The sequence below is a fragment of the Nylanderia fulva genome, unplaced genomic scaffold (assembly GCF_048542155.1).
Source record: "Nylanderia fulva isolate GAGA-0341 unplaced genomic scaffold, ASM4854215v1 Scaffold67, whole genome shotgun sequence".
Classification (NCBI taxonomy): Eukaryota; Metazoa; Arthropoda; class Insecta; order Hymenoptera; family Formicidae; genus Nylanderia; species Nylanderia fulva.
In genome coordinates this window covers 331,198-403,286 of record NW_028190775.1, presented here as the reverse complement: position 1 = coordinate 403,286, position 72,089 = coordinate 331,198, and the positions used below count along the sequence as shown (strand labels likewise).

The following is a 72,089-nucleotide window of genomic DNA, read 5'->3' as shown; positions in this document are numbered from 1 at the left end:
CGAGAAAGTTGTGAACAACATTTTTAAACGATGCCCATGCTGCTGCTTCATCAGGCGTTAAACATTTTGTAAACTTTGCATCAGCCATTACTTTTCGAATATCAGGTCCGACAAATATTCCTTCTTTGATTTTTGCGTATGACAGTTTTGGAAACAATTTGATTAAGTACTTTCATTGCTCGCCAGTGATGAAAACGAAGTTCTTAGGAAATTTTTTTCGCTTATACCTGGACAAATTGGCAATGGATCACTGTCCGTACGTGGAACTGGCTTCGACACTGATGATACGTTCGGATATTTATACCGTGCTAGTTTCTTTGCATTTATACCGACGACATTCATTGAGCAAAAGTAGCAATCATCTACATGATTTTTCTGTTCTCTCCATAACGTTGGCACAGAAAATGAAAAGTACATATTTTCACCAAGTGACCACTTGTACAGCTTTGTTCTGCACGCGTTACAAAACAATTTCGGTACCCATGGCTTGTCAGTGTTTACTACAGCAAAACCAAAGTACTGCAAATACGCATCTTTGAGCGCATTTGTTATGATTTTTCCACGTTTTCCGAGCATATAACATTCACAAACGTAACAAAAACACTTTGAATCGACTGTGCAACGTTTTCTCTGCATTTTCACACGTTCCGAAGCACAATCACAGTACAAAAACAAGTTCCGAAAGATGTTCGATGCAACGTGGTCAGCTGATAGCTGTTATAAGAGCGCAGTACCGCTACCATCCGCGAACTCGAAAACTAGAACCAATCTTGACAAACGGATTGAAGATCTAAGTTCAGGGCACCAAATAACGTTAAGAATCATTCTCATCTGCTCGGGTCCAAAAGTTGACCCGAATTTGTAAACTTGTGTAATTATAACTTTATAATTTAAGAATATAAAACAATTAAAAAACCAATAAGAACAATGCGTAGAGGTCGTACACGCAAAATAAAATTAAAGAGGTTACTAAATTAAAGTAACGAATGAATCATAAAGTTGAATATAAATTTAATTACCTGACGTTTCGGTCCCACTTTGGGCCATCCTCAGAGATTAAAATCATACAAATTTGAAGATATAACAGATGCAATAATGTCAAACAAATTATAGAATTATAAAAACTATTTAAAATACATACTTCCAATATAATAAGTAAAATAAAATGAAATCTCGTGTGTTTAAAGACTGCACGCTGCGGATCGATCTCTTGTCAAGAGAGCCTCCCATCGGTACCAAACGATAGAAAAATGCATCTCCATACACTCCACTAAACTAACAGATTGCAAAATATCTAAGTAACCATGTTATCTTCGTTTATTCGATCAAATTAAAAGGTGGCACCCACCGAAAGAACGAATACTCCGAGAGCTGTCGATGTACACTCTTCAAATGACACATTACGAATACGTTAAAAGTCGAATTCGAAAGTCAACACTTAGTCAAACACAAACAAGGTCTAATAAACATCAACCACCGGTGTCTACCACTACATTCTTGTGTCAAATATGCTTTCTAGTATCGGCAAATAGGCTTGATTTAATCGTTTCGTGTCACTCCGCAAATTTAGACTGTTTTTTTGCTTTTTAATATAAATCATTTCCGACATCAATCTCATGCTTAAATAAGGTTCCTCATCCAAGATCTCAATATTAGTCCAATCAAACTCATGATTAGACAATCTACGATGTTCACTTATGCGAGTTTTTAAAAGTCTGCTAGTCTGACCAACATAAGTTGCATCACAATCTTTGCAACAAATTTTATATACCACGTTGTTGTATAAATCATTAGGTAACGAGTCCTTGTGTGTTTTAATTAAGTTACTCGACTTATTAACTCCCGTGTACAATATTTTTGTATCTAGATCTCGTATCGCTTGTTTAAACTGGTCTGAAATCAGTGAGATGTACGGTATGTTAAAATATTTTGTTTTTTCTGTGTTATTTGAATCTGTGTTAACGGCGATCTTATCAGAATTAGTATTCAATGGTTTCGAGATCAATACATGTAATCTATCTTTCAACACACGGAAAATAAAATCCAATAGGTAACCATTTTCAAGTAGAATCGTGATCACTAATTCTAGATTCTTTTGATGAAACCTTGGATGAGAAAGTCTAAACGCTTTATCTATCAATCCGATGACAGCGCCCTTCTTCTGACAAAGAGGATGCTGCGACTCAAAATTGAGATACTTCCCCGAGAAAGTGGGCTTGTGAAACCAATCGAATTCTACTCTGTTATTATTAACGATAATAGTGACGTCTAAAAAGTTTAATCTATTGTTGGTCCCCTTCTCCATTGTAAATTGTAATCTCGGATGTATGGAATTAAAATTTCTTAAAACAATATTGAACAAGGAGGAAGGGACCGCCAATGCAATGTCGTCAACGTAGCGAACATAAAAAGGCGGAATAATTGGAATAGAACTCAATGCTTTAGTTTCCAAGTCTTGAAGGGTGATATCCGCAATGATTGGTGATAAAGACAAACCCATAGATGTATCATAGGTTTGCCGATAATAGGTATTATTGAACAAAAAATATGTAGAGTTAAGAATAAATCTAACAGCACATAAAAACTTATCTCGAGAAATGTCACAATTCTTCTCAATATAGTTCCATCTATTCGCGATGCTGTTTATCGCGGAATCTAGTGGAATATTAGTAAACAGCGATATTACATCTAAGGAAATTAACCTGTGACTATCCTCAATTTGAATGTCCAACTTATCCATCAATTCATAACTATTCGCCATGTTGCTATCAATTTGCGGAAGTGACTTATGAATAATGTCGTGTAAAAACCGCGCAAAATCATACAACGGAGTATTCCGTGACGATACAATGATACGGAGTGGGTAATCAGGCTTGTGTATTTTGGGAAGCCCATAAGCCCTTTGGTAATACCCCGCCTGTACAATTTAACGATTTGTATCTGTTGTCCGATTCTAACGATTCTTTTTCCATCCAGAGAGTAAATTATGTATATCGCTAATCATTTTTTTAATCGGGACTTTTTCTTTTTTAACTATTATATACGTATTTGTGTCATTTAACAGCTCTTCCATTTTAGAAATATAAACGTTTTTGTCCATCGCCACTGTTGCGTTACCCTTGTCTGCTCTCATAAAAATAATGTTAGGATTGTTACGTGTGAAATTTTTTGTTAATGTTGTCAAATGAATTAAGGATTTATCTGTTTGTGATGCAATCTGTTAGTTTAGTGGAGTGTATGGAGATGCATTTTTCTATCGTCTGGTACGATGGGAGGCTCCCTTGACGAGAGATCGATCCGCAGTATGCAGTCTTTAAACACACGAGATTTCATTTTATTTTACTTATTATATTGGAAGTATGTATTTTAAATAGTTTTTATAATTCTATAATTTGTTTGACATTATTGCATCTAATATATCTTCAAATTTGTATGATTTTAGTCTCTGAGGAGGGACCAAAACGTCAAATAATTAAATTTATATTCAACTTTATATTAACTACTTCATTCGTTACTTTAATTTAGAAACCTCTTTAATTTTATTTTGCGTGCACGACCTCTACGCATGGTTCTTATTGGCCTTTTAATTGTTTTATATTCTTAATACGTAGAACCTGTATATATTTATTTATAATTTAATTTTTATTATCTAATTACATCAGACTAATTGTAAGTATTTTTGCCATGTACATATATATATATAAGATATATATATATATATATATATATATATATATAAGATATATATATATATATATATATATATATAAATGTAGCAGCATTTGTCATATATGTTATCTAGATACATTTAATAAGAAATATTAGTTTATAATATGTATAAGACTGTCAGAATAAAGATTACATTATTATCTCAATAAACATATATATATATATATATATGGTATATGTGTGTGTTTATTGAGATAATTATGTAATCTTTGTTCTGACAGTCATAGGCATATATATAAATAAAAATTACATAATTATCTCAATAAATACAGATATATACATGTATATATATATATATATATATATATATATATATATATATAAACCAAATATAATATTAATTAAACTCGTGAAATATCAAATACACCGTTATAAATATAACTCCTGATAAACGTACAATGATTAACATCTATAAAGAATAATATGAATGTGCAATAAATAATTCAGAGTAGAATTTTTGCTATAAAAACGCAATATCTGTAATGTGCAATAATAAAGTGTAGCAACATTTGTCATGTTATCTAGGTATATTTAATAAGAAATATTAGCTTATAATATGTATAAGACTGTCAGAATAAAAATTACATAATTATCTCAATAAACACAGATATATATGTATATATATACATATATGTCTGTGTTTATTGAGTATATATATACATATATATCTGTGTTTATTGAGTAATATATATATATATATATTTATATATATATATATATATATATTACTCAATAAACACAGATATATATGTATATATATACTCAATAAACACAGATATATATGTATATATATACTCAATAAACACAGACATATATGTATATATATACATATATATCTGTGTTTATTGAGATAATTATGTAATTTTTATTCTGACAGTCTTATACATATTATAAGCTAATATTTCTTATTAAATATACCTAGATAACATGACAAATGTTGCTACACTTTATTATTGCACATTACAGATATTGCGTTTTTATAGCAAAAATTCTACTCTGAATTATTTATTGCACATTCATATTGTTCTTTATAGATGTTAATCATTGTACGTTTATCAGGAGTTATATTTATAACGGTGTATTTGATATTTCACGAGTTTAATTAATTCTAAATAACAACGATAAATTTTATACGATAAATTATCACAATCAATATAAAGCATATAAAACGTATTAAATCCCTTAATTTTGCGAAAACTACACATTATCGAAAAAAATGTTTTGGACAAAAAATGTAGAGTTTAAAAGCTTTATTTACTGAGGTTATTAGTTTTGCTTTTGGTGATAGCTAATTAGTCGTCAAGATCAGGAGAAGGGTAATCTTGAATTTTTTAAATAAAACCTACCATCTAATTTTTTACATTTTATAAAATAAGAAAGTTATAAAGTTATAAAAAGTTATAAAAAATGGATTATAAAAGAGTAAATAATTTACAAGATATTTTATATTTTAAAGTGACATAATTTTATATAAGCTGTAAAGATTACATAAATACCTCGTAAGCATAAAAATATTGAGGTAAAATACTTGAAAAATTAATATTTTACGAGATATTTTAGAGTTTATGTAAGATTATGTCAAATTAAAGTATAAAATATCTCATCAACTGTTTATTTGTTATAAATAATAGCCATTCTATCTTTATAATTTTTTATGCCAAATACAAGGAATTAATTTATATAAAAAAATAAGATAATTCTATTTAAAAATATTCAACATTACTTTGTTCTAATCTTGGCAATAATCAAACTAATAAGAAACCTAGTAAATAGAATTTTTAAATCTTATAACTTGTATCTAAAATATATTTTTTTATAATGTGTAATTTTCGTAAAATTAAGGTGTTTCAACACTTTTTGTAGACCCTTTATACATATGTATATCATTGTTATAATTAATACAATTTTTATAATAATAAGAAAATATGAACAAATTTAACAATAATAATAATAATTGAACATTTGTAAATAAATGATATAAAACTATAAAGTCACCAGATGATAATTAAAAAATGGTAATAATTCAATCGACCAACTCTGGCAAATATTATTTGCTAGAGTTGGTCGATTGAATTATTACCATTTAATTTTTATGTTAATATTTAATAAAGTGAAAAGATAAAAATTCTATCTTTAAAACTAGGGTCAAATGAATATAATCTTTAATCAATTCATCATTACAAATTTTCATGCTTATACTTTGAATTGAAATATAAATCGTTGATACTAAAACAATTTACGATGTACTATAATAAAAATCTCTTAAATAAAAAACCGTAGAAAGTAGATCGTGCATTTTTTTATATTTTCAATATATATGATATATTTCAAAATTGTCAGACGTAGTTATCTTGACAAAATAAAATTGGATTCAACAATTGAGCAATCGATATTACCACCATGATTTTTGCATAACTAGTGAATCTGAAATATCTTCGAAACGATATTTTTTGGGACATTTAACGTTTTCTTAAGTGATTTCCAAATAGACGATAAGCTAAATAAATAATGAGTAAATTTGAATTTAGAGAACCGAGCTGTAATCTGAATGATGAATAAGAAATTAGGTCAAGAATTTAAAGTGTCGAAACAGCAAATCTGAAAGTACAATTATTAGATATTCAAGAGTTTTACATATATATAACAATTTAGAAAGTTGGCTCGTATTATACAATATATATATATATATATATATATATATATAATTAATGAAAAATTTAATTAATGTTGTAATACATACACACATACACCCATATATATGTATATATATATATATATATATATATATATATATTGTTTTATTCGAGCCAACTTTCTAAATTGTTTTATATATATATATATATATATATGGCATTCCATACCAAATCAACGACTTTTTTCCCCCCGATTTTGATTTGCTTCATTTCTTTTTATTTTTTTGTATTTATTGAATGTAACTTTGATGAATTTTTTTAGATTTTTATCTTTATTAATTACCGAGTTATATATTTTTAAAAACATTAATTTTTTTGAATTAAAAAAATTTTAAATATTTATAACTTGAAAAAAAATAGGTAAATATATTGTCATTAATAAGGTGGTTATTTTTTGTCTTTGAATGTATTTTTCAAATAAAATATTGAAATAATTAAAAAAAGAAAATTTATTGGCGTTTTAATCAATTTTAACCGAAATTATTTTGTTTTTCTCAATGAAACTCTTTCAATTTTTTTTTATAAAAGTGTATGACATTTTAGACTTTAAAAAAAATTTTTTGAGCTATTAGCGAAAAGGGGATTCAAATATTTTTGATTTTTTAAGACCATTTTTCAAATATTTTTTCAAAAAATCGCATTTTTGGTTGTTTACACACTATTTCGATTTAAAAAATTAATATTTACAAAATTAATTAGCACTTATTTCGAAAAGTGAGGAAAAATTCCAATATTTAGAAATAAAGCGTTTCCGGACCCATGTTTATATAACATTTTTTCATCCTCTACATGCGAAAAATATTTAATATATGATACATACATATATACATATATATACAATATATATATATATATTTTGTGATATATACATATATATATGCTGTGTGTATATATATATATATATATATATATGTGTATATATATATATATATATATATATATATATATATATACACATATATATACACAAGGTGTTCCAAAAGTTCCGGGCCACCTGAATATTTCGAAAACTAAGCATAGTAGAAAGAAATGTTTCTAATGAAACTTGTAAGGGATTACAATGAGGCACTTATTGGTGACCTCAACTTTGACCTTGGGGTGATCATTTTAGAGGTCATTTTAAGGTGAACTTAATTTTTGTAAATGGAACTCTCTATTTTTTGTTCCATATTTTAATAGCTTATCTCGAGAGCTTTCCAAAACACTATAATAAAATTATTTTTCATAGAGTACTCTTTGAGTTATAAGGTTAAAAGTTAACAATTTTTTAATATAAAATGTAAAATATCTTTGTAAAATATTCCATTTTCGGTAATCAAACCTTAATGCTTTTTTACACGGAATAATAAGACCAATGAATTGGTGTAAAAAAACACATAGTTGCTTATAAAAAATAGTATGCAGCTGCATGTTGAATATTACATATTTTTTAAAATAATTATCTGTTTTCTGTAATACTAATTGATTGATTTTATTATACTGTACAAAAAAGTATTAAGATATGATTACCGAAAATGGAATATTTTACAAGGATAGAGAATGTATCGGTGTAAAGAGCCAAATATAATACTTAGCAATTCGCTAAGACGAAGAACAATCTCTAAATCTCAATTTAGTTGAGATTATAAATCTCTAAATTTAGTTGAGATTATAAATCTCTAAATTGAGATTTAGAGATTGTTCTTCGTCTTAGCGAATTGCTAACAATAAGTATTATATTTGGCTCTTTACAGCGATACATTCTCTATCCTTGTTATTTACGATAAGAGCGTTCTAGCCATATTCAAGATATTTTACAATATATGTGAAAAAATTGTTAGCTTCTAACCTTTATGACTCAAAGAATACTCTATGAAAAATAATGTTATTATAGTGTTTTAGAAAGCTCTCGAGATAACCTATAAGAATATGGAATAAAAATAGAAGGTTCCATTTAAAAGAATTAAATTGAAATACTTTGAAATGACCTCTAAATTTGAACTCAAGGTCAAAATCGAGGTCACCAATAAATGTCTTATTTTGAGCCCTACAAGTTTCATTAGAAACATTTCTTTCTACTATGCTTAGTTTTCGAAATATTCAGGTGGCCCGGAACTTTTGGAACACCCTTATATATATGTAGGTGTGTGGGTGTGTGTGTGTGTGTGTGTGTGTATTACAACATTAATTAATTTTTTCATTAATTACGTTAATGTTATCTTTGTTCAACATTTTTAAGAGATTAATTTTTATAGAAACGATATATCTTCTGAAAATATATATTGTATTTGTTGTGTTTTTCAAAATATAAAATATTTTATAAACCTCTTAAATTATTTTATACATAAGAATTCTTTGATTAATTTTTAATTGGCATTTTTATTTAGCAAAAAAATCATTATTTGTCGTATGTTTTTTAATATTAAATATATTTGTAGTTAATCGTACACAAGAAAATAATTTATTAAGATTAAGTTTATTCGAAAATAAGTAAATAATAAAGCTTTATTATTTGCTTTGCAATTATTTTTGAAAGTAGAATGCTCTCAAGAAAAGTTTATTTTTATTGTGCTATTATATCATAATATGTAATTATAAAATTAAGTTGTTTACCAATGAAAGCACTACAACATAACACAAGTCGACTATATTCTTTTTTGCAACATTAGTAACATCCCGACGAGCATTATAACGTTAATTGAAGTTTAGTTGAAAAAGAAAAACACTTCCATAAAGAGGAATCGAGAGTACGTGGCACGATCGAGCAGTTAGTCGTGGCAGAGAAAGCGAAAGACTGAAACTTCAAACATTACGTTGAACGTATTACGCGATCTTACCGCGCAACCTTTCTCTTGTTCTTGATTGATGAAATGTATGAGTAACACTAAGCTTGGGCAATAACATTAAAAGTAGTATAAATCTAATAATAAAATCTAATAATAAAATCTAATAATAAAATTAAAATCTAATATTAAAATTAAATATAATATTTTTGATTCATGTTTGAGTATATCTGGATAAAAAATAATGTTTACGTAATGTTCTGCAATCTTATTTTGATTTTATTACAAACAAGATAATATTTTAATATTAACACATATATATTGTTTTATACATATGTACACACACACATATACACACACCACCTATCATATATTTTAAAATACTTTACTTTTTATACTAACAATAAGATTAAGTGAAAGTATACATACGTATATATAAACATATAAACACACATGCGCGCGCGCGCGCGTACACACATCACGTATATGCGCGCATGCAGGCACGCATGCAGGCACACATGTACGCACGCACGCACAGGATGTTCCATAGTCGACAGTTGCATAATGCTAGATTATTGTGATCATTTGGAGACGATTTTTCCTCAACAAAAATGATTAAATTAATGAAAATTATTTGTTTATTGTTTTTTTAATCTAAAATAGAATCTAATTTCCAAAATATAAATACAACTTTTAAATTTGAGTTAATTAAATGTATACATTATTTTATTATTTAGTTAATCAAACCAAGTATTTGTGTCATATATACACATAAAATTAAAAGAATAAATAATTTTAAAACGACCAATACTGGCAAATATATTTAAAAATCGCCGCAACGTTTCGACCATGGGTTTTGGTCCTTATCAAGTGTACTACAAAGAATAATTACATTAAATTCATAGTAATGCGTAAAAATATATGAACAAAACGTGTTAAACTTTACCTTAAAATTAAAACCGTGAACATGTTATGCGAACAAAACTTCTTGTCATAATGTGAAAATATAAGAGCCAAGGACTACACAACCTTTAGTATATTGTTATAAATATTGTTCAAATTATCTGTCTTTTTGTAGGTTGATAGTTTTGTTAGTTTTTTTAATAAAAAACATTTCAGCTATTTTTCTCTTTTTTGTGTGTTTTTCGTTATGTAATATCGTCGGTGTTGCCCAGTTAAAATCATGATTAAACTCTAATTTATGTTTAAGGAGCGTTGGCCGAACTCCGACGGGTTAGCGCCGTCATTTGAGTGGAACTAAAATTGTCGATAATTGTCAACAATTTTAATTCCGCTATTATCGGCAGTAATCCATATATGTCAAAAAACCATTTTATAGTGTTCAACATATTAGAATCAGACAACATAATATATTTTTACTGTCGAATCATCTCTCACACGCATCTAACAATAAGCGTCCCTTATAGAAATATATCACTAGTAACGCCAATTTATCTCTTATTTCGAGTACTTAATCACTTATTTCGATCTGTATATCAGTATTTTAAGTACTCGAAATAAGTGATTAATTGGCGTTACTAGTGACAAATTTCTACAAGGGGTGTCAATGACAGTAAAACATACATACATATATAAATGTGTCTCTTTATGACATAGTTGAACACAATTTCAACATTGCGCTTATATATTTTGATGATATGTGCATATTTTCATGTATTTTTCAAAGGAAATATACAATCTACCATATATATATATACACAAGGTGGTTCAAAAGTCCGGCAACGGCCAATTATGTCCAAAAAATAGTGGTCTTATAAACAAAATATAAAAGTTGCAGGGTTCAACCTGGGAAAAAATTTTTTATATATAATTATATCCAAATAATTATATAATTATACATAATTATATGTGAAATATATTTATTTTATATATAATTAAATTTATTTATATATAAATTATAAGGTTCATGTATAATCTCATGTCAAGTTATATATGAAACATTATATATATTTATATATGTGAATACTTATTTATTATATATACATATATACATATACATATATATATATATATATATATATATAAATTTATATAATTATATGTATATATATATATATATATATATATATATATATAAATTTATATAATTATATGTATATCAAAAGCTCTTTTATCTAATTATATATGGACATATTTCATATATAATTTTGCGATTATATGTATAATTTTATATATTTCTATATAATTTTATATTATTATATATAAAAAATTTTTTCTAGGGAAAATAAGACATTTCATGGTGACCTCGAGTTTGACGTAGGGGTCAAATTTAGAGGTCATTTCAAGATCAACTTTTGTTAAACAAAACCCCCTATTTTTTATTAGATATTCTTGTAGCTTATCTTCAGAATTTTCCAAAACACTAATAAAATATTTTTTGATGTACTTATTGAGTTATAAAGGTTTGAAGTGAACAATTTTTTATAAAATTGACAATATCTTGTAAAATATTCAATTTTCATATATTATACATATATTTATATTTCAATATGTTATACATTTATACTTTTATGGTATGCACGGAATAATGAGACCAATCAATAGGTGTAAAGAAAACAGTTGCAAAAGACGTATGTAATTTTCAATAAGGAACTGCCCAGCAAACAACATTATAACTGCTATATAACACGTAATTAACGTGCATGTAACATGTAACATACACGTTAGTTATAATTTTCCATTCACGGATGTAACATTTGTAATACATGTATTTAGTTTTTTTAGTGTGTTAGTTTGAGTTTGTGTGTTGTCCACACAATGGGACGGAAATATGACGCCAAACATTTGCCTCTTTCAAAACGTAGAGTTTTCTTCAAGAAAGGCTGGATGTACAGATTAGTTTATTTATAAACATTTTCTATATATGCATACATACACATACGTACACATACATACACACATACATACATACATATATACATAAATATATATATATATATATATATATATATATATATACATATCTATCTATATATTTGTCTATCGAACCGCACAAGTGCGAGAAAAACATCTTTATGATCTACATTATCGCACAGTTTATAAAGTAATTCTATAATATTATCATTTAATAAATAAAATTATTATCTTCAATAAATAATATTTATCTTATTATATGCAATTTCGTCTTTTCGCTGTAATCGACTTTAGGGCATACGTGTACTTTTTGACTTATGTCAGAATGATCCCAAGAATACAAAGTTTCACTGTGGACATCATGTTGCATGACATCCTGTATATATATATATACACATATATATTAGAGTGTAAAAATATCTATATATATATCTCTATATATATATCTATATACACATATATATTAGAGTGTAAAAATATCTATATATATATCTCTATATATATATCTATATATCTATATATAATATATATATATATATATATATATATATATATATATATATATTGTGACGTGATGCCTTTGGAGCGCCGTCACAAGAGCGGAAAGCCCGACCGGGTAGGACGCAACGGTCTGGAGCGCCCCTCGTATTGGGGAGGGTGCGATCCGTATTTTATAAGACCTTTTTTGCGAGAATAGGAGTTACGCGCAGCATCGGCCTGTCGGTGCGGTGAGATTCTTAGGAAGAGCGACGACGACGGTTCGAGAGGACGGCCGGGAGCCATTTTGTCGGGCAAGAGGAAGCGAGACAGGATGTGCCAGGATACCACAGCAGCATGGAGAGAGAGATAGAGCGAGAGTGAGAGAGAGCCCGGGACCTCGCGCAGATAAGTATCGAGTGGCCGAAATTAATTAAATATTTCTCGCGCAATATTAATGCGATTGACATGTTATAGAATAACGAGAGGACTCTGAGCCGTATCGATCACGGGGCATATCCTGGAGAGGGTCGAACGGAGGGCCCGGCCAGCCTACCGCCTATCCCGCAAGAGGAATGCCAGCCTGACATATCGGAGAAAACATCCTCTCGTTCAGCGTTCAAAACTCCCGGCGAGAAGTTACCCCGGCTAGGGGTGCGTTCAGATTTCCCCTCTAGGTACTTTAAGTCACTCAAACGCCGTTCAGATGCCTCCTGCTTCTGGTCAGGTGACCTCTGAGTATATCGTTCAGATTCCACCCGAACACACCCGAGTGAGGGGAAAAAGCACTCTGTTCCTGACACAGGGTGTCGGTGGGTGGATTTTACGCGCCAAGAAAACACAACGATAAATTTTAAACTCGTGGTCACGGAGACTGGTTCTCCAGTATTTTCCGATAACAAGTTGGTCGTATGGGACGTTGATGGTAAGTTATTTGTTATTCACGCTCTAAATATTCAGCTGGCCTATTCTGTGACTTTTATCGACAGTTTCATTATCGTTATAACGTTACGCAGATAGTAAAAAAGCTGCACAATGATGTTATCACGATGGCGAAACTGTATTTAAGAATTATAATACAGAATAGGCTTGCAGTTATAGTTTTTTCTTTTTCATCAATTAAAGTGATTTATTTTTCTAAATAATTTTCCAAATATTATGTGCTATGAGCTGAGCAAGGTTAGGTTAGGTTTTAATACTAATATCACAGTATAAGCAGATACTAATATTATGAACAATCCTACATATAATGATAACAGACGTTTCGATCTATATCAAATCATTTTCAATGTGATATAATACATATGAAAATAATACAAATATAAACGGTCAATTGGTTAAAAATTAAATTCATTTGCAGATATTACTTGTCGAGGTAGAATATTTAAACAAACTATCTACCTCTGCTTCAACAATTTCCAATCTGAACAAAACTAATATTAAAAATTGAAACCTAAAAAGTATGTACACAGATTGGAAATTGCTAAAGCGGAGGTGGACAGTTTGTTTAAATAGTCTGCTTCTATAAGTAATGTTTGCAAATGAATTTAATTTTTAACCGATTGACCCTTTATGTATATATTTATTGTTATTTATAGCTAGCATTATCTTTATAGATATCACAATACACTGAAGATGACCTGTAGGTCGAAACGTCTGTTATCATTATATGTAGGATTGTTTATAATAGCATTAAAAACCTCGGCTCCTAGTCTATATTTGGTATTATTTTTATATATTTGAGCCTCAATCATTGTTTATTATTTATTTTTCTTTTATTTCAACAGGTAATTGTCCAATGTACCTTGATATAACACCTGAAAATCTAGCATCTTTCAATCTATGTGTTGAAAAGAATTCTTCAGGCAAGTTCTTTGTTTTACTAATCTCTGTTTTAATTTTGTAATATTGTATATGAGACTACTTTAGTTGATGAATCTTAAAATAATATTTATTGATGAATAGATGAGACTCTAGTGTCAGAAACAGAACTGTTGTCTGGTGAAGAATCAAATTCTGAAAATAAAAATTTACTAACACTTATTGACATCTCTGGCAAGAAAAGTACGCATGTTTTTTTTTTAAATTATATTTTCGTCTCTTTGTATACTGCTATATTCATTACCAATTCTTATTTCTTACCACAGATGCAGCATCGTGGAAGGATGATTATGCTGTTAAAACTCTTATTGATGAATGGAGAGGACATGAGAGCTATTTCAAAAGCATTACTATTACTAACAAGAAAGTCTGGGAAATGATAGCCAGCAAGTTGAAGAAAGAGAACCCACTCTGGGACTATACTGGTCAGCAATGTGAAGACAAATTTAAGGACCTCAGGAAACACTATGTGAAAGCTAAGGACAAGAATGAGAAGGGTAGTGGCCTTCCAGTTGCTACATGCAAGTTTTATAAAGAGATGGATGATGCTCTTGGTGACAAGCCAGCTGTGAAACCTGTATCCATAGCTTCAACACTAAAAAAGCGTAAATCTACTATTGTAGAAACTCAAGATTCAAGTGCAGCTTCTATATGCTTAAACAGCAGCAGTGAAGCCGATAGTGAGCATGGTTCTACTCCTAAATCCAAAATGAAAAAAAAAGTGTCACTGAAAAAAACATCGAAAGATTATTAACTATAAGAACAGAGGTGTCTAACAGAGCAGAAGAGGCCCGACAGAAGAGGCACACTGAACGTATGGAACGACAGGATAGTGCCATTGAAGTTTATCAAAGTGTAATGAGCCAACTCTTGAAGAAGTTATAGAGTTGTAAGTAGTGTGTAGTTTTTTCTTTCTATTTTGACATTATACACTGATTTCTTTAATTTTTTTTTGTTTTTTTATTGTAGAGTTTTATATTATTGGAGCACTTGATTTTGTATTGCAATTCTTATGCTAGTCAGAGAATTATCTCAGTGTATTAATACAAGTGTATTAATTTGAAGAAGCGGAGGAAGTCCCGAAATTTAGTCGGTAATACGCCATATCTGATTCGTCCTGTTCTACTAGCAACTCATTGGTGCTCTAAATATAGTTGTCTTTATCGTAAGTTTATCGTTATCAGCTCAGTTCTCGGTGCTCGCTTAGAAACGACACTCGTTATACATATTCCTATTTTGGATAAAGGTAAACGATACTTTTCAACGAAAACGCTCTTAATTGCTTTTTTCTAATTAATAATTTATCTTACTTCTGCGTAATGAGCATGGATATTAAAATATTCTTTTTAATTTATTTTCACGGTTTAATATAATATAATAAATATCACATACGTATCTCCCGATAATTATTTACCACTTTTAATTAACGTAGGTAGAAATTATAATTTATTAACCGTTTGATTGTATATAAATAATTTATCTGATAGAAAAGTTATTCAAGCATTAATTTTTTTAAAGTAAATACTAGCAAAACATACACCTATTCTGAGACCCCTCGCATTAAATATAACTAGGGATGAGTGACGTCTGGGTCGACTGACTTGTAAGTTATATTGTTATTAATGCGTGTTGTCTCTCGCAAAGCGTCGTTTATTTATAATATTTGTTCTTCAGCTGATAAAACGAGCGACGCCGACGTTTATTTCGCTCAAATGACAATCATTAAGTGATTAAAAAATTGTACTTAACGATAACAGTCCCGTCGTGTTTTACTTGAAAATTGCAAAATTAATCGATAAATTGTGGACAGTATTCTGCGTGTCGTATCACGCACACCGGACTTTCAGTGATATTGTGTATAATTCTGAGGTCACGTTTAATTGCTCGAGTCCCGATAGTGTCACAAATTACGTGCTTGCTTGCTTTACGTGGAGTTGCATAGAAATAAACAATGCGCTACAGAAATCCGTATAATTTTCTAACATTTTCCGCGCTTTAAATATAAAGCTTTATTGAAAGTTGCTATTATTATCTTTTATTCCTTTGAGATAATTAGATAAACTTAATTTAATTAAATTAAAATAATTAAATATAACTTTTATATTAATATCTTCCATCAAAATTTCAAGACAGTTCATGAGCTTTAACATATTCATTAATGTAGTCATTATTCACCTCAAATTAAAATTAAAATATTAGGCGAGCATTCTGTGGATTTGGCATATTCGAGGTGGACGACGTTTGTTCATTTCCAAGCAGCTCCACGTAACCCATGGACAACGGTTGCAACAGCTACCGCTAGTGTCCCAAGTAGGAGGCTGTGTATAATAAATTTCTTATCCCGGCGTTCCATTGAATCTTGCGTCTTCTTTCATGCATGGCACGTGCTTTTCGGCCCTCAGCTGCTATGTCTCCTCGTGGAATCTTCAAATACCCATCGTTACTCGAGCACGTGTCCCCTTTCGTTTGTCCTTCTTCCGGTCGGGGAAGGGACCGAGAACGGGCATAAAACAAAAACTCATTGCTAAACTGAAAGAAAGAACTTTGTTGTGCATGTTTCTCATTTAGTAGTAACCTTTAATAGTATTATTTTAGTATTTAGTTCTATTCTTATTTCGTTTTGTAACGTCCATTTCCACTAATGCAGATTAACTTTAATCTTAGTTTAATTAACTTTTTACTTTTATAGTTCTAAGAATTAGAAAAAGATAAAAAGTAAATTAAACTGAGATAAAAGTTAATCTACATTAGTGGAAACGTACATAATTCACAGTATTGATCTCTATATAATTTTAAGTACTTCAGTAATTCAGTAATTCATTAATTTTAAGTAATTCAAGATATGGTAAATGATTGTTTGCGATTGGTGCTACCTGAAAGTATTATTGGGATTAAGTTCTTTGCACATGTTATTGACTCAGATACTTAATGTGATTAAATGCTTAAAGACTGAAACACTTGTTATGTTGAGGATATATATATATTTCTAATATATTTTATTGCCACATATATAAATATTTGTAATGTATATTGTATAGGTAAAATGACATGAATAAATACAGTTCTATCACAAGTATTTATGCCTTGATTCATTATTTTATTTTTCATCAAGAAACTTTGTCTACTAACAAAATATATAATTAGAAGTGTTATACTTATGACCGCTAGTGTATAATATATAACTATCAAACTAAGGTTACTAGATAATTTCTTTTTGCTAAACCAGCATCTTCATCTGCCACTGGATCTTGAACACAAACTTCATTCTCCCTGCCTTCTTCAATGTTTTCATTTTCCCAACCTTCTAAGATATATTCTTCTATGTTTTCATCAAATCTTTCAAGACAGATGTTGTGAAGAACTGTGCAAGCAATTATCACAAAGGGGATCATGTCCATTCTATTCATGTCTAGATATTTCAGCCTTCGAAATCTTCCTTTCAGCAATGCAAATGTTCTTTCAATGACTTGTCTAACTGTAGACAGTATGTTGTTGAATCTTTTCTGAGCCTGCAAAAGAAAAAATATCCTAATAATTTCATGGTTTCGACATGCAAAGAGAAGTGAAGAAAATGTTTACCAAATGAAAAATTAATATGATTCTATAGATACAACTAAATATATAAAGTATGTATTTACCGCTGTAAGATTACCACGATCACGAAAAGCAGAAATACACCAACGTAAAATAGGATAAGCTTTATCACCAATGATGTATTCCTCGTTAGGGAAATATGATTGTCTATCCCTCTGGACTTCTGACCAAAGATCAGAATTTCTAAATACTCTTATATCACCTACAGATCCTGGGTAACCAGCAAAGCAATCCAGAAAAACTAACTCAGAGTCACATATAGCTTGAAGTATAACAGCATATTTTTTCTTATATGTCTTATAGGACAGAGAATCTTTCTTTAAAAAATAAAGTTTCAGCAAATGTAATATTTAGAGGTATTATGTATTTAAAATTAATATAAAATTATCCAGAGCTAATGAACAGAGTTAGGTCACCGTGCTATTATTATTAAAAAGTTATAATAATACGTTTCGGTTAAACAATGTTTTTTTACTTTATTTCTTTGATGATCGCATTTATGGTTAAAACATTTGATATTTTATTTGTTTAATATAATTGTTTAATAATAATAGCACAGTGACCTCTACTCAACCCTTCACAATTTTATATTAATTTTAAATGTTTAGAGCACATACACAAAATATTTATAAATTTTAATGTTCATTTTAATTTTAAACTCGCTCAACAAATTTTTTGCATAAAATCATATCATGATCAGAACATTGGATAAATCCATCAAGATATAGTTGTTTTAAACGAAAAAGAAATTTACATACGGCTTTTTTATAGAAATATGAGTACCATCCACAGCTCCAATAATGTCAGGTAGCACTGACAACCTTTGAAATTTTTGTTTTACTGTTGCTAATCTGTCTTCTCTTGGCCATTGTATGACATCTCTAGCGATGTCATTCAAGGCTTGTACAACCCTCATGAAACTGACATTCAGTGAGCTTTTGCTCATGTCAAATCTTTCCCCTACAGACCTAAAACAAATACACTTATTCACAGACAAGATTCACACACACATGCACACGCACACGCACGCACGCGTGCATACACACACACACACACACACACACACACTTTCAATGGTCGTGAATTACATATCATGACTATACATTTTCTACTACATCTGTGGTTGCATAGTTTTCACTGTCTCTTTAGAAAATGCTTTAAAAGAAACTTACCTGTAGGAATCTGGTGTAGCCAATAACCATAGAGTTGCAAGTAATTGCTTCCTGACTGGTATGTGAGATTTCATACCAACATCTCCTTGCGAAATTGGTGCCAATCTCTGTTCGAGTTGATTGTACGTTGTTGGAGTCATGCGAAAATGCTGCCTGAACTGCTCACGATGAAGTTGTGGGATTGTATGTTCTATATAACCTTCAATTCTTACAGGTTTGCATTGAGGTCCTCGCAATTGCATATGTATTCGCATATCCAACTCCTCATCAGAGGTATCACTGCCACTACTGTCACTATCACTTTCCATTACTTCTTGTAAAAAATTTTTACTTATAGTCACAACTGATGCTATAATTACTCGATGATCCATCTTTAAGGTTAGGTGATTGTAGATGGACGTTTTCTTTGTTAATGGCACCTTTACACAGTCTCCAGAATGCATAGGTGCGTTCAGATTCTTCACTCCACCGAAATCACCTCACAGTAACTCCGCCCACTCCCAGTCCACCCTACCCACACTCGCTGGGTGAGAGATCTGAACGCACCCCAAGGGAAGAGTCCAGGAGACCCTAGGACTCTCGCCATCGACCCTATCATCGATGGAATGCGCGGGAGATCAACGCGGCGCTTGAGGTACCAAGGAGCGCGAGGCCTGGCTTTTCACTGTTCAGTGAGCCATACACGTGTGAGGATGCCTCCAGATCCTGGCCTATACAACGTAAGGACGTCGGACTTTATCGCCGTTTATTGTAAGCCGCCTCTCGGGTAGCCGTACGTGAGTGTTGGTTGGTGCCGTGGGTGGCGAGAAAGTAGAGTAATTACCGTGAGTACCGTATTGTCTCGTTATCGTGTCGTCTTGTACTAGAGAGAGCGGTCTCTTTCTCTGAGTATTGTTACCGCGGGGCCGACTTCGAGTTTCGCGAGCCGAGCCCTCTCCGAGAAGTGCCGCCGACAGTCAATCGTTCCGAGAGCGAGAATCTTCCATTCTTGTTTGTCGGTATATTTCAAGTACCGTTCTATGTCATGGTCGCCGTGCATGAGACTTTCTTTGTTAATGATTCAGTCATTAAATTTACGGAATTTGCGTGCAACCGTTCTTCGCGAGTGTGATAATTATTTCGATTTTTGACTCGGCGAGAGAGTCGTGCGAGAGAGTCACGAAATTGCTGTCGCCTTATTGTTAACCGTTTTTTCGTATCGCGCCGTGTCTCGACTCGTGTTGATGTGACCTTTGTGTATATCGCGTACCCGAGATACTAAGTTTAAACAGCCGAACCGTTTACCGAGCTTTTTTGTATATCTCGTTGTTGTAATGCTGTCGCGAGATTATTAGAGATTGTTAAGTATCGTTATAATTAATGAAAATTCGATTAGTCGATCCGGGTGATCAATCCCGTCGTACCGAAATCTTCGCCTCTGTGTATTATATTTATCCATATCTCTAACCTAAATCTTAATGTTCATCATATAATTATATTGTAAATTTATATTTATTCCATGTACAATTGTTAGTCCTAAGTGTCTGAAATATATCTGTCTATTCATGTCAACCTGTGTAAGTCTTTCTGTATACCTCTCTCTCAACCATAGAATAAGAACAATCTAGACCCACAATTTACTGCCGAATTTTGAAGGGATATCTTAGGTCCCGTTTTTATTGCTACCGTGGCGCATGTAACTGCGCCTGGCGCCCAACTTTATTGTGAGTTACCGAAAGTACCTAAATACGAGTAGTTAAACTCTTATGTTACCGATTTTTGACGCTAACGATCAAAATATTCAAATTGAATGCTCCCCTATCCGAATTTGGCGTTTCGGAGCAGGAAAAGACGTTGCAAATTTTTGGCGCCCAACGTGGGGTCACGCCAAGAGAATATTAGGAAGAGAGAGAGAGTATTATACCTGAATTTTTTTTATGAATTTGTCTACCGAAATCAACGTTTTGTGAGTGAATATTTTATGTGTTTTTTTTGCCTCTTTAAAAGATTTTTTTTCTTTCGCTTTTTTTGTTCTTTTTTCTGTTCTTTTCGTTTATTAGTCGTTAGTTAGTGGGGAAATTTATCGTGTGGTGATAAAGTGAGACCGTAAGAGATTGATTTGAAGATTGTGGGGAAACCATCTGGGTTGGAAAATTTCGCCTGTGAGTAATAATTACCGCTATCGACGTTTCTAGAATTTGTGAGCCATAGGGAAAATAGACTACCGACTACTGTATCGCTGCGCCTTAATTGAGTGCGCCAGTTTGAATTTCGTTCCAATTTATCATTGTGGAGAAGTGCCGACCATCTTCCGCAGTTTTTTTTCTTTTTCCTTTTTGGCCTTTTTGTTTTTTTAGGCTCTATATCGAATATTGTGGGCGGGCGGAATGTTTGAGATCGAACTCTCAAATCGAGAATCCTGCTGAAAAACAAAAGCATTAATAAGCCGCATGCACCCTTATCATGCATCATGCAATCATTATACAAAAATCTAATTCTACGCTAAGAAATTAGCGCTCAGCCGCAGGGATATACGTTTACCCTGCGTCTTCGTAAATAAGCGCTCGCTCTATCTTGCTTTAAAAGACAAACAATACACACCGCGGTTGCGCGAGAAGAGAAAAAAATCGATGTATTAATAACAAACATTAACTGTTGCGCTAATAAATAATTACATCTGCATGTTTTTATCGTCCTTAACCGGTTTATAAAATATTAAAAAACTTCTCGAACGTTCTCGAATTTTGTCTCCATAAAAATCTCTCCTTGAAAGACCGCGGCGCTCTTTCCGTCTAGTCTGTCGGCGCGAACAGAGTGCGAATCGAAACTACGAAAAATCGCTTGTCTTTTTTTCGCGTACATTTTGTAGCTTGCGGACCGCTAAGTAATTAGATTCTCGACTCATCTTCTTTTTTGTTAATTATTCTCGTTTCTTTATTTGTACTTTTCTTGTGTTAGTATCTCAAATATATTGTGGTTGTTAACATTACGCGTGTTGATTGGAATTATCCCGCTCAGCTTCCAATTTCCAATTCCGCATTCAGTCGCGCACAGTTTCTGAAATTCAAAAGAAGTCAGTAATACATTGACTTGTATCTCATTGTCATTTAATGGTAAATTATAAAAGCATGTCCAATCTTTAACATTGTTATTCCCCTTATTCGCTATATTTAGATCCGACAAATGCATAGGTTTACACGTAAAATCAATGGCTTTTATACTCATATGTGAAGTTATAATTTTAAATATCAATAACTTTCTTAATTTCTTCTCAATTCTATTAATTTCGCTATTAAAACAACGATTGTAAAATCTCTCCTGTAATTGGAAGAATCGATTTAAAATATATGTCGGAAACACAGAGTAATATCTTGCATGTTTTATAAATATTGTTTATAATGTATCGTGAGTGCTTATAAGCGTCATGTATTTTTATTCATAATCCGTCTTACGTAGTTATATCGATATACTATGCATTAAATACAAAAATAAAAATAAAAATAAATAAAAGATAGTTAAAAAATATTTCTTAATATGCTCGTATGTTGCACTAACGCTAAAATCCAATCTAATAAAAGGGCATAATGACGAGCTAATTAAAAATAATATATTTAGAACAAAATTAAATTAAATTACATTACAAAATTACACGTTTCGGACCATACTTGGTCTTTCTTAGTGTAATACAAAATAAATATAATATAATCATAAAGTCGATAATTTTTAGGTTATTATAAAAACGCATACGTTACAGAGAAATATAAAATATATAATTGCGAACGATAAGATGTTTGAAAGCGAATGTGAGCAACAAGAAACCATGGATTTTACATATATTCCATAATATAACGAAAAACAACCCGCAACAATTCTCGTTTATATCAAACCCCTTTTTCGTTGGTAAGCAAGAAATTGTACGTTTGAATAAGACCGAGTTAAATTGCGGCCGGAATGCTCTCATGTCATACTATTATAAAAAACATTAGAGTTACATTATAGATGGAATAAAAGTGTAAAAAATTTTTTAAAATAACAATCTTCTTCTTTTTAGATACTTATGAGAAGGCTTTTTGTTGTTATGAATTCTCGATCGTGATTGTTAGTCTGTGTCATGATGATAAGTACAAAGCAGTTACAAAAATAAAAACAAATATTAAAATTAAATGTTAGATAACTCTTCTAAAACGTCAAAATATGCGCTGTTAAACAATTCAGTGTCGTTCCGTATTACTATTGATTCCATGCTTCTGTTCCTTAATATGTATCATTTCGGAGACAATTCTCTTATGATAATTATGCTCAATATCTAAAATTTTTACATTTTCCCAATCAAATTCATGTTGGAAATTCACAATGTGTTCAGATACAACCAAATGTTTCGAAGCATCTACTTTTATGTTATTAGAGTGTTCTTTTAATCTAGTTTGTAGTTGTTGTCTCGTTTGGCCTACGTATGAGGCATCGCAATTTTTACAATTTATTTTGTAAATGACATTGTTTTTGGACAAACTCTTATTTTTGTCCTTATAAACTTTAATGAAATTTTCCAATTTGTTGAAACAACGGTAACCTACTGTAAAATCTGATTTTTTATTGTGGATGCAACTAATTTAGAAATGTTATTGATATAAGAAATAACAAAAAAATTATTTTTTTTATATTCTTTGTTGTGTGCCTCGGGTAAGACACAAGGGGTTGCGCCAAATTGGGATGAAGATCCGAGGCGTCAGAGCTTGTATCGGGTGTATTAAATGATTGCACTTCACTTTGTTGCTATTAAAGAACTTTTATTCCAATTAACCACTTGACTTTTCTTTATTTCAACAATGTTACACTCGTACGCTACGTGTATCAGTTTAGCGGCACTATTTAACTATGACTTCATGTAGCGCGCGCGCGACTGCGAAAAGATGTTATAAATCGCACGCGACTAGCAAAGTCGCTTTAATTAACGACTCGAGAGCGACTTGAGAGCGACTTGAGAACGACTTAGCGACTGCCGCTCCGTTTTTATAGTATCGCTTTTTGGAATTTTCTTGATCGGAAGGGGTGCCTGGCAATAGGCCCCCTCGGTCAAGGACCTATGTTAGGTGCAAGCAAAGTAAATTCAAAGTCCTTCTGCTTTGCTTGCACGGTGGGCAATTTCGGTTCCGCGTATATCTTGCAGCGTATGCGTTTTTACGCGGTCAGTGCCCGTCGTCAAGCGGATGTAATATGAGTAGTTATGCATCAATAGTTATATCTCTTAGGGATATAACATCTTCTTTATTAACACGCTTTTTACTAGTTAGGCTCAGTAAATAATAATTAAAGAGTAACAGATGGGCAAAGAGCACGTACACGATCTTAGTGTAAAGTAGTAATAAAGTAATAACAGCAATCAATTGTCAAACGTTTCGGTTATTATTTAACCATTTTCAGTGACAAACTTTAGAATAGCAGTGATATCAGTCAGAGAACAACGATCTATCTCGACATATCAAACGGAAATCTTTTTTATTACTCTTTTTTGTTTGCATTGGTTTTTTATTATACATATAGAGTTTTTATTCTGTGGTTTATTTCTTTAAAATGTAAGGGATACCCATTGCTCAACAAAGTATAAATGCAAAATTCCAAATTTTTTCTAAGAAACATAGGATGAGAAAGTAGCATTACTCTGTCCGTGAGACTGTATATGGTACCTATTTTATACTAAATTGGATGATTTGAAAAAAAAGATAATAATCTGCTCGAGAAAGATTGTTTATGAAACCAATCTATACAAATGATATTGTTAATAATCTTAATGTTTAAATCTAAAAAACTGATGCTCCTCTCAACCTCATATTCCACTAATAATGGTAAATTGTAATTTCTCATGATAATTATTGAACTTGTTTAATATGTTAGTAATTTCATTTCTGGGTGCCACCAAAACAATGTCATCTACATAACGATGATAAATCGCTATACCAACATCCAACGTACCAAGAATCGATTCTTCCAAATCCCGTATTACCAAATTTGCAATTATTGGGGATAGCGGAGAACCCATGGGAGTCCCATATATTTGTTTGTAAATGTTATCATTAAAATGTAAAATATGTAAATATTAATATAAATTTAATAATTGAGATGAACTCATTTTGCAGAATTGTGAGTTTTAATATAATCCCATCTCTTGTTAACACTCTCAAATGCAAAATCTATTGGAATGTTGGTAAAAAGCGATACCACATCTAAAGAAACTAAAATGTCCGATGTACTTATTTTTTTACCAGACAGTGTGCTATATAATTCTAAACTGTTATTTACGTTGCTTTTAGCTTGAGGAATACTTTTAGATAAAATATTGTGTACAAAAATTAATTAATGAATGTGTACAAATGTAGCGTGGAATATAACGCAGTATTAATGGACGAGACAATGATTCTAAAAGGTACGTTCTTTTTATGGATTTTAGGTAGGCCATAAGCCTTAGGAAGTATGCCTATATAGTTTGTCCTTCTAATCTTTACAAAATAGGATATTCGTTTTAAACAAATACATTACATGTGGTGGAATAATATTTTGTGTTAAGCATTTCTTTAGGAATCTAATTCTGGTCTTTAAGTCAATACATGTGTAACGGCGTAGCCGTTACTAACGTCTCGCGGGCCGACCATCCGCCCGCCACGTGAGGCTCTGGCGTCTAAGGCGCCCCTAAACGCTATACACGGGCCGCCCCACCCCGGGGGCGCCCCACTACGACGCCGGCGCGTTACCCCTGCCGTAGACTCGACGCGGAGCGGGGGAACCGCCGGCCGGGTATATAAGCCGGCTCGGCGGATGAGCCGAGACCAGTCCCGTTCCAGACCTCCTAAATCAGGCAACGGGCTTCTCGTTGTTAGACCGGGCTTCTCGGTTACTGGCTCCTTCCTTTAGCATCATGCAACGGGTTTCTCGTTGTTACGCCGGGTTTCCCGGTTTCCGAACACCGTTATAGGCTATATGCCTCAGTACGTTGGATCTCCAGATTTCGCATACCGGGTGACTTGTAAGTCCCTTCCGGACTCCGTCATAGGCGATACGCCTCCGTACACCGTACCTCCAGCTTCGTATACCGGGTGACTTGTAAATCCCTTCCGGACACCATTATAGGCTATGCGCCTCCGTACTTTGTATATACCGGGTAATCATTAAGTTTCTCTGTTTAGGCTTTACGCCAACAAACGCTCCGTTCAACCGCCGCGCATTGTAAATATACCGGATAGTCAGTAAGTCTTTTGCGTGTCGTCCAGGCTGTCCGCCCACCAACGCTCCGTGCGATCGCGGTACATTGTATATATTCTCGGTCCGTTACACCCCACCGGGTGGCTTGTAAATCTTCAACGAACACTCTGCTTTTTGTTTTGAATAAACCAAGCATTATTATCGAGGGGGTAACCACTCTTGAATTCTGGTGTACAACCTGTCAGGAGTCCGTTGATTCCTCGAAGTCCGATGAAGTCTAGTAAAGTCCGACAAAGTCCTACAAAGTCCGACGAAGTCCGATGAAATCCGACAAAGTCCGATGAATTCCTTGAAGTCGTTGAATTCCTCGAAGTCCGATAAAGTCCGATAAAGTCCGACAAAGTCCGACAAAGTCCGATGAAATCCGACAAAGTCCGATGAATTCCTTGAAGTCGTTGAATTCCTCGAAGTCCAATAAAGTCCAGTAAAGACCGACAAAGTCCTACAAAGTCCGACGAAGTCCGATGAAATCCGACAAAGTCCGATGAATTCCTTGAAGTCGTTGAATTCCTCGAAGTCCGAGAAAGTCCGATAAAGTCCGACAAAGTTCGACAAAGTCCGATGAAATCCGACAAAGTCCGATAAATTCCTTGAAGTCGTTGAATTCCTCGAAGTCCGATAAAGTCCAGTAAAGTCCGACAAAGTCCGACGAAGTCCGATGAAATCCGACAAAGTCCGATGAATTCCTTGAAGTCGTTGAATTCCTCGAAGTCCGATGAAGTCCAGTAAAGTCCGACAAAGTCCTACAAAGTCCGACGAAGTCCGATGAAATCCGACAAAGTCCGATGAATTCCTTGAAGTCGTTGAATTCCTCGAAGTCCGATAAAGTCCGATAAAGTCCGACAAAGTCCGGCAAAGTCCAGCGAAATCCGGCATAGTCCGATGAAGTCTACGAAGTCCATAAAATCCGATGAAGTCCGGTGAAGTCTTGAAGTCAGAAGTCCAGGTGTACACATATTTTCTGAGTGGTTACCCCCTCGATTATTATAAAGGAACAAGCGAGTCTGAATCTCCCTCTTCCTCCCGAATCCTGGAACCGGCGAGCCGATCCGCGGCGTCGGGAAAGGTGAACCGTTACACATGTATGTAAAGTCGAAAATTTCATAAACTCTTTCACGGCAAGCAAATTCTTCAAAGGCTCCCCGAATAAATATGAAGTAATTTAGCCCGGCAATTATTAACACGCTTTTTTCTAGTTAAACTCACAATCAGTAAATAATAATTAAAGAGTAACAAATGGGCAAAGAGCACGTACACGATCTTGGTGTAAAGTTGTAATACATAAAACAATAACAGCAATCAGTTGTCAAACGTTTCAGTTATTATTTATATAATTATTTTACGGCTATTACTTATGTAGGCCAAACTAAGAGGTAACTTAAACCTAGAATCAAAGAATCGATCTGATATTTTTAGAAATGCAGCATCTCCTTTTGTAATATCTATACACTGCATGAATAATCATAAATTTAATTGAGATGGTATACAAATTTTGGATATTAAACATTGTTACAAAAAAGACCGATTTCTAAGATGCTGTACATTAAAGGACATTTGTAACTCTTTAATTATTATTTACTGAGCCTAACTAGAAAAAGCGTGTTCATAAAAAATTATTTTTTCAAAAAACATTAAAAAATGATGCTAAGTATAAAAGCTCACTAAGGGATTGTATGAACAATTAATTAATTTTGAAATTTATTATACAAACAACATTCTTATCTTTTTTTTAGAAAAGTGTTTTCTCTGTAAAAGTAGTGATATCAACAAATCGTAACAAGTGTACGAATGAATATTTATGCAAAATTAAAACTTTATTACTGTATTATTATGTATTTGTTACTTGATTAACAGTGTATCGTAGTCGCCAGTAAGAATTAAATTAAAACTTATTAAATTCATTAAAAAACGACCAATACTGGACTAAATAATTTTTTATTTTTTAATTCATGACGTTTCGACCTGTGTTTTAGGTTGTAACGGCGTGGCCGTTACTAACGCCTCGCGGGCCGATCACCCGCCCGCCACTTGAGGCTATGGCGCCTAAGGCGCCCCTAAGCACAAAAACATAACTGATACACGGGTCACCCTACCCCAGGGGCGCCCCACTACAACCCCCAGAGGCGCCCCACTACGACGCCGGCGTTATCCCCACCACAGCCTCGATGTAGAGTGGGGGAACCGCCGGCAGGGTATATAAGCCGGCTCGACGGATGAGCCGGCACCAGTCCTGTTCCGGACCTCCTAGCCAGGCAACGGGCTTCTCGTTGTTACGCCGGGTTTCTCGGTTTCTGGCCTCCTACCTTTAGTATCGGGCAACGGGTTTCTCGTTGTTACGCCGGGTTTCCCGGTTTCCGGTCTCTTCCTGCTATACACCGGGTGACGGGTTTCTCGTCATAACGCCGGGTTTCCCGGTTTTCGGTCTCTTCCTGCTACACGCCGGGCAACGGGTTTCTCGTTGTTACGCCGGGTTTCCCGGTTTCCGGTCTCTTCCTGCTACACGCCGGGCAACGGGTTTCTCGTTGTTACGCCGGGTTTCCCGGTTTCCGGTCTCTTCCTGCTACACGCCGGGCAACGGGTTTCTCGTTGTTACGCCGGGTTTCCCGGTTTCCGGTCTCTTCCTGCTACACGCCGGGCAACGGGTTTCTCGTTGTTACGCCGGGTTTCCCGGTTTCCGGTCTCTTCCTGCTATACACCGGGTGACGGGTTTCTCGTCATTACGCCGGGTTTCCCGGTTTCCGGTTTCTTCCTGCTATAGGCTATACGCCTCCGTACACCGTATCTCTAAGTTATACCGGGTAATTTGTAAATCTTTTCCGGACACCGCTACAGGCTATACGCCTCCTTATTTTGTTTATACCGAGTAGTCAATAAGTTTCTCTATTTAGGGTTTTATGCCAACAAACATTTCGTTTATACCGAGTAGTCAATAAGTTTCTCTATTTAGGGCTTTATGCCAACAAACATTTTGTTTATACCGAGTAGTCAATAAGTTTCTCTATTTAGGCTTTATGCCAACAATCATTTTGTTTACTTGTTTCTTTTTGAATAAACCAAAGCATTGTTAATAAGGAATAAGCGAGTCTGAATCTCCCCCTTCCTCCCGAATCCTGGAACCGGCGAGCCGATCCGCGGCGTCGGGAAAGGTGAACCGTTACATGGCGCCCGAACAGGGACCTGCCCAGTGGAGATCCCGACTCGCTTAGGCCTATCCAGATGCCCGCGTGGGTAAATCAATTATCAAAATCCGAAGCTATTGCCTTGGCCAAAAGACACGGAATCGATAGCCAAGGAACTTTAGACGAGGTCCGCCGATGCCTCCGCCGATTTGTCGGGCAAAACCCCGCGCTATTTCGAACTCACCTACCTGTGCCCACTATCAACGTCGAAATGGCCACCGGAAGCCCAACCAAAGACGAAGAAGCTACCACCCCGACACCTGTTGAACCGGCCAGGATTATGGATCAGATCCGAAAATGGGGGTGCCACTTCGAGGGCAAGGACCTCCTGGCATTCCTCGAGCGTACGGAAGAGCTGTGCCTGGGCTACGGCTACACCGACGCCCAGATGCTGTTAGGGCTACCCGAACTCTTACGGGGAGACGCCCTACTGTGGTATCGCAACATCCGCGATACCATAGCCAGCTGGGCCGACTTTCGCCAAGCTGTCCGCCAGCAATACCTGCCAAGCGGGTATGAGAGACAGATGAAAAGGACGATCCAGGGACGTCAACAACGCCCTAAAGAGTCCTTCCAAAAGTACGCCACCGAGGTTTTGACCATGATGCGGCGCGCCGGGGGATATTCACCCCTAGACCAACTGGAACAGCTCTACGAAAACATGGATCCGGAGTACCAATTGTACATCCGTCGGGCGGACGTGCTCAGCGTCGGGGATCTGAGCATCCGAGCCACCGAATACGAAGAGGCCGACCGCCGGAGACAGGAACGACGAAGGGACGTGCCGCAAAGCCACACCCCGGTCGTAGCTTCCGCGGTCTACAGTCGGGAGGAATGTTGCTGGAGGTGCAAGCAACGAGGACATACACGCCTGCACTGCCAGCGACCTCCGAAAAAATTCTGCTCGAGATGTGGCAAGGACGGGGTCCTCACCCGTGACTGCCACCCCCCGACGGGAAACGGGGTGCGGGCCGGAGACGTCGCGGCCGTCGTCCAGCCCGACTCGACCTAAAATACAACCCGAGACCGCACCTCCGGATCCAGATCGCCGGACAACATTTGTGGGGCCTCCTCGATTCCGGCTCAGAGATCTCATTTGTAAACGCTGAAACGGCCCGCCGAATCAACCGCACACCGTCTAGCCCAGATCTCAAGTCAGCCCAGATACGCCTGGCCGACGGGACCCAAGTCCCCATTGTCGAGACCATCGAAGCAACGGTCAGGTTACGAGGGAAATCGTACCGCCACCGCTTCTCCGTACTACCACAACTAGACAACGCCGTACTAATAGGCATAGACCTCTGGGCGAAATTAGGAGTCGAGCTGCGCCCGCCGCCCAGACCTGTCACCGAGACAACAACCAAAGATGGAATCGCGACAGCCAGTATCAGTCCAGGAACTACCAGCGAGGCGCTAAGGCTACAGGCCTTTCTAAATAACGAACTTCTTAAGTTCGAATCGGTCCGCGGCCCGACCGACAAAGCCACGCACCAAATTCGGCTAAAACCGGGGCCGCCCATTAAACAACGATATCGGCCCCGTAATCCGGCCATGCAAGCCGTGATCGACCAAGAGGTCCAAAAGATGGAAGCCGAAGGAGTCATCGAGCCCTCCACCAACGCCTGAAGCTCTCCGATAGTGCTGGCAAAGAAGAAAGACGGGACCTACCGATTTTGTATAGACTTCCGCCGATTAAACGCGGCCTCCGAGAAAGATGCATACCCGCTGCCTCACATTGCCGCCACCTTGGATAAGCTACGAGGCGCACACTACTTGTCCACGTTGGACCTACGCAGCGGGTATTGGCAAGTGCCACTAACTCCGGAGAGCCGCCCCGCAACCGCCTTCACGGTGCCAGGGAGAGGGCTGATGCAGTTCCGCGTCATGCCATTCGGACTGCATTCAGCACCGGCCACCTTCCAACGGCTGCTCGACACCGTGCTAGGACCCGAATTAGAGCCACACGTCCTCGTCTACTTGGACGACATAGTTGTCGTATCCCGTACTTTCGAGGAGCACCTAGGCCACTTGGCCAAAGTCTTTCGCCGCCTCCGTGACGCCCGACTCCGTCTAAACCCAGAAAAGTGTCACTTCTGCCGGCCAAGTCTCCGGTACCTCGGACACGTTATCGATCGGCACGGAATCCGGACGGACCCAGAGAAAGTGCGAGCCATTACCGATTGGCCTGCCCCCACGACCCTCCGCAGGGTTCGGCAATTTCTGGGGGTAGCGTCATGGTACCGCCGATTCATCGCTGACTTCTCCACTATCGCCGCCCCTCTTACTCGACTCACTAAAAAGAGAGCGCGCTGGACCTGGGCAAAAGAAGAAGAAACCGCGTTCCGGAAACTAAAACAGGCCTTAACCACCACACCTGTCCTCGCCTGTCCAGATTTTGCGCGACCATTTCTACTACAAACCGACGCCAGCGCCCACGGGTTAGGGGCCGTATTAACCCAACACCTCGGCGAAGGAGAGCGGGTTATCGCGTACGCCAGCCGGACCCTCAACGCAGCCGAGAAGAATTATAGCGCTACCGAACTAGAGTGCTTGGCTGTCGTGTGGGGTATACGCCGGATGCGGGATTACCTCGAGGGCTACCGATTCACCGTCGTGACCGACCACCAAGCTTTAAAGTGGTTACAACACATCGAGGCCCCTACCGGACTAGCCCGCTGGATGTTCGAATTACAACAACATGATTTCGACATCCAGTACCGGCGCGGGACACTTAACCAGGTGGCAGATGCCCTCTTCCGCCTCCCGGAAGCTTTGGCGGTGACCCGGCCGAAATGCCGGTGGTACCACCGTAAACTAGCCGAAGTACGGAGACATCCGACCGATCACCCGGACTATAAAATCCAGGATCAACGATTGTACAGGCATGTACTCCACGATCTGGACTTCCGGGAAACACCAGCCGAGGAGCAATGGAAGCAGTGCGTGCCTACAGACCAACGACCCGCCCTGCTTCAGCGAATGCACGACGACCCGGCCGCCGGGCACCTGGGCATTTCCAAAACATTGGCTCGGGTGGCCCAGCTATATTACTGGCCCGGCATGTTTCGGGAGATTGCCCGGTACGTCCGAGGGTGCGCTAATTGTGCGCGGCACAAGGCCAGTCAACGACGACCGGCTGGACGGATGATGGCCACCCCCGTCCGCGCACCATGGGAACAAGCCGCCGTAGACCTGATCGGTCCCCTGCCTCGATCCACTAGCGGCCATACCTGGCTATTAACCATACAAGACCGGTTCAGTAAGTGGATCGAGATGGTCCCGCTTAGAAAAGCCACCGCCGTAGCCGTAGCCCGAGCACTCACCGACCGCCTGATATACCGGCACGGGTGTCCGGTCGCCCTGGTGTCCGATAACGGGACTCAGTTCGTCGCGCAACGCATTAAGGCCTTGCTAGCCTCCTACGGGATACAACATCGGACATCCCCCGTGTACACTCCGCAATGCAATCCGGTAGAGCGAGCGAACCGTACGGTTAAAACAATGATCAGCCAGTACGTAGGCCGGCGGCACAAAGACTGGGACGAGCGAATCCCCGCCTTACAGTTCGCCATCAACACCGCCCGACATGAGGCCACCGGATACACTCCGGCCTACATCCTGCACGGCCGAGAGCTCGCCCGCCCACATCCAGAGGATCGACCAGGAACCGCACCAGCACCAGGACCAAGCACCCGCCAGACCCAGTTGGAGGACGCCTACAAGGTGGTCCGAATCCACCTCGCCCGGGCCTTCCAGCGGCAAGAGAAGCCGTACAACCTGAGGCGACGAGACTGGCGACCGCAGCTGGGCGAACGCGTCTGGAAACGCGACCGCCCCCTGTCCAGCAAGGCCAACGCGTTCAACGCCAAGCTGGCCCCGAAGTACAGCGGACCGATGACTGTCCGGAGGATCGTATCCCCCGTAATTGTTGACCTCAAGGACGCCCGAGGACGATGGCACCGCCACATCCATGTGCAGGACCTCAAGGCGGCATCCGAGGAAGAAGACGAGGAAACCGTCGGAGCGTAGGACAGGGCCAGCCGCCGTGATTCCTCCAGCGCCATACCCCCCACGCCATCTCGCGGCTCCCTGTATCAACCTCCCGACTCGGCCGATAAGATCGCCGGGCAAAGGCCCGAGCCCGCCGCTACGGGCCCCCCAGCGCACCGCGCGCCATCTCGCGGCGCTCCCGCGACTAACCACCGACACAGACGGGCCACGAGGTCCGACCCCCCGCCGCTAGGGTCCGCAGACGGAATTCGGTTTTCTCGCATTCAAAGACCCCCCGTAGGGGTATATAAGGGGGGCCGGGTCAATGACCCGGCTCATATTGCTGCGATGAGTCAACCGACCATCAAAGCGCTTTTTGGTGATATCTCCTCCTCGGAGGAGAGTGAAGGAACGGCTGACGAGCCAAAGAGGCCGCCTGTCAACCAGGCCCCAGCGGCGTCGGTCCGGCTCCCTCGGCCGGGGGTCTCGGTCCAGCGGTCGGACGTGCAGCAGGAGCGCCAAAGGGCTATCCTGCTGACCGCGCCGCCGCCACCGCCGGGTCCACGGCCGAGAGGAGTCCGGGCCAAACTACCGCGGCGTCCCGCCGTTCCTCGGGCGCAGCCAGCCCGGGCCCTCCCCGAGAGGGTGGCGGGGGTGGGCGCCGTCACAGCAGTGGCGGCGCCCTCCTCCCAACCACCAGCTCGGGAGGTCCGCAGGCCGCCTCCCGCGTCGCCTGTCGTCATGGTTACCCTTGACGACGCGCACGTGGTGGCGGTCCCGTGGCACTGCGCCCACGCTACTCGGAAGTTCCGAGCCACCTCCCCCACTGGACGGTGGATAATACGGTTCGACCGATTCGGCCGACCCCGTACGATCCGCCGTCTAGAGAGGGGGTAGTGTAACGGCGTGGCCGTTACTAACGCCTCGCGGGCCGATCACCCGCCCGCTACTTGAGGCTATGGCGCCTAAGGCGCCCCTAAGCACAAAAACATAACTGATACACGGGTCACCCTACCCCAGGGGCGCCCCACTACAACCCCCAGAGACGCCCCACTACGACGCCGGCGTTATCCCCACCACAGCCTCGATGTAGAGTGGGGGAACCGCCGGCAGGGTATATAAGCCGGCTCGACGGATGAGCCGGCACCAGTCCTGTTCCGGACCTCCTAGCCAGGCAACGGGCTTCTCGTTGTTACGCCGGGTTTCTCGGTTTCTGGCCTCCTACCTTTAGTATCGGGCAACGGGTTTCTCGTTGTTACGCCGGGTTTCCCGGTTTCCGGTCTCTTCCTGCTATACACCGGGTGACGGGTTTCTCGTCATAACGCCGGGTTTCCCGGTTTCCGGTCTTTTCCTGCTACACGCCGGGCAACGGGTTCCTCGTTGTTACGCCGGGTTTCCCGGTTTCCGGTCTCTTCCTGCTACACGCCGGGCAACGGGTTTCTCGTTGTTACGCCGGGTTTCCCGGTTTCCGGTCTCTTCCTGCTACACGCCGGGCAACGGGTTTCTCGTTGTTACGCCGGGTTTCCCGGTTTCCGGTCTCTTCCTGCTACACGCCGGGCAACGGGTTTCTCGTTGTTACGCCGGGTTTCCCGGTTTCCGGTCTCTTCCTGCTACACGCCGGGCAACGGGTTTCTCGTTGTTACGCCGGGTTTCCCGGTTTCCGGTCTTTTCCTGCTATACACCGGGTGACGGGTTTCTCGTCATTACGCCGGGTTTCCCGGTTTCCGGTTTCTTCCTGCTATAGGCTATACGCCTCCGTACACCGTATCTCTAAGTTATACCGGGTAATTTGTAAATCTTTTCCGGACACCGCTACAGGCTATACGCCTCCTTATTTTGTTTATACCGAGTAGTCAATAAGTTTCTCTATTTAGGGCTTTATGCCAACAAACATTTCGTTTATACCGAGTAGTCAATAAGTTTCTCTATTTAGGGCTTTATGCCAACAAACATTTCGTTTATACCGAGTAGTCAATAAGTTTCTCTATTTAGGCTTTATGCCAACAATCATTTTGTTTACTTGTTTCTTTTTGAATAAACCAAAGCATTGTTAATAAGGAATAAGCGAGTCTGAATCTCCCCCTTCCTCCCGAATCCTGGAACCGGCGAGCCGATCCGCGGCGTCGGGAAAGGTGAACCGTTACAAGGTCTTTATCAAATAATTTTGAAATTATAAATACAACAAAAGCAATTACATCAATCATACGAGGGCAATCGAAACAGATAAGCAAAAAAGAAAAAAGTAAAATTAAAAACTTACAATTTTTTTAAGATGGCAATATAATTAAAGTAGTGTTAATTCCTAAAAACCTATCTATCACTATATAATAAACTTGCGTCTCTTAAGACATCTTGTTGGTATGTAAGCAATTCGTCAATATAAGTTTTTAAACAATTCTAATGACCTTATCATAAATACTGTTTAGGTTGTCAGTGTCTTTTTGAGCGTTTAACGTATTGTTAACCTTTTTTATAAAAAACATTTTAACTAACTCTCTCTCTTTTGTATGTCTTTTATGTAAAATATTCGGATTTTTCCAGTCAAATTCATGTTTAAAATTCACTCTATGTTTAACTCACATAAGGATACGGAGAATTTTAATGAGGTTTATAAGAAAATAATTAAGGTCGTGTAAATATTCTTTTTAAAAACATTAGAATCTGACGATCCTTCGACGGATTATAATGTTTAATGTTTCGCTTTGCTTTATTGATTGACTTATATAGTTATAAGAAATGTGACTGACAAAATTTATATAATAATGTGTTAACTTTAATTGAATTCTTTTATAAGTATGGTTTTTAGTTTTTATTGATATGTTTATCTAAAAAATTTTTTAATGTACTTTAATAATTATTTATGTAATAAAATATTTTAGTGTTTCACTTGATAAGAACCACAATCACATGGTCGAAACGTCGTAAAACTAAATGAATCATTTACTTGCTAGTTTGATTGATTAATTTCTACAACTTTATGTTTACTTATAACTGATTGTGATTACTCTCATGCAATTTTATATTATTTTTGTGTTCTTTAGTCCGAGTATTAAAATGTCTTTTTGTTTGTTCTATATATGAGCAAGCAATAAAATTATTATTATCTACTGTAATATTGTTACTATGAATTTGTTTGTAATTAATGTGGTTAAATGTAAAAAACGTAGAAGTTAGAATGCAATAGAGTCAAACAACACAGAAAATAGTAACAATATTACGGAAGATATTAATAATAAATTTGTTGCGATACCTTATTGAGGGAATCTCAGAATTAGTCGCGTCGGCGATCAGAAAATCTAAGATAAAAATAGGATATCGTTGTATAAAAAGATTAAATAATATCATCACAACGCAAAAAGATAAAAACTATGTTTCGAATAATTCTAATGTCATTTATAAGATAAGTTGCAAGGATTGCGATGCAACATACATAGAACAGACGAAAAGACAATTGTGCACTAGGCTTGTGACGACCCGATTGGCCGTCACTAGCCACATATTCACGTGGCCAGTTAACCACCCGCGCTCATGTAAACGGCCCCTTTCGGAGCCAACACATAAACACGTTGGAAATCCGCCTTTTCGCCCCCCACCCGTCAATCGACCTCCTCCAAACTAGTTTTGGAGTGGGGGGCTCGTCGGGTATAAAAACCGGCGCAGCCGAAGCTTCAGAGCCAGTCCCGTCCTGGTCCCTCGAGCGTACTCAGGGATCACTCCTCAACTTCCACGTCATCCCGGCCGACGAGCGTCCTCGTCGTGTAGGCGGAGTGTTCTCGGTCACTGGGTCCTGTCCGTAAGTCATCCCGGCCGACGAGCGTTCTCGTCGTGTAGGCCGAGTGTTCTCGGTCACCGGGTCCTGTCCGGAAGTCATCCCGGCCGACGAGCGTCCTCGTCGTGTAGGCCGAGTGTTCTCGGTCACCGGGTCCTGTCCGGAAGTCATCCCGGCCGACGAGCGTCCTCGTCGTGTAGGCCGAGTGTTCTCGGTCACCGGGTCCTGTCCGGAAGTCATCCCGGCCGACGAGCGTTCTCGTTGTGTAAGCCGAGTGTTCTCGGTCACCGGGTTCTGTCCGTAAGCCACCGGCGCTCGACGGAGTCCGCCCTTCTCAGGGCGCCCGTACCCGCGTCCGCGTTGGAAATTCTAGTTATAAGTCGTGTCCGCGTCCGTATAATTTGGTCGCGTTCCGTCCGTAATACTCCTATCCGTAAATTCTAGCTATAAGTCGTGTCCGCGTCTGTATAATCTGGTCGCGTCTCGTCCGCAATACTCCTGTCTGTAAATTCTAGCTATAAGTCGTGTCCGCGTTCGTATAATCTGGTCGCGTCTCGTCCGCAATACTCCTGTTTGTAAATTCTAGCTATAAGTCGTGTCTGCGTCCGTATAATCTGGTCGCGTCTCGTCCGCTATACAATACTATGTACTTACAGACTAAATCACGGGTCAACCTCTGAAAGGTGGCCCGAATAAACTATATTTTTACCAGAACAACCGAGTGTTATTGCGAATCTGAGTCTCCCCTCTTCCCGAATCCTGGCACCGACGAGCTGATCCGTGGCGTCGGGAAAGGTGTATCGTTACAGGCTGAAAGAGCATAAAAATAATATCAAATTAGACTCAACAAAACACTCATTGTAAGAGGGAAAAAGAGATGCAAGGAAGAGATTAGTGATGGAGAAAAAGTGGAAAGAGAAGATAAAGAGGAGGAGAAAAAAGTAAATGTACGTGGGAGAAGAGAATATTATAGCCCTAAAATAGCTATAACGTATCATGTTACAACTGCCTTGCGACAGGCGCTGATCGCGTTAAAACACAGACGTTGCAAGTCATGCGTAACACAAAAAATTGCCTAAGTGCAAGCAAAGCAAAAGGATTTTCGACTTCCTTCGCTTGCACTTAAGGAATTTGACTTCAAAAGTAGTAATATAAAAACAAAGCAAAGACTCATTGGGGCAGTCGCTCATTACCCGGTAGCCGTAACCCCGCGCGTAGTTCGCGAGATAAGACGTAACGCTGTTGCTAACGTGGGATTAGAACATCAATTTGTATCACTACAGTAAATAACAACACGTGTATAATTTCGAATAAAGACACTTTAATTAAACAAAAGTGTAACAGTGCAAGTTCATTTAGCCTGATTCAACCCCTGGCGCTCCGGATCTCCATCACCAACTCGGCGCAACCCCTGTGCCCATCCCGAGGCACACAACAAGAAGGAAGAAGAGATAAAAAAGTGCAGAAAGGAAAAGAAGGTGAGAGAAGTAAAAGAAAAAAAAACGGAGATAAAGAAGATAGAAATTAAAGAGGAAAGGAAAGAGAAGAAGGGGGAAAGGAAGATAAAGAAAGGAATGAGGAAGTGGAAAAGAAAAAAAATAAGAAGAGGAAGATAATAGTGGATAAAAGGTGGAAAAGAGAAAAAGGGACGAAAAATGGTAGAGGCTGATAGAAGAAGAAAAGGAAGAAAAAGGGTAGAAGGTGACAAGGAATTTGAGGAAAGAAGAGGAAGAATGTGAAAAAAGAGAGAAGAGGTGGAAGAAGGAAGATAGAGAGTAGGAGAGACGGGAAAAATTGAGAGTGGGGACGAGAAAAAAGGAGAATGGGGGAGAGAGAGAGAGAGAGAGAGGGAGGGAGGTTAAGCAACCAAGTGCTTTGACAGACACCCATCTAGAACAAGATGGCAGCTGAACAAGTCCGACAACGTAGTTGAATAAACACCTTTTCAGCCGCAAAATTAATTAAAAAATTCGTATCTTTGCGACCAGTGCAGTTATCAACTTCGTCAAGTTTTTATTTTACTCGGAAGAATTCGTACTTTCGATTTATATAGTCATTTTTTCAAAAAATATTTTTTGATTCCTGAAATATTTCAATTAATTGTTTCTAATATTCACGAAATCGTGTTACCTTCGGTAAAGGATACGCAGTAGCGTTTTTTCGGTTTTTTCAATATCTCTCGATGTTTTCGCTATATTTTCGATATTTTTCAATTAAATTTGAAAAAAAGATGTATTAGTAAAACGCTACCGCATCTCCTGATATTGGAAAATGTCAAAATATGTCGCTTCGGCGCTCTAAAAAAACGTATCCCTCGCTATTTCTTTTCCCGCGAAAACCTTGACGTGCAATATAATCCTATTGAGAGAAAACGCGGAGAGAAATTCATGCATTCTACTGTTGCGCGCCGGCGTCGGGTCGCTCAGTCCAGTGTTCGGATTCGTACGATAATTATCGTATATGTATTGTACAATTATTTTAGATTATATAATGTATGATAGCATTTCGGGGTATTGTATGTAAATTTACAACTTAGGAAAATTAGGGAACTTTTCAGCTAACAACACAAATCGATATAAATGTCATTTTATATCTTAAAGTGCAAATTCATGAGACGCTAAAAATAAGCATTAAGAAGTGTCATGTGATTTTACTTTGACGCTACCAGGGGAAAAATTTTTCATATATATTTTTGCAGAATTAGATGCAATTATACAGAACTATAGATAAATGTGTAGAAATATGTATAATTGTAAGTGGTATAGTATAAAATATTATATATATTTATACGTATATAATTATATATAATTATACGTATTATTTTATATAGTATAATATAATTTTATATAGTATAGTATAATTATATATAATTATAGATAATTACGTATATAATTATATATAATTATATATAATTATACCTAACTCTTTCGTCATGTATAAATATGTACACCTGGGAAAAAATAGTCCATGTATAATTATATATAAATGTATATAAATATATATATATAAATATACAGTGTCCGATAATTCGCAAACCACTCGCGGGCAGATAAAGGACGTTACACTGAATAGAAAAGTCTTATAGCATTTTGCGATTTTCGCAATAATTAATGAGATATTAATTGTAAAAAATCAGTCAATCGGCGCCCGGCAGGAGCGCGCGGCACGAAGGAGCCTCCGTCTGTTACTTGATACTAGGCTCGCGGACGAAGCGGTGGCAGAAGCGCTTTGTAAGCGCGCTTGGCATTGACAACCTAAAGAGTCACATATAGTGCGCGCTTCGTTTAATGCGTGTGATTTTTTTCAGCTGTCAATATGTAGCGGCCGTGCAAAAATATTATAAATAAATATTAAATATTAAATAAAAAAATAATAAATATGTAGGAATGGAAATTATTTTAAAATAATAAAAATCGAAAAGCCTGTAATACACAGAGAATATTTTCTTTTAGAATTTATCCTGAAAATCATGATAATCATGGAACAATATGGTATTGGAAGAATTTTATAAGAGTTTTTCTGATTAATATTTATCAGAATAAAAATATTAATATCTACCACAATAAGATATAAAATATACTCAATGTTCGCAAGCTCGATAAAAAAAAAAAAACTAAAGGGAGAGCGCGGTAATTCCGCGCACGCAGTCGGGAGAAAGATGTTGGAATGCGCGGCGACAATAGACGAGGCGGGGAAATACATCTCTCGCGCTTCGTAACAGTCAATGGTCTTTTATTCCGCACAAACACAAGTGCAAATAACTACTTCGTCACCATAGACAGCAAAATAATATACGAAATATAATTCGATGACTTGCACGACTTACAATCTGATACGACACTGAGAGCGACACAGCACACGTGTGTCGACTCGAGAAGATTACTCCAGAAGGCCCTTCTTCTTCCTCGTCACTGCGGAAGTGACGGGACGACTCCGCTAGTCAGACATCGATCTATGCGGAAATCAATATGATCGCTATCAATAGCTGCTCCGAGTTACGCCGCGATCTCAGAGATGGAGCGTGCATGTCGGTTCGCACGCGGCCGCATCACACTCGCACGAACACTCGATTAATTACTTTCGGTTGGAGAAGGATTGTAATAAGAAGTCGAGAGTAGAGCGCAGGAAAGATTTAGAGATTAGTAAGGAAAAAGAAGGAGGAGAACAAAGAGAAGAAGAGGAAAGCAAGGAGAAGCTAAGAGGAAAAAGAGGAGGTGAAGAGAAAACTGGAGAAGCACAGAGAAGGTGTAAGAAAAGAAAAGATTCAGGACGTGAGAGGTTAGAAGAATCGCTATTAAAGTGTTGAAGAAAGAGGTAGGAGAGGTTAGGTTGTGACCGGACAGCCTACACACACGCCCTCCCGACAATGGAAACGTACGCATGCGAGCTTACTCAATCATCAGGTTGCAATGCTTTCGCTCTTAGATACGGTCGCCACGTACTTTAACCTGAATAAGTACAAAGATATCTTTGTTGATTCTGGCAAACGGGTGCTCGCCGAAGACCCCAAGTCTCGTTGAGTTGACCCTCGTTTCGATATTCCTCTTTTCCTCTGTTAGCGCCTTTTTCTTTTGTTGCAGGTCGCCTCGTTGGCGCTTGGATTCCACGGATCTCCGATGCTAGTTTGTTGGACGCAAGGATTTTAGCAGGTAGGTAATTCACCGAATAAATGTCACCAGGTAAGTATAATAATTGTAATTTAATTATGTTTTTTGAGTTTACAGGATGCCAGATTGCTAATTCCTGTCACAGACACTGTTTCACACAAGCGCCGCGTTACAATTGTTTCGGTTTTTTTTTACGATCGCGGTACAATCCACGTTTCGACCGATTTCACGATAAGTCACAATGGACCACTTATATTTAGAGTCGCGGTGTCTCGAGACCTATGCAACTATCTTACTAATTAATTCACGTTATAATTTTGGCTGGCTTCGCCTCACCGTAGATCGAAACGCAAGTGAATGTTTATTGATTACTATGAATTAAAATCACGATACCGTCTTACAACGATTGTTAATATACGCGACTGTCTCTAGCGCTTTTTAAATATCGACCGACGTAGCCTCACGGTGTTTGACAGCGCGAAAGAGCCTCGAGTCATTTCGCCGTCCGCTTTTATACCCTTTATACCCGCTCTGGGTACTTCGGCCAATCGCACTTCGGTTCGTTACGTGTGCCAATCATCGCTCAGATCCCTAGATTTTTCGTGACGGTCCGTGTTCGGAGGCCGCCACGGTCACTCTTCGTGGTCCGCGCTAGGAATTCACTAGGGCCTTTCTTCATGGTCTGCGCTCGGGATTCGCTAGGGCCTTTCTCTCTGGTCCGCACTCTAGATACTGGCTTTTTCTTTTCTCTATTTTTATCTTTATTTTGTTTTACTATTAATAAAGTTAAATATTTATTAGAATGCGCTTTACATGAATTAATTGAACTCAAATCTAAATAAAATTAAATGAAACTTAGTACGATTCAATTTTTGGTTTATTTAAAATAAAAATTGCACATTTCGTCATTCGGGTGTCAAACTCTCGCATTATTGATTTTAATAAAATAAACGTAGCGTTAAATATTTCCCCGCTGGGTCTATCGCATCTTAGTTATAATAACTTAAAATTTTATTCGCAATTATGTTCGCTAACGTCGCGTATTGCCGAAAATAAATAATTATATTCAAAATCGGGAAAAACAAACTTAATTCTTAAGAAGACACTAAAATGAAGGAAACTCCTTCGTTTTTGCGAATAATGTATTTCAATCAATAAAATCAATGAAATTAACTTTTAATTGTTAATTAAAATGTAATTCAATTGTTTTTCTCGCGCAATCTGTAATTCCGCTTAATAATGTAATTTTTTTTGTTTATTATTTATACTTATTGCCAAATTAATCTTTATCGTATTTCTCACGTAAATTAATATTACGCGTCATGTGTTAAAGTGTTTTATAAAAAATATAAAACTTTTATGTTGTAAAATTAATATTTCTAAAAAAAAAAATGATATCTAAAAGTTGCGTCAAATGAATAAATATTTATAAAAAAAATTGAAAATTAGAAACTTATGCAAAAATTAAAAAATTAATACAAAATAAAAAAAATTAAAAATATTTAGTTAAAAAAACTTGGCGCTGCTAAATTAAACAATGTGCTAATAATATTAACGTACTCTGTATGTACATTTATGTTTCAGTTTATTGTTCATTAATATTTCAGTTATTATGATAATGTAATTTTTTAAGTAAATTAATTATTTGTTATTAAAGTAATGTTTATATAGAATTAATTTTATTTGCTTTAACTTTAAGATATACCTATTGCAATAACTAATTAACCATTATGCTAATGAACGAACTCCGTACATATTTACATTAAAAATATTTTTTGTACTTTCAAATTAAATAAATTGTTTAGTAGTTTATTTGTTACGTTAAGATATATTGCCATAAATTAATTATTTGTTACTTTAAGATATATTATAGATAAGATTCATTGCAGTAATTTTGAAATTGAGCAGCGCCAAGTTTTTTTAACTAAAATTTTTTAATTTTTTTTATTTTGTATTAATTTTTTAATTTTTGCATAAGTTTCTAATTTTCAATTTTTTTTATAAATATTTATTTATTTGACGCAACTTTTAGATATCATTTTTTTTTTAGAAATATTAATTTTACAACATAAAAGTTTTATATTTTTTATAAAACACTTTAACACATGACGCGTAAACTTGGCGCCCTTTTTTTACCTTTTTTTTTAAAAAAGGTATTTTTTTTATGGATATCATTCCTTTTTGTAGTATATATATTTTTTATAATTTAAAATAAGAAAGCAAAGAATCCGCCATCACCCTCGTCATTATTTCATATGCTATATATATTATTTATTAGCCATCTTTTGTAAAAATATTATATAAATATTTTTAGCACCTCTAGGCCACTGTTTTTTTTTAACTAGTTCATCATCAACTTCGACCCAAATGTTAGATACTCCTATGATATGCGATAACACATATTTGATTTTCTTTCATAACAACATCTTATAACGCTACCATCCTACTATTTCTTCATAAATATATAATTATTGCTAAAAAATAAGCAAACAAAAGCTAATATTATATAATAAATAAAATGTAAAGAAAAAAATTATAATATATACATTTTTGATAACTCTGAGTACTTCATAATAATGCTATAAATTATCAAATTTTTATTACATTAATATTTACATTTTATTAATTATAAATTATTAATTTATATTTACTTTCTTATTTTATAGCAATAATTACATACATCTGAATGAATGATTGAATGAATAAAAAAATAACGGGATGGTAATGTGACAGAAAAGGTTATAAAAGAAAATCACATATGTGTTATCGCATATCATATGTATGTAGCATAATATTGCAAAATTTAAATTTAAAAGAAATATGTAATATTGCATATCATATGTATGTAGTATAGTATTACAAAATTTAGATTTTAAAAAAATAACAAGATTTTACAATACAATACTATACTACATACATATAAAAAGCAATACTACATATCATATATGATATATTATATTTATTTTAAAATAAAATTTTTTGATACATACCATTCTATTATAATTATTTATTGCACTGCTATCTTATTCAAATCAAAAGATTCAATTTATGTATGTAGGTTAAACTGAACCTATGTCAATCAATGTGTCAAAACATCATTCATGGAGCGACATCAACGCTATCTTGCAATGAATGCTCGAAATGGACATTTTCAAATACATGCGCATTGAGAAGGTCGACGACGACGACCAAAATTTATAACAATTTTTAAGAAAAACAAAGTTTAGATTATAATATCTCCGTTAATAAAGCACATAGAGAAAAAATAAAGGCACTTTCTTTTATAATTCAAACCTAATCTATCGATTGAGCATAATAAGAACTCGATCGCTTCAGCCGTTATTGCATAATTGAAATATATGATGTTCTCAGATGTCAGACTCGCGTTATAATACACGGTGTGCCTCGCTGCGCAAAGCGTCGTTTTTTGACTTGGCGCGAGACACTACCGTGTCTCTTGATCTTACTGCATTTATTTGTTTCTGCCTTTTAATAAAATAAAACTTATTTGCTTCTTGCGCGCAAACTTAAAGTTAACTTAATTATACGAGTAAATTAACAAAACTAAAACTTCTTCGCATCTTTTGCGTAAAATTTAGAAACTAAAATTATTTAATGAAATAAAATATCTTCGCATTTTCGCGTAAACTTAAAAATTTTAAATACTCGCATAAATCTATAAAACTACACTTGTTTGCGTCCTTCGCGTAACCTTAACGCTAAATGAACTTAACAAACTTAAATATATCCGCATTTTCGCGTAGACTAAAAACTTTGGCAAATCGCATAAATGTCCTTTTCTATTTACACGGATGAACGTTGCGCGTTGTCGGAATTGTATTCCAATTCCTACCTTTTGTTCATCCTGTAGTTTCAGCTTTCTGTTGGCTGACTGCCTCCTGCTGCTGCTGCTGCTGTTCTCCGCCGATGTCCCTGACGATCTCCTTTGCATACAACGTCAATGTGCTCGCGACCTCAGAAGAAGGTCCGCCCAACGAAACTTCTCTCATTGGTTGCAAGGTTAGGTAAGAAGATGAAGCAGCAAAGGCGATAAAGGATCGATAAAGCAGGACGGAAAGAAAGTGACAGATGGCAGCAAAAGCAGGGAGATCTGTAGGAAGTAAGAACAAACCAAAAGAAACAACACCAGAGAGCTTCGGACTAGGAAAAGATACGAAATTGGAAATGGAGAAAAAATTTGAAAAAATGATAAGAATGTTTAAAGATAAAATAATAAAAGAGATGGAAGAGAATATAAAGAAATGCATAGAATATGAGAAGAGAGATGCAAGAAAAGAAAGCAAAAAGAGAGGAAGAGTAGAGAAAGGAGAAGAAAAAATGGAAAAAGGAAAAAAAAGAGATGCAGGTGAGAATAAAAAGACTGGAAATAGAACAAGAAGGGAAAGAGAGAGAGAAAGAAAAAGGAAGAATGTTGTGATAAAAGGAATGAATTGTGAAAAGATAAAAATTGAAGGAGTAGAAAATTTTATACAAAAAAGTTGGGAGTAGAGGTTAGAATAGAAAAAGCATATATGATAAGAGAGGGAGAAGGCAAGAAGATAATATAATTATATATTTATGAAGAAATAGTAGGATGGTAGCGTTATAAGATGTTGTTATGAAAGAAAATCAAATATGTGTTATCGCATATCATAGGAGTATCTAACATTTGGGTCGAAGTTGATGATGCACTAGTTAATAGTTGCAACGGTGGAAAAGTGGGAGATGAAGAGGCAGATAATGATGAAGAAGAGAAAATTAGAAAAAGGAATAAAATGTAAATATTAATGTAATAAAAATTTGATAATTTATAGCATTATTATGAAGTACTCAGAGTTATCAAAAATGTATATATTATAATTTTTTTCTTTACATTTTATTTATTATATAATATTAGCTTTTGTTTGCTTATTTTTTAGCAATAATTATATATTTATGAAGAAATAGTAGGATGGTAGCGTTATAAGATGTTGTTATGAAAGAAAATCAAATATGTGTTATCGCATATCATAGGAGTATCTAACATTTGGGTCGAAGTTGATGATGCACTAGTTAATAGTTGCAACGGTGGAAAAGTGGGAGATGAAGAGGCAGATAATGATGAAGAAGAGAAAATTAGAAAAAGGAATATGCATAGAAGATGACTTGACAAAAAAGAAGAGAGATACAAGGAATAATAAGAAAAATAGCAAAAGAAGAGAAAGAGAGAAGAGGAAGGAAGTAAAGATAGGATACACGAAAGCAAGAATAAGAGAAAAATGGCTTAGGTAAAACGAAAAGGATGAATGTCTAAAGGAAGAGAGGAGAGGAGTTAGAAAATAGGAAAGAGAAGAGGAGAAAAGGAGGGAAGAAAAGGGGTTTAAAATGTGTTTCTGGAATATAGCGGGGATAACAAATAAAGACGAAAAGACATGGGATTACATGGGCAAATTTGAAATAGTAGGACTACTGAATGTGGATAAAAGAGGATAAATAGAAGAAGATAAAGAAGAAACTACCAAAAATAAAGAGATTAGAATATAAAGAATGGAGCGACAATATAGTGGAAAATAGAATTAGACATAATGGAAAGAAATGGAGTGTTGGCAGTGTATAGTCAGAATGTCAAGGAAATAATGGATACGATATCGAAAGGAATGGAGGAAAATGAAGAAGTACTAATTATAGGAGGAAATTGGAATGCAAGAACGAGAAAGGGAGAAGAATGGATAAAGAACTGACGGAGAAGGAAGAAGAGACAAGAAAATCAAAAGACAAAGTAATTAATGGAGAAGGAAGAAGATTAATAAATGGAATAGAGGAGAGAGAATGAATAGTTATAAATAGGAGCAAAGGAGAATTGGGAGAGTGGACATACGTGGGTGAGAATGAAGAGTCAGTCATAGATTATGTTATAGTTAACCAGGAGGCACAGGAAAAAATAGAGAGTTTGAAAGTAAGAGATAGAGTAGAATCGGATCACATGCCTCTGGAAGTAAAAATGGATGGAACGGATGGAAAAGAAAAAGAGGAAAAAGGAATAGAAAAAAGAAAATGGAATAAAGCAACAAAGGAAAAGTATTTGAAGAGGTTTGAAGAGTGGAGCTGCGAAGAGGAGGATACGGAAGTATTATGGAAAGAGATTAAGGGCAAGATAGAAGAGGTAATACCAAAGATTAGGAAGAAGAGGCACAAATGGAAGATAGGAGAGAGAATATGGCATGATAAGGAATCCAAGAACAGAAAGAGAATAATAAGATGAAAGTTGAGGAACTGGAGGAAAGAAAAATGCGAAAAAGAAAAGTACTGGAAAGAAAAGAAAGAATATAAGGAATGGTGTAAAAAGAAGAAAAGGAATACGAGAGGACAGGAAGAAGAAAAGGTTAAGAAAATCAAGACAGAACAGAAGGCTTGGAAGTATATAAACAGATTTAGAAAAAGAAGAGACGGAATAAATGAAGAAATATGCGAAGCTGAATAAAAACAATACTTTACGGAGATATTGGAAGGAGAAGGACAGAAAATAGTAATAGAAGAAGAAGAGGAAGAAGAAGAGGAAGGAGATGAGCAGGAAATAACAAGAGAAGAACTAATTGAACAACTGAAAAAATTGAAGATTGGAAAGACGCCTGGGGAGGATAGACTGAAAAAAGAAGCGTGGAGATACATGCCGAAAAGTATAGGGGATGCGATGTGGAAGCTATGGAATAAAATTTGGAAGGGAGGAGGAATACCAAAAGAATGGAGGAAAAGAGTAATATGTCTCATATTCAAGATAGGAGATAAAAAGGATGCGAAGAATTATAGAGGAGTGACATTGATGGATACGGCGTATAAAGTGTATGCAAGCATTCTGAACGAAAGACTAATGGAAGAGGTAAAAGATAAATTGAAAGAAGGGCAGTTTGGGTTCAGGAGAGGAAGAGGGATGAGGGACGCAGTATATGTATTAAATCATGTAGTAGATAGGGAGTTAGGAAAAAAGAAAGAAAAAGTATTTACTTGCTTCGCAGATTTAAAGGTAGCCTTCAATAGAGTAGATAGAGTAATTCTGAAGGAGAGGATGAAGAAAATAGCGGTAAGTAAGAGGCAGAGAGAGAAAATAATGGAGACATACAAGGAAACGAAGAATGTAGTGGAAAGGTAGGGGAAAGGTACACGGAGGAGTTTTGAACAAGGAAAGGAGTCAGGCAAGGATGCCTTATGAATCTGACGCTATTTAGTATTTACATTGCGAACCTGGAGGAGAATATGAGAAAAGGACAGACAGGAGGGGTGATGGTAGGAAGAAGAAAGACATGGACACTAACATATGCGGATGATGTAATATTAATGGCGGAAAAAAGAGGAATTAAAGAAAATGTTCAAAAGTTTCAAAAAGTTTCTGGACAGAAGAAGATTAACGCTAAGTTCGGAGAAGACAAAGATAATGGGTTTCGAGAGAGGAAGAGGAAGAGCAAGGAAAAGAGAATGGAAGTGGGAAGAAGAGAATCTAGAAGAAGTCAAAGAGATAAGGTATCTAGGCTTTATAGTACAGAAGAACGGAGGAGCGGAAAAGCATATAATAGAAAGGAAAAAGAAAATAATGATAGCAATAAAGAAAACGTGGAGCATAGGAGAGAGGATATTCAAATGAAGATGTTCGAGGCTTTGGTGGAAAGCGTAGGATTGTTTGGAGCGGAAATTTGGGGCTGGAGAAAGGAGGAGAGACTGGATGGAATCAAGAGGAAATATATGAAGTAGATACTGAGGCTAGAGAGAGCAATACCAAATTATATATTGATAGAAGAGGACAAAACAACGGAAACTAAGATAAAGGCAATGAAGAGAGCAGTAAAATATGAGGAAGAAGCAAGAAAATCAGAGAAGATACTGGTGAGCGAATGTCTGGAGGAGAAGGAGAGAGAGGAAGTGGGGAGCAGGAAAGGAAGGAAGATGGGCAAAAATGAGGAAGAGGGTAATAGAAGAGGAAGGATACGGAAAAAAGAGAGGGAGAAAGGAAAAGAGAAGAGGAAGAAGACATCGTATAAGGAGTAATAAAAAGCATAATGGAGAAAGAAGCTAAAGAGAGAAAGAAGAGGATAGAAGAGTAGAGATATAACAAAGAATATAAGAGAATAATTAAAGAAGAGAAACCAGAATACCTTAAGAAAAAGGAGGATGAAAATGGGAGACAAAAAAATGTTGCCATCTGAATCTTGCGATTCAGATGCGGCAATGAAGTAAGAGAAAGAGAATATTAGAAAGAGGAGGAGGACATGATTTGAGAAACAGTTCAATGTGATCCAATTTGATAAATATCAAATGATCTAAGTCAATTTATAGTTATAGTTATATTTGGTCGTATTATATCTTATCGTATTATATTATATTATATTCGTATTCGTATTATATTATCTAATTTAATCTAACTGCAATAATTGAATTTATTGATGTTATTTTATTTTATTGTGAATTATAAAAAGTATTGGTTTTAGTCCTGTTTTATTTTATATAACAGTTTAAGGTCTTGTGAATATTTGTACTTGTATTGAAAGTAGGTGAATAATTTGTATTGTAGTTTGTATTGACATAAGAAAGATGATAAAAAATGGTATAAATGTATTGTATCCGGAAGTTTGTCCTAAAACGGAAGACAAGGACTATGTAAAATAAATAATAAATATACTCGATTAATTTTACTATGTACATAGTAAAATTTTCATGTACCTATTCATATTTTTTATTGTAGTAAATATTAATCAGAGAAACTTTCTTATAAAATTCTTCTAACATCATATTATCCTATGATTACCATGATTTTCCTGGTAAATTCTAAGAGAAAATTCTTTCCGTGTACAAATACAAATTCGAGTATAAAAGTATGAGTTTAAGAGCTTTTTATACTCAAATTTGTATTTTTATCAAAGTCGATTTTATTTTCGATTTTATTATTTATAAAATAATTCTCATTCTTAATGTTTAATATTTATTCCTTGTTTACTCTATTGAATTCAGGATCTAACATTATCGAGACATATTCTTTCTTTTACTCTCTGCTCCCTCCCCCCCTCACTCGTACACACGCACGCGGCATAGAAAATGTGCTATCGTTTCCTCACCACCTTGCGGTAGATAGCAAGGCGCATTTTTTATAGTGGTATCCCCAATAGGTCTAATCCACTTTTATTATTTAATGCAAAAATTGTTCGAAGTGCTTTCCTCGTTCTCGTACATAATTGTCTGCGCAGGCGTCGAACGCCCAATTAGTCGGCTACCCCTCCAGCTCTCTATTCGTCCGGCCACGAGAATTATGAGACGAGAGACGAAAGACCAGTTCACGGTACACCCGGCTAGTCGCTACAAAGGTATAGCGCAAATTATTTTTATTTATAATATTATAATTAAAAAATATATTTATAAAAAATAAATCAAATATAAGTGTTGAACTAAATAAATAGAAATATTTGCATAATATAAATATAAATATAAAATAAATTAAAATTTTTTTATTTATGCATAATTATAAATAAAAGCAAAATAAAATATGCAGGTTTTTTCGAGTGACCCCATTTTAAAAGGGATTTTTTGTTTCTTATATTTAATTGTTATGTTTTTTTATTTTATGAAATATTTTATTTCTCAAAGTATGTAATATAATTTGTAAAAAACAGAAGGGAATCAGGTGAGTAATAATATCATGAGTACGAGTGTGATTTGCAGCACGAGCCAAAGGCGAGAGATAGACGGTGAAAGATGACGGCATCCAGAAATCATTCTGGTAAATTTCCGGGACCAATGTCGCTCTATCCTGTGATACATCGTCACAGATAGTAAGATCTTGGGTTACAAAAAAGTACAGAAGGCATATATTTCAACCTCTGCACCGCTTATCACATCCAGAAACCAGACCTACAGCAACGTTGGACGCAAAACGTTACGTTTGGTCGAAAATTAAGCCAGACTGTCATCAATGGACAAGAAGGGTCTGCATCGATTGTCAAAAAACAAAAGTCCACGATCGGACACCTCAAAAAGGTAATTTACTGATATTATTTCTAAAAAAAACTAATTAAGTAGGTCTTTAAAAAGTCCTCTTAAAGATTTCATCCTTTCAATAATGCACACTGGGATGTCTGCGCTTGCGTCGAACAATCAGTTGCCTGCCGTTCTCGGCAAAATTATTTCGCGAATCAGTTGTTACGTCCTGCAGTCTCCACAATTCTTTTCTTTCGGAGAATGCAAGGCGATATGCGATATCTGAAATATCGCAGGCGGATAGAAAGCTCGCGTAAGCACGCGACCTGACAGGCGAAGTAAAGATAACCCAAGAGGTCTAAATCGTAAAATTAGGAGAAATATACAATCCCGAGGGACAAACAGATCAATGTATAAATCGTGAGTCACAACTTACGGTCCTTCGGGAAAGAAAAAGGAACTAGTTGACAGATCTCTAAGTCAAGCTATCTTACTCTCGAAAAGTAATAAAATTTGAAAGGAAATCTCCACTTGAAAAATAATAAAATCTTCGAAAAATATCTACCTGCGCCTGTCAGATCGTTGGTACGCGACATCCGCTCTAGATAAAACTCGCGAGAGTAATAAAAATATGAACTTTACTCGATAGCAACAAACTCTCCATTGGCCGAAACTTGGGCTTTAAACAAAAACCCTAACCAATCGGAGTAATTTTCAACTTAAAGAAACGCCCGAGACCTAAAGGGCATCATTAAAAAATCTTCCTATTCGTGGGAAAAATTCGACAACCAATGGAGAGGAGAAGCAAGGAGGTTTATATAAGTATGACATCGCTTGAGCGGGCAGATTGCATTACGCAGAGATTGTCACCCCGAACTCTATTCGGAGTGCTACGAAAAATTATTTAGAGTTGTTCAAAGTGCTCGGTGAATGCGGACTCATATATAAATTTGCGCAACATCTAGTGACCACTAACACTAGTAAAAAATCAGTGCGAATTTGTCCCAATCGATCTAGAGTTACCAGCAACAACAAGCTCAACAAGCAGGAAGTCGCCTCTGAATAATTCAATAATTCTTGGATCCAGACACCCTAATGTGCTTTTCTTTTTTTACATATTTTTTACATATATATATATATATATATATATATATATAACGCCAGTGTCTCTTTGACTCTTCCTCCTCTTCCCTGAAAACCTGTGAGGATTTCTTGCATCAGTGAGAGATTCACGATTTTCCCCCTCCTGAAAACCTGTGAGGATTTCTCGCATCAGCGAGAGATTCGCGATTTCCTCTTCCCTAAAAATCGATGAGGATTTTTCGCATCAGCAAGAGATTCGCGATTTTCTCTTCCCTGAAAATCGGTGAGGATTTCTTGCATCAGTGAGAAATTCACGATTTTTTCTTCCCCGAAAATCAGTGAGGATTTCTCGCATCAGCAAAAGATTCGCGATCCTCTTCCCTCCTATGAAAACTATAATAGACTTCCTGGCATAATTTCCCCCCTATCCTCCTTTTTCCCTCTTATATAAATATATTTTTCCCTCTTATATATATATACATAATAGTCGAGACAGGAATAACCGCGTATAATAATAATAATAATAATAATAATAGTAATAAGAATAATAATAGTAATAATGATAAAAATAAATAATTTTTAGATTATCGGACTAAAAAAAACTAGAAAAAAAAAAAATATATATATATATATATATTTTTTTTTCTAGTTTTTTTTAGTCCGATAATCTAAAAATTATTTATTTTTATCATTATTACTATTATTATTCTTATTACTATTATTATTATTATTATTATTATACGCGGTTATTCCTGTCTCGACTATTTTAACCATTCACATCCGTAGTAGACGGTAATAAATCTTGACGATCGCGGACTGCGATACGTCACGCGCGGAATCGTCAGAATCGGCAGATTAAACGAGCAGTCGCTCGAGCTACGTCGGACTTCCCCGGAGCTGGCCTTATCCAAATTCACCGGGAAGTTAGAGCTGGACTAGACCCGTGGACCAGAGACTACGAAAATACAATTAATTTAGAAATAGTTGATAATATTGTTAAGGACATCTACCCTGGAATCCGACACTATTCCCCCATTTCCCTGTCGGAGGAATCGTCAGGTCCCTCTTTCGCTTCTCCAGAAATCCAGAAACTACCCCCTTCTTTGAGCACAAGGATTCTCCCAGATCCCCGTCTCCACCCTTCATAGACCTGTACAACTCCCCCGTTCCCCACGAAGACTCTGAAAGAATCATAGATTCTCTCGGGATCGAGACAATCGATCTCGCGGACGAAGAGCAGGAACTCCTTTCCTCTTCGGAATTTCGTCCAGGTCCTCCTCCCTCACCTATCCCATTTTATCCTAGGAACTATAAGCACATAGATTCCCATTTCATCTCCCCATACCACTCGTACGCCTTTGATTTTATTAGAGCTTGCGAGAGAAATCCTTTTCCTGAGGATGATGATGTGCAATTTGCACATTGGATGTACGTACTCAACTTTCTCTCTCTTAAGCATTCCTCTCCCGGGGTCTATTGGTGCAGTGATTCCGATTTCGATAAAGAGCAATTCATAAGAATCATAAAGGGAAGTTCCTCGGGCACCTTTATCCCTATGTTCCTTCCTGGCTACAAACACCCGGTAGGATTCCCTGTGGAAATCCCTCAAGCTTTTCTTCCTTCCCCCTCCACCAGAATCACCAACATCTAATAACTCCGACGCACACAAACACACACCTACACGTAGATAAGTAGCTATTTAATGTATCTATCTTTGTAATATCCAATCGGGACCCTTATATATTTTTAACACTAACTCTCTCTCCACTAATCCCGATTGAAGGCCTCCGTACTTATGTATCACCCGCGAATCACACACACACACACACACACCCACACATGCATTCACTAGGATAGCGTATAGAATTTAAAAACAATTTTTTATTTAACGAATAAATAAATTTATTATCTCATGAACCTTCTACTTTTAATTAATTAACCCCTTTTCTCTCTCATTTTTTTCCTCCCAATAATCGCACTAGGTCTCATCCTGAGCAAAAGAGATTTAATTTTCTTGCCAAAAAGGGACTACTGAGAGAACAGCCTCTAAATAACGTAAAGTGACACTCCCGGTCACTGACCTATATGGGCTTTTGCACGTTCGCTCGGCTCAAACAAACGCACCGCCAAGCGTTGTTTGAGGAATAAGTATTGTTGCGTCCTTCCTTTGACTTCTTCCTTTAATTGGGTCTGGACGTAACATACGTAAAATTTGGGTGCTCGTCTGAGATAGAAATGTGCGATTTTTGGTGGTAAGAATGAGTGACGGGACAAGAAGCAAAGCAGATAAAGATAAGGTAGAAGATCTTTATAAAACCGTTTTAGAAACGCCTATTAAACGCAAAACTAAACAAACTACATTATACACATCCACACCTTCTGTACCCTCAACATCGACATCTCGACAAGTTAACTTTAATCTAACCGATACCACTTTAATAAACGAGCCACTCGTGCTAGATTCTGCGATTCCACCGTCGATTGCAACTACAGAAAGCTTTAAATTTGAGGCCGATTCTCATAGCTATTGTACATTGAAAAACTAGAATTAGTAAACATGTCTCGCACCTTGTTAAGCCAATGCTAACCCTTTCGCTGGCTTAAAATACGTGGTTGAAGCCGTCCCCTTTTTTGACGGTAGTAATATCCCGCTAAATTATTTTATTGAGGGTTGTGAGGAAGCGAAATCTATGCTCCTTAAAGAAGCAGAGGCACAATTTACTAAAATCTTAAGAACTAGAATCGTAGGAGAAGCGCGTCGAACTATACAAAATCAAGATTTTAATACCGTATCGCAACTAACTGCCTACTTAAAACAAATCTACGGGGCTACAAAAAATGTTTACCAATTACAAGGAGAATTAGAATGAATTTACCAAAAAAATGAAAAGGACATCGTTACTTATGCAAATCGAGTTAAACCTCTTAAAAGACAAATACTAGAAGCGTACAAAAATTTAAGACATATTTTACTTGAGCAGAATATAAAACCCACGGTAGAAAAATACATGTGCAAGTGCTTTATTCGAGAACTCAAGCCTGAAATAGAGCAGAGAATCGCGCGAAACTTAGACGTACAGGAGACAGTCAAAGATGCGTTAAGGATAGAAAGAGAGCTCCAAGAGATAACAGGTTTACGACAAGGCCTAAACGCCAACTCAGGCCAACCCTCGTTAACACCAATTAACAAGGTGCGAGACATTTGTTAGATCTGTCATACGAAAGGGCACGCCGCAAGCAGCTGTAGGAAACTTACACAATTTTCTTTACCAGGGCAAAACCTTCAGACACATCTTGGAACCGAAATTTTGATTTGCCAAATATGCAAAAAACGCGGACATAGTGCGGATAAATGTCGTCTACGCGATTCTCGAGTTCGCCAACCAGTAAATGTAATACAAGAAAAGGTCACCTCTTGTCAAATATGCTCAAAGATTGGTCATGATGCAAAAATGTGTCAACAGAGTAACTCAAAACAAAGAACTAAACCATCTGTAGTTTGTCAATGGTGTGACAAACCAGGTCATTCTGCTAATAGTTGTTTTAAGAAACAAAACGAGAAAAGAGACTCGGAGAATAAACCAAAAGTTACGTGTCAATTCGGCGACAAATTCGGACACGGAGCCAAGGATTGTCGAAATAAATCAACCAATGACTCCCAAAAACAATACGTTCTGTAGATATTGTAAAGAACAAAATTATCTTCTCGAAAATTGCCAGCTACGTATCGCGAGTAATAATCGCCGAAGAAAAAATAGTCAAGGAAACTACACAGGTCCTTCGGGGTCAGGCGCGCAACGGGGGACCGAGCAGACTTCACACCCGGCGGCATCTCGAGAAGTCAAATAGACCACCAAATAGACATACGGCCTGTAACAGTAAACCTAGATAAACACAGTCGCGAGCTCACTGTTCAGGTCCTCATTAATGAAATACCTTCTATGTCGCAGATTAAAGAGAGAGGGAGAGAGAGAGAGAGAGAGAGAGAGTGTATATTTATTTTAGCGCCCTGAGATAGAATCCCCTCAAGCGCACCATACAAAAATCTGGTTCCAGACCAGGGGACAAGAACCATTACATATTGTTTAGAGTTCAGTTTAAGGTGTGAAAATGTGTACATTATTAGACATATAATCATATTAACAAAATTTACATTAACAATTAACAAGATTTAAAGAATCAGTTCAGACTGAATCTATATAAATTAGATTTAAAAAAATTTAATTGGAAATTTGAACAATACATAATATATTACATAATATTTTTAATTAAAGCAGACATGAAAAGAAGCCGAATATGTACACAGTTACGTCTGATCTTGCATTATGTAAGCAACAATTTTATCGTCACGAATTAGACTGACAAAGGATCAAACAACTATTCATAAAAGTTATATTTAAATTTTTTTATCGACCTGACCTCACGTAAAGCAGGAGGGAGCTCATTCCATATTTTTGACGCAGTGTACCTAAACGAACGCTTATATATTTCAGTTCTGCATATCGGCAAAGCAAGAAGATTATTTGCAGCCCTTGTTGCTCTCAAACAATGAGTCAACCTAAACTGTAGTTCTCCATATAGGATTGTAGATTGTTTCGTATTAATAATGTTACATATTAGATTGCCCAAAATAAATACAAAATATTTCCTGCGCTTCTTTATCTTGAGCCAGCGCAGTTGTCGATAATAAAGGGTTATATGGTTATCCTATCTTACATTACAAACAAATCTTATACACGCATTCAATGCTCCATGGAGTTTCAAACTATATTGTCCTGTCATCCGTGAATGCCGCACAGCAGTAGTCCACTAGCGGCATTATTAGCGTTGTAATCAATTTAATCCTTAGTTTGTACGGCAGGAGGTGTGTAGATATTTTTAATTGGTAGAGTTTTGACCTGATATTCTTTACTGTACTCAGTACCTGCTTTTCCCACGAAAGTGTATTTGTTATCAGGATGCCCAGGTATTTCACACTCGTCAAAAATCTGACCGTCGTGCCGCTAATTACTATCTTAGGTAAATCCTCAGTGATTATTGCGTTTATATATTTAGCCGTGCCAAAAAGTATAGCTTGAGTCTTATCTGGATTTAAGACAAGTCCGTTATTATTAGACCACTCTATAATTGATTCTATATCTCTATTTATCTCATCTATACATTCTGCAAATCATTCGGTTTACAGTGCAAGTAAATCTGCAAATCATTCGCGTACAGACTATACTTACAGTTACGTACTGCCTTTTTTATATCTGACATATATAACACAAAGAATAAAGGACCAAGAATAGAACTTTGCGGTACTCCGACTGTAGTATTGATTAGGGATGATTTTGTTCCCCCATATTGATCTCTCACAGCTCAAGTTCTGTCCGTCAAATACGATTTTATTCAATTTATAACCATGTAAGAAAAACCCATTTCCTTTAATTTGTAGATAAGTACATTGTGCTTAACTCTGTCAAAAGCTTTTGAAAAATAAAAGAAAACAGAGACATTCTTCTCTCATCTGCGGCTTGCCTTATGTCATCCAGCATTCTAATGACACATGTTTGTGTCAATGAGTTCTTCCTACATGCAGCCTGATACGGATCTAGCAATCCATTTTTAGTCTGATACTCAACTATCTGATCTGAGACAACTCTCTGAAGTACTTTAAATATAGTTGGCAGAATTGATATCAGTTTATAATGCTGCAACAATGTCGGCTGCTTAATTTTTGGTATCGGCGTAATTATTACAGATTTCGATATTTGAGGAACAATATCATTCATCATTGAAAAATTCAGCATGCTCCATCAGCGACATTATATACGGCAAAACCATTTTCATAAACCTCGCAGAAATACCATCAATGCTCTCTACATTAGATTTTATCCTCATTAGTGCTTTCCCTATCACATCCGATGTTACATACTTGAAGTGCAGTTTCCTATCATCAAAGGTGTCCTCATCCTGATCTAACAGGTCAAGCCCCGCATCACTCTCAGCATCATGTGCCATTTCATTATTTGCAAAGAATCCGTTTAACTCCTTTACCGTGTGTGTAAGTTTACAGTTGTTATTTTTCATTTTTATTAGTCCTAGGTGTTTGAGTTTACTCCAAGTCTCTTCCGGCTTATCCTTGCTATCAAAAACTTTAAGATAATAATTTTTTTTGCAGATCTGATAATACTTTGCACATAGTTTCTCATAGCCTTAAAATTGTCATAGTTTACTGCATTTCTGTGTCTTCGCCATACTCTTTGCAACTTATTTCTCATCCGCATAGCATCTCTGATTTCATTTGTCAGCCAAGGTGCTGGCAAATTCTTGTAAATTATATTCTGCATCGAAGCATGATTATTCAGGCAAGATAGTAATCTTTCATTAAAGATATGAACTTTGTCATCAATATTATTTGTAGACAGAAAGTAAGTCCAATCTAGTGCCCCCATTTCCGCTTGGAATTCATGCTTATTAAAGTGTTTAAAATTTCTGCATATTATTTGTCTACTTCTGCGGCGTTCAATACGTATACGTATACGTATTTTATTTTAATGAGATCGTGCGCTGATAAGAACTGCCATCTGACCATAGGACACAAGTTTTTCAGCATCATTTACAATGCATAGGTCAAGAAATATGCTTGAATTTCGCTTGATGTGGGTTTATATGGCACCAGAAACAAACCTGAGGATTCGATAAAACCCTCAAGTTGAGTACTATCATATGTATTTAGTGTCATGTCCGTGTTGAAATCTCCCAATATAATAGAATGCCTGTAATTAACCTGCAGACCCAAAAATAAATTTTCGAAATCCTGCAGATATCCACAATTCGGAGATCTATACACAATTAGAAGAAAAACATTACTTGTATTACCAATACCAATTTCTGCTATCAGAAATTCCGGCTTTTTGCAGCCTGCATCAGCGGTAGACTGATTTATAATTACAGCCCTAAAAGAATCCAACAGATAAAAAGCAACTCCACCTCCTTGCCTTACAGTTCTGTCACATCTAAACAGAGTGTATTCCAACCATACTAACCATACTAACAATGCATTCTAACCATACTATCAAATATCTGAGGTCTCAACCAGGTCTCTGACATACATATAACATGATATCCTGCATTAACAAAGAAATGATAAAATTTATCGAAATGTGCAACCAACGACTGACAATTTACATGACAGATGCTTAAGAATTCCGAATCACGAGAGAGAGAGAGAGAGAGAGAGAGAGAGAGAGAGAGAAAGACTATCCATAATTAATGTCTAATAATCTATTCTTTAATTTATTTCCTAGTATTGGACACCTCTTCATGTTTAGTGCCGTATGTACCGCTTCCAATTCCCTCGAATTACGCTTACAGTTGCAGCACACAAGAGGCTTCTCTCGATTTATACATTCTCTCATCTAATGAGATCCCGAGCAATGTCCACACACAGGTTCAGATTTACAATTCTTAAGTGACCAAATCCCATACATTTGTAACATTGTAAAACTCTCACATGGTCAGCAAAACTACAGGCAAAGAAACGTAAATAAATATGCTTGTTTTCAATCAACCTCTTTCGTACCTCCGGCGAGACTTTCAACACACAATTCGTAAATTGTTTATCTTTTTTAGGTTTATAGATATAGATTATTTTAGAATCAGTCCCCGATATATCATTAATGCCGTTAAGATTTTGTGCTACAAATTCCCTCTCCTTCTTCAGCTTTTATCATGGCCGGCATTCCAAAGACAATCAGGCAAGAATTTATTTTCTTGTTCTCAACTACTTGTAATCCAGCCTCCTTTAGCTTAGAGTGTGTCTTAATTTTGTCCATGTCAGGATCAATGGTCTCAAATCTTATTCCGTTATTTCTAGCATTAGTCACTTTCTTAATCTTAAGAGCACAGTCCGATGGCATCAATATTCTGCTCACAGCTTTTTTAGTGGTTTGCGATCAAGCATACTTACTTTCTTTATCAGGTACTATTAAAAAATTTGTAGTAGTCAATACCTGAAATAAAGAGTCACGTGAAATTCGTACTTTCGGAATAATCTTGGCAGTCCCCGACGCATGTTTTCGGGGTACTAGCCGCTACATTGTCCGTACGCATATTAAAAGGCCTCTGCATTTCATCAACTTCCATATCCTTTAAAACATCTCTAATAGTAGTTTTCATACTCCCAAGCCTCTCCGCTGTTCCTTCCTCGATCAGACATGTTAGCGTATTTGCCATTTCTAGAAACGCTTCCTTACAAAACCTAAAAGCTATTTCAATTTAGGCTCTTTTTTCTACCGTATCCTTACACGTAAACAAGATCCTCGTTACAATTTCATTATACTTATCTACAGAAGCCCTTAACGATTTTATTTTAGAGATACGCAATTTATTAATTCCAGTTACGCTCCTGTTAGACGCACCTAATACCGATAATACCGAAGATAGTCACGCCTTGACATTTTCATTGTTTATGTTTTTGTCAGGACAATCCGCTTCGTCCGCGCTGCCAATAGACGAAGTCTTGTTTTTCGTATTGCCTCGTCTCGACATGACAAAATATCTCACCTCTGTCCTACCATGCGCATGCGCATCTTGATATACATGTACCGTTGACAGCTACATGCAGTTTTTGTCCGAAAAGAAAGTTTTAGACGTCCGAGTGCAAGCCTTAAAGATCAGTATCAGCATCAGCCACACCGCAGTAAGTAAAAATTAGCTTACTTAAACTCTCTGTAAAAAACAAAGGCCCCACAAGGCAGAGAACAGCAGAAAATATATTCAGAAGTATAGAGCCTTCTTTTAAACGTTTAACTCATACTTACAAAGAATCCAAGAGAGATGTAGAGATAAAGAGATGAAAAGAGATGCATAGAAAGCTTCATGCTAATTTTTATGTCATGCATCCCTCCCCCCTTTTTTTTAGCGTTGTGGAAACCTTATGGTACCCCCGCCCTCCGGGTAGAGGACGTGGGTTATGTGGGATTTCATGTTCCCCTTGACCGAACTACGAATGGTTCGACCAGGGGGCCCAAGATCTACCGCACTAAAACCACAATGGGTGTCCATACTTGAGCGTTGATAGGGGACGGCGAGGATGCTGGTATCCCATCCCCCCCGCCTTTATTTCTCCGGAGGTGCTGCCCTTAAAGAGGACAACACCCCCTCCACGCATTGTTAGGACCTTCCGCGGTTGCGGCGCAGGGCAACACCAACTCCACGCCGCGCCCTCCCAAAAAGTTTGGGGGGCAGGGTAATGGCTCGAGTATTCCCGCTCAAGCCATCACCCCCCGCCCCCGGAATGGTGTTTCCTCTTTCTCCCAAGGGGTGGAGGATTCGGCATTCATCCCGGAGGCCCTCACCAGAGGATCCCTCTCTGAAGAAGAGAGATCCTCTTTACAACAGCGTTGTCCTCCAGCTGGTGCCTTACGGCTCCCTGAGAGAGGACCCCACCTGCTGCATCTACGTCCGTAGGGAGAGGGCCAGGCGCTCCGGACGGCCGGACAAGTCCGCCCGCCAAGCGCGCACGGGACCCCCCAGCCCCCAAATTGCGGCTTCCTTCGCCCCCATGGGAGTTTAGGATTCGGCCGCAACCAGAGGCGTTGCCCTTTGGGAAGGCGAGAGCCCGACTTGCGTCTAGACGCAAGCAGCGCCCCCCCTCCCAGAGAGTCTGCCGGAAAGGGAGTTAAAAAGGCTTATACGCCCCCGCTCTCCCCCCCCCCCCGACACCCTCATCCCGCGTCTAATGTGGACGCAGGTTTTAAATGCGCCCCTCCCCCGATTCCCGCCGCCACAAGCGGGCGCGTCCGTAGACACGGCCGCACGGGAAAAAAGGAAGCACGCCCTCGCCCTCCGTTTTCGCTTCCTCCGAGGACTGGGCGTGCACACCTCGCTTAGTCCTCTCCCTTTCTCTCTCTCTTTCTCTTTACTTCCCCCTTCTACGAGATTACATTCTCGCAGAAAGAGGAAAACGCTGCCTATTTATCTTTGGACCCCACAATTGCCGACACAATCGTCGGCAATGTGAGGTTTCCTCCCCCCCCCCCCCCCACTGCAGCCACCAGGTCGGCCCTCTCGTACACCCACGAGGGACATTCCTCGAGGGTGTACTGTGCATTATTCCTTGGGTGGTTGCAGTGATGACATTTCGTTGTCTCCTCCTTACCAATTCGACCCAGGTATTCACCAAAACAGCCGTGTCTAGATCAGTGTCATGCATCCCCTACTCTTTTTATTGAAAGACTATTTAACCTTGCAGTTTCTGTAAGTTTCTGTAAGTCGAAATGGATCAAGAAATTATTATTGTCGATGAAGTTATTGAAGTATATGAAAAAGTAGATGAAGAAGTAGACAAAAGATAAAAAAGTAGATAAAGAAGTAATATTATATTCTGATTGCGATAGTGATGACTTTAATAATAAATGTGTACAAGTTTTAAAACAGGATGATATAAATGATTTTAATGAACTGACAAAAATGTGTAATATTTTCTTTTATTACGAAACAAATAAAGATGAAAAATTTTGTTCTACATGCTTCCTGCGAGTAGCAGACTTATACTCGCATGCTCGTGCTGTGCGGTTGCACGAAACTGCAAGATATATTTTACTTGAAGGGAAAACGTGTTGCAATCGTACATGCTCTCTATATCAAATTTTATCATGCAGTATGTGCCCTATTTGCAAGCAGTAAACTACTATCCTATTTGCACACAGTAAGAAAAAAATTAGGACACTTAAAGTGCAGTGAAAATGGTGACTCGGGAAAAATCGAAGAACATTCCTGTGACTTCGATCATCCAATATTTAAGAAATCGTGAATTTGGTGTAAGAAATTCTCCAGCCGCGACCGCCAATGTAGAATCTTATATATGGAATACAGAGACAGATAGATTAGAGTTAGCCTTGTGCCCAAATTGCATTTTTAGAACTAGAAATTTGCAAGTGTGTTTGATCAGAATGCAGAGAATCCATCATTATATCCACTGGATGCTATATCTTAGACAAATAATTGATGAAGATTCGGATTCTAATAGTAATTAGTTTCCGATGTGTAGAAATTGGTAAGCGTTTTAACTAACAAATAAAATTATTTCTCTCTCCTGTTTAATATGTACAGTTAACAAAATTGTCTCTCTCTTTAAACATGCTCTGTAAAGAAATTATGAGCTAGCTAAGACAATGATGATCTAATTAGAACAGAGATGTAGAATTAAATCAAGATGGAAGCGACATTATAAAATATGCATCCTGTTGCACGGTTTCTATCAACGTGTAAAGTGTCACAAGAACAGAAGTATGGAAGCCGAAGAAACTGCTGATTTTTTGAGCCCTAACTTTTTTTAGAGAATCATCATGATGAATATGATCACGAAGATGCCTTTTCTAGAGCTCAGAAATATGGTAATAGTAGTAACATGGAAAGTATCCTTGATAGAGACGCTATTGAGGACTATTTTTCTCGTACTGACAGTGCCAGTAAGTTTTATTATATTGTTGTTATATTGTTATTATTTATTAAATTTATTTGTAAATTTGCACAACATTACAGAGGAATCCGTAAAAATTGATGGATTCCTCAAATACAGAAAAAGAAGGATTATCGGTGGTGTGACCGACAAGAATTGGATGAGATGTGGAGAGATACGGGGATGGATGAGAAGGAGGACTGGTACAATCATCGGTGGGATGATATTTTCGACCTCCGGAAATTGTTCAGATGTGAACCATATCCTCCCGAATCCGTTTCGGAGGAGCCATGGAATTAGTAAGTATTTAATTTTAATAATTGAAAAAAATGAAATATTAATAAAATTGTTTTTCTATCATGCAGAAGTCCCGCATTAACACCGTGCTGCCCCACATCAACGTCCACCGATGTCTCGCAGTTGTCGCCCCCCTTTCATATTTTTGTATATTGTATATATTATACTTTATATTTTATATTATATATATTTTATATATATTTTGTGCAACCGGCGCGCGAAAAGTCGCCCTTTACGCACATGATGAGATTTTAGAAAAGGCTCCCTTTCCACGCACCAATCACACAAAATGTCGTAGCCAACATGTGCGGGTCATAAATCGGCCGATCGTGCGAATTGTCACACTCGGTTTCGCCTCGTGCGCCAAACTTCCGCATTCTCGGCCGACTTACGATCCCCCGCACTTGTTAGCTAATACACTATTAAATTCATACGCACACATACACACGCACACACACACACACACACAAATGTAAATTTACACATATTTTATAAATTAAAAAATATTATTATTATCAAATAAGTGTATTTATTTTAGATTAAAATGTCTTTACCTCATGTTCCCTTTTAAATTATAAGTATATGGACTAAAAAATTAAAATATAAATTAAAAATGCGCTCTCGCGTCATCATATTTGTTCTCGCGTCATCTTCTTTCTGCTCTCCTTCGTATATCTCTCTCTCTTTCACGAACACCTAGCCGCTATCTCTCTCACGTCATCTCTCTTTGCGCTGTCCTTCGCCTATCGCGCTATCTCTCTTTGTCGCGTGAGAGAGTCTCTCTGTCTCGTGACAAAAAAAATTTTTTGTCTTTGTTCTAAAATTTATTTTATGATTTTTCTATTCATTATGCTCCAAAATAAAGGAAAAATACCCATATTCCATAAAGTTTGTTTTTGTGGTAGTTATAACAATAATACATTTTTTTGAGTTATCGTAGAAATATTAAATAGTTCTGGTATATTTAAAAATACTGCGAAAAAATAAAGGGGTCGTAACTTTCACACAGCGTCTACAGATGTCACTTAAGTGATAAACAACAATTAACTGTTTTATAGAAGACTCAAAGAGGTTAAAATGTCGTCTAGACAGTGTAAATATGATGCATTTTGTTATATATGTGGTAAATTTATTAAAGTACAAGATATAAAATTTTATTTAAACGCATGTGAAAAGCTTTGTGAAGCTTACGAAGTTTATTTCAACTGCCCTGTTCGGAATCTAGACACACCCTAGGCTTCACATGTTGCTTGCAATAATTGCAAAAGATGTTTAGAAGGTAAACAATTTTTAGTAAAAAAAATATGTTTATTTATATAAATAAATGTTTATTATATGTTTATTTTTATCTTTATTTATTTCAGGTTGGTATCGAGGTGAGAAACGGAGTATGAAATACGCAGTACCAAGAATTTGGCGAGAGCCAAAAAACTACGACTGTTATTTTTGCGTAGTTAATCCTGCTAAAAGACGTAAAGGCAAAAATGCGAAACCCATCGAACATCCTGACCTTGCTTCATCTTCTGCTCCAATCTTACATAGCTCACAACTTCCAGTACCTAAACCTCCTAAAAAATTGTCTCAATCAAGCTCATCTCAGAGTTCAAATAAAAATATTGAAAATGAAAAATTTGTACTGTCACAGAAATCACCAAAACCCCATTTTCTTACATCAGAAGACTTTAATGACTTAATAAGAGATTTGAATTTGCCGAAGAGTAAGGCAGAGCTTTTGGGTTCTTCTTTAAAGCAATGGAATTTGCTTATTGATGTCAAAATAACAGATCAATGAAGCCGGCATGAAACATTTGTTACGTTCTTCACCAAAGAAGATGGATTTTGTTATTGTGACGACATAAGAAGTTTGTTTGAAGCAATTGGGATGCCCTGTGTTCCCAGTGAGTGGCGTTTATTTATTGACAGCTCGACGAAAAGCTTGAAAGCTGTTTTATTACATAACGGAAATAAATTTCCATCTCTTCCAATCGCTCATTTTGTACATCTGAAAGAAAACTATGAAAGTGTCAAAATTTTACTTGAAGCATTGAAATATCAAGAGTATAAGTGGCAGTTCATTAGAAATTTTAAGATGATAGGATTTTTAATGGGACTACAGGGTGGATATACAAAATATCCGTGTTATCTTTGTTTGTGAGATAGTAGAGCGGATGCTTAACACTATGTTCAACAATCATGGCTACTACGAAACGAATTTTGTGTTGGGAAACAAAACGTTAAATGCGAACTTATTGCTGAACCTGAAAATGTATTAATGCCGCCTTTACACATCAAGTTAGGACTTATGAAACAATTCGTAAAAAAACTAAATAAAAGATCTGAAGCTTTTACATTTTTAAAAAACTTTTTTCCAAAGTTGTCAGAAGCAAAGATTAAAGCTGAAATTTTTGTTGGTCCACAAATTAAAAAACTTTTTGCCAGTGAAGAATTTCCAAAATTACTTACTAATGCTCAACAAAAAAGTTGGAATAGTTTCAAAGGAGTAGTTTGTGGATTTTTAGGGAATAACAAAGTTGAAAATTACCGAGAGCTAGTTGAAAACATGTTAGAAAGCTTTAAAACTATAAGTTGCAGAATGTCTCTAAAAGTACATATGCTGCATGATTATTTAGATAAATTTGAAAATAACATGGGAGCGTACTCAGAAGAACAAAGAGAACGTTTTATTTAGAACACTCATTGTCAGTAAATATATTTATACACACACATGTAAATGCTCAGTAAATATATTCATACACACACATGTAAATGATAAGTAATTATATTTATACATACACATGTGAATGATATATATATTATATATATAAGAATTGCATGTAAATATATAAGCAAAAAAACAAATATATATATATATAATATTATTGTGTTCAAACTATGTGATAAAAACCAACACAATTATGTATGTATGTTTTACTGTCATTGACACGCTTAAATAAAAACGCGTGTGCGAGATGATTCAAGTAAAAATATATTATGTTGTCTAAAAAAATATAATATGTTGAACACAATAAAATTGTTTTTTTTTTCATATGCATGTAAATTTTTAATATATGGAAACTGCCGATAATAGCGAAATTAAAATTGTCGGTAATTATTGACAATTTTAGTTCCGCTTAGATGAGGGCGCTAACCCGTCGAAGTTCGGCCAACGCTCCGGCATCCCCTTAAGGGAGGGGTAGGAGTTCTTTCGCCGAGAGTTGTCCGTCGTTGTTATTACTGTTCTGGCTAGTGTCGAGTGCGGTACTGTCGAAAGAATCAGTGAAGAAACATGTGGAAGTTTCAGGGAAAAACTGATATTCTAAGTATTATTTACTATCCGCCGGTTACTGAATATGGGGAGAAAAAGAGAAAGATTACTATAAGGGTGCATTTGCTGTATACGGTAAGTGAGGAAAGAAAAAAAATTTTTTATTTAATAAATTTGGAACGGTGTATGTGGCTCGAAAGATTTTAAGTGTTGTTAATTAGAATATTTTACTTATTTACCAAATAGTTCTTTGCAGAAATATGTTTTAATAAAAATATGTTTATCTTTCATCTGTTTCACGGCCGTAAATTGTGTTATTACATTCTTTGTAAAATATTTTTGTAATATGATTACGATATTTCTTGATATATTTAAATTATTATTGATTAAGATACTAATCGATTTAGCCTGAAATAATATGCAATGAAATATTTATTAATATATAATTATATAATTATATTATATATTATAAATGTTTAATTAATTATACTTACAAAGAAGTCTCGATAATCCTGTTCTTCTTCCAGTAATTTTGAAAATTTAAAGAATTCTTCTGTGGTTTCAAAAGATAATTTAATATTCTTACGAATTACATTTTTAATTGTAGTATTTATATTATTTGATAATATTTCATCCAATTTATCATTTATTTCTTTATTAGATTTTTCTAATACTTTTACACAATATTCTAAATTATTTAATTTTTTTAAAATCAATATCATATCTGCAATCAGAAAAATATCGAAAATAATAAAAATATGTATAAAAAACATGTTACTTATTACTTAACATATTATACTTACATTCCACTTTCTTCTCTGTTGCTGTTAAATTTTCTTGTTCTTTTAAAGTATTATGATCAACAGCACTGCTGCTTGTAGATGGTTGATCCGTATTAGAAGGATTGTTTTTATTTTTATAGGCAAAGAGATATTTTCTATGGATTTTATAGATACCTTATTTTTTTTTAAAGATATCCTTTGAAGTTTGCTTTTTAAATGGTTTTATTCTTTTCCAATGTCTTTTTGAAATGTCTTTGAAATTTTCATCGTTTGATTCTACATTGTAAAATATTATATTATATTATTTAATAGTATAATATAAAAACAACTAAGAGTCATATAAGCATCATTAATTTTGTGCCAAAATAATGTTATAACATATTGGGTCTGGGAAAAAGTTCGTGGCGTTTTTTTAGTAAAATTTAACTGATTTTCTTGTAGTGTGAAAATGAATTTATTTAAACCAAATATGTTCCATTATTATCCACAATGTTTCGCCATTTTTCGGATAGAGCCATGATGCCATCGGTGAAGAACTTCTGTGGTTTTTGGTTGAAAAACTGAATCAAGTGGTTTTCACAGGCTTCTTTTGAAAGCAGCTTAATTCCATTGAGAAAGTTCTGCAGAGATCGGAATAAGTGATAGTCAGAGGGTGCTATGTCTGGTGGATGCATCAAAACTTCCCAACCAAGTTCTCGCAATTTTTGACGGGTCATCAAAGAAGTGTGTGATTCGGCCTATCATCGGTTTTTCGCGCTCAACTCACGAGGAACCCATACATCGAGCTTCTTTTTGTAGCCAGCTTTGTGTAAATGGTTCAAAACAGTTTTGTGGTCAATGTCTAGCTCCATACCAATATCGACACTGCTGATATGCTTATCTTGCTGGACTTTTTCAAGAATTTTATCAGCTTTTTCAGTGATTGGACGACCAGAGCGTGACTCATTTTTTACATTAAAATTACCAGAACAAAAGCGAGCGAATCATTTCCGCGCAGCAGATTTTGATAAAGTACCTTCACCGTATATAGCACAAATTTTTTCACAAGCCTGCGCAGCGTTCTTTCCTTTGTCGTAATAATATTGCAAAATATAGCGCAATTTTTCATTATTTTTCTCCATTTTTAAACGCAAATAACTTTCCAACCACTGCACCAATTTCGATGTTTAAACACTCAAAGTAAAGCTTGAAGTGTCACCTTTCCAACGAGCGTTTAGTGGTGTCGCTGCGATCTGTCTTTCCTGAGTTATTTGCAATTAACGATATCTATCGGGAAAAACGTCACGAACTTTTTCCCACACCCAATATATAATATTAATCACTTATACATATATATATATATATATATATATATGTATACATACTGACCACTTTTTGTTGAATTTGATATTGATTCTACATTTCTGTTGATTGATGATGATACATTCTTTAAAATGTTATCTATTTCTTGTTTTTTTTTGTTTTATTTATAGATATAATTTGTTTAGTTATTTTATTAACTCGTTCTAGGCAATCACTTTCACAATCTGTTGTAAAAGCATAATTGTCATTTTTTAAATGGTCCAATCATTGCAGAGCTTCTTCATAAGAATCTGCTTATCCTTTAATCGTAATGGTACATGTTAACCATTTGCTTTCTGGATTTCCTTTTGCTTTTACAATATTATGAAATTGTTTACATCTTTTTGATGTATATGGTGGTGGTAAGAAAGGAGTTTTTAATGTTTCTTGTTCCTCATCGTAAAATATCCAACTGCTTGGAACACAATCAACCGATTTCTTTTCTTTATCATTAGAATCACAAAATTCAATTAATGTATAGCTTTTCATTTTAAATATTCCGCTCTTGTAACATTCACTGAGGCACACAGCAGGATGTCAATACAATATATAAAAAATATGATAAATAAAATATATATATACATATATACAAAAACAAAAATGAAAAAAAGATAGTGAAAACAAAGATCGATCGATTTACCATCTTGATAACCTCCTGCTGTCAATGAATATTACCAGAACGGAATAATGATAGAGACGAGTTGATGAAATAACTGAAATAACTCTTCATTTTAAAGAATGTATTATGTCACCAGAAATGTAGACTCAATATCAAATTCAAAAGTGGTTAGTATATATGTATGTAAGTTTATGTATGTTTATAACATTATTTTGGCATCAAATTAATAATACTTAATATGACTCTTAGTTATTTTTATATTGCTATCGAAAGTTCATAAAAAATGTCTCCTAGTATATAATAATGAAAAAGCTCTTCCAATACGGATCAACCATCTACAAGCAGCAGTGCTGTTGATAATAATATTTTAAGAGTACAAGAAAATTTTACAGCAACAAAAGAGAAAGTAGAATGTAAGTATAAGTAACATATTTTTACACATATTTTTATTATTTTTGATAATTTTTTGATTGCAGATATGACATTGATTTTAAAAAAATTAAATAACTTAGAATATTGTATGAAAGTATTAGAAAAATCTAATAAATTCTTAGGATGTACGAATAATGAACGGATTAGATGGAACAGCCGGAGAATTTTTTTATTTTGGGATAGAAAAATGGCTTAATAAGTACCTATCTTTTTTCTGATTTTCATTTTTCGTCAAATATCTTTTTACAATTTAATGTTGATAGAATGACATTGTTTAATTCAAGTTCAAAACAATTTTGGCCTATTTTATGTAAAGTAATTTCTAAATTTAATATGTATAGTCCATTCTGCGTTGCAATTTATAGTGGAAATAACAAGCCTGCAAATAATCATGATTTTTTTAAAAAATTCGGACAAGAAATTAATGTATTATTATCAAAAGAATTAATAATTAATGATAAAAAGTTTAACTTAAAAATTCACAGTTTTATCTGCGATACACCAGCAATATTTATATATCACAATTCTTTGTTCCACATTTGATAAGAATATGGACTTTACCGCTTTTATTTGCGCATTTTTATTTGGTCTTTATTTTGTATATTAATTTTATGATTTTATTTTGTAAATTATTATTTATGTTATTATTATTGTATTGAAGAAGACTGTAGTACAATCGTAACGTTTGCGGTTTTTAATTGTCTACACAGAGAGAAATGTTTCTTTAGATTTAATAAATTTTGTTGCAGTCAAACAAATTTAATCATTGGAATAAGTCAATCAAACAAATGTTTGTACTAAAAAAATATTTGTTTGACTTTCAAATAACGTATGTTTGCTTCATTTAAATTATTTTCGAGGGAATTCTAATTTTTCTTTGAGTGTAACAATTATATGATTATTTCAATAATTTTATTGCTTTCTC

The 72,089-nt window shown here is 36.3% G+C and overlaps 1 protein-coding gene, 1 long non-coding RNA gene and 3 pseudogenes across 3 annotated transcripts; 4 read left to right on the top strand and 1 right to left on the bottom strand.

Moving 5' to 3' along the window:
* Positions 1-1,489: 1,489 nt before the first annotated feature.
* LOC146720554 (uncharacterized) lies at positions 1,490-2,761 on the bottom strand. Its single transcript, XM_085488261.1, has one exon. It carries the CDS (start codon positions 2,759-2,761, stop codon positions 1,490-1,492), a length of 1,272 nt encoding a protein of 423 aa, XP_085344387.1.
* A 9,876-nt stretch (positions 2,762-12,637) lies between these two features.
* Positions 12,638-14,394, top strand: LOC146720553 (uncharacterized). The gene is made up of 3 exons (XR_014926029.1): positions 12,638-12,674; positions 12,756-13,460; positions 14,323-14,394. It is a non-coding gene; the product is annotated as an uncharacterized LOC146720553 (long non-coding RNA).
* Positions 14,395-14,504: 110 nt separating this feature from the next.
* LOC114939295 (uncharacterized) lies at positions 14,505-17,489 on the top strand (annotated as a pseudogene). Its single transcript, XR_014926028.1, has 2 exons — positions 14,505-14,599; positions 14,683-17,489. The product of XR_014926028.1 is annotated as an uncharacterized LOC114939295 (transcript).
* Positions 17,490-49,299: 31,810 nt separating this feature from the next.
* Positions 49,300-49,976, top strand: LOC146720552 (uncharacterized; annotated as a pseudogene).
* A 5,261-nt stretch (positions 49,977-55,237) lies between these two features.
* Positions 55,238-56,828, top strand: LOC146720551 (uncharacterized; annotated as a pseudogene).
* The last annotated feature ends 15,261 nt before the right edge of the window (positions 56,829-72,089 follow it).

Coding starts and splice junctions, on each gene's coding strand:
- LOC146720554 (XM_085488261.1), bottom strand. CDS start 2,761: ATGGCGAATAGTTATGAATTGATGGATAAGTTGGACATTCAAATTGAG.